This window comes from Benincasa hispida, chromosome 3, assembly GCF_009727055.1.
Source record: "Benincasa hispida cultivar B227 chromosome 3, ASM972705v1, whole genome shotgun sequence".
Taxonomy (NCBI): domain Eukaryota; kingdom Viridiplantae; phylum Streptophyta; class Magnoliopsida; order Cucurbitales; family Cucurbitaceae; genus Benincasa; species Benincasa hispida.
Window position 1 is genome coordinate 2,069,383 of NC_052351.1, and position 72,089 is coordinate 2,141,471.

General features: G+C 31.7%; 3 protein-coding genes across 7 annotated transcripts; 1 reads left to right on the forward strand and 2 right to left on the reverse strand.

Moving 5' to 3' along the window:
• The first annotated feature begins 21,348 nt into the window (after window positions 1-21,348).
• LOC120074635 (katanin p60 ATPase-containing subunit A-like 2) lies at window positions 21,349-28,644 on the forward strand. Of its 4 annotated transcripts, none has more exons than XM_039027815.1 (11): window positions 21,349-21,586; window positions 21,884-22,051; window positions 22,161-22,216; window positions 23,103-23,168; window positions 23,304-23,411; window positions 24,163-24,229; window positions 24,834-24,918; window positions 26,507-26,667; window positions 27,075-27,176; window positions 27,742-27,988; window positions 28,256-28,644. In XM_039027815.1, exons 1-11 carry the CDS (start codon window positions 21,503-21,505, stop codon window positions 28,387-28,389), a joined length of 1,278 nt encoding a protein of 425 aa, XP_038883743.1. In that variant the 5' UTR covers window positions 21,349-21,502; the 3' UTR covers window positions 28,390-28,644. The 4 variants fall into 4 exon arrangements, with proteins under 4 accessions (XP_038883743.1, XP_038883745.1, XP_038883746.1 ...); XM_039027817.1 differs by having other exon boundaries at window positions 21,353-21,586; window positions 22,164-22,216; XM_039027818.1 differs by having other exon boundaries at window positions 21,353-21,547.
• A 4,310-nt stretch (window positions 28,645-32,954) lies between these two features.
• On the reverse strand, window positions 32,955-35,070 carry LOC120074091 (glucan endo-1,3-beta-glucosidase 11-like). 2 transcript variants are annotated; one of them, XM_039027085.1, is made up of 4 exons: window positions 34,934-35,070; window positions 34,386-34,832; window positions 33,799-34,169; window positions 32,955-33,366 (listed from the first exon to the last, which is right to left on the reverse strand). In XM_039027085.1, exons 1-4 carry the CDS (start codon window positions 34,971-34,973, stop codon window positions 33,274-33,276), a joined length of 951 nt encoding a protein of 316 aa, XP_038883013.1. In that variant the 5' UTR covers window positions 34,974-35,070; the 3' UTR covers window positions 32,955-33,273. The 2 variants fall into 2 exon arrangements, with proteins under 2 accessions (XP_038883013.1, XP_038883012.1); XM_039027084.1 differs by having other exon boundaries at window positions 33,799-34,832.
• A 16,337-nt stretch (window positions 35,071-51,407) lies between these two features.
• LOC120073036 (VQ motif-containing protein 10-like) lies at window positions 51,408-51,743 on the reverse strand. Its single transcript, XM_039025609.1, has one exon. The coding sequence runs from the start codon at window positions 51,741-51,743 to the stop codon at window positions 51,408-51,410; it is 336 nt and encodes a 111-aa protein (XP_038881537.1).
• Between the last annotated feature and the right edge of the window lie 20,346 nt (window positions 51,744-72,089).

Sequence of the window (72,089 nt, forward strand, 5' to 3'; positions counted from 1 at the left end):
GATAAGGATTCTAGGAAATCCACATCAGGATCAGTGTTTACTCTTAATGGAGGAGTAGTAGTCTGGAGGAGCACCAAGTAGGGGTGCATTGCTGACTCACCATGGAGGTTGAGTATGTGATGGCTTGTGAATCTGTTAAGGAATCTGTGTGACTCAGGAAATTTCTGACTGATCTAGAAGTGGTTCCAGACATGTCAAAGCCTATCACTCTTTAATAATAGTGGTGTTGTGGCTAATTCTCGAGAGCCTTGGAGTCACCACGCGGGAAACATATAAAGCGAAAGTATCATCTCATTCGAGAGATTGTGCATCGAAGAGACGTGATCATCACATAAATAGCTTCAAAGAACAACGTTGCTGATCTATTTACAAAGGCCCTTACAGCTAAGGTGTTTAATGGTCACCTGCAGAGTATAGGTCTACGAGACAGGCCACATATAGTCTAGTGCAAGTGGGAGATTTTGTACTGGTGCGCTTTACCCTAGTTTATTGATTTGTTTACTTGTATACTATACAACCCACTAGCTTTAGAACAAGCAGGAAATTGTTGGGGTTGGTACCTTAAATATCGTAGGGCCCTGTAGTTTGTAATTGTACTATACAAACATTTTATTTATTTAATAAAATATGAGATGTTTCAATTAGTAGCATTAGACCCACAAACCAATAAACTTAACATCCAAGGTTATCTTATGTAATCTAAACATGTATATAAATACATACAGGTGGATCATGTTTAAGTGGTAACCTAAATGGTCTGTAGTATATGGATAAAGCTGGACACCTTATCCTGGTGACACTACGAGTACGACCCGCTTTGTAGATGTTACAATTGTTGTAAAGTGCTACAAATTATGTGATCCTTGAAGGATCTCTTACCGAAGAGTTTCATGAGCGCGTTCGGATCGCTCTGATCTCACCACGACCGAAATACACATTATACATTCAAAACATATAGTTATGCAAACAAATCTTAATTAACGGCATGCTATAAACAAGATATCAAGGGAATGAGTTGCTATACCATTTGAAGATGATCTTCTAAACTTCAGAACTCACCGCAGCGGAAGCCTCCACCCAATCATCAACGTAGTAGCACGTACAACCGCAAACTCACAACCACAACGTGGACGACACCACCAGAAAAGAGCCTCGAGTATTCTCGGAGTGAGAACCCAAAGTGGTCTTTAGTGAATTTGGTAGAGGAAGGAGGAAAATCAGATCGTGTAAGCGATAAGTAAGTGGGAGGGAAAAAGCGCTATCACATAGTAAAATGCTTATCGTTTAGGAGAAGCTACACAATCGTGTAAGTTTTACTGAACGATCGTTTAGGAAAAAGTATACAATCGTTTAGTAAAATCGGCATACTATACGATCGTTTAGGGAAGCTATGCGATCGTGTAGGAACAAGTATGTGATCGTTTAGGTGTGAGGTGAACGATTGCTTAGGAGAAGAGTTACTATTGTATAGACTCTCGAAACTTAAAGTGATCGTTTACGATTCACCAACGCGCGCCTACGATTTCTTTTGGACGATTGAACAAACAACTCAAAATGAAACAATTTCATTTTTATTTCAATAATTGACGTTGCCCCACTAAGCCACGTCCAAACGTGATTTTTTAGATTAATTATCATATAATTAATCAATTAAAATATTAATAAATATAATCATATTATATTTCTAACCTATAGTTTGATATCACATATCTATTATAGTATTTTCTCCTTTACTTGATATAAATCATATTTATATCTAATTTTCTCCAAAATAATGTATCTCATACATTTAGCCAATTATATATGTACTAGTCCAATTATATCATATATAATCGAACTTCCTCTTGTCAATTTGAACATTTCAAATTAACCCAAACACTGGTTCTCGACTTTATCCAAGCTATCCAGGGGACCTAATGGACCTATGGCTCGAAGCTCCAACGGTCTGTGAATAGCTGACTAAACTCTTTAGCCACGACATACACCATCCATTAACTGTCAGGCATTCTACTAAAGACCAACAACTGAACTCTTCTTACCACAATATATTTCTGTGTCCATCGGATATAACCAATCACGAGTACGATGACCCTTCACAGATGCTCGTACGTACAGCTAGGCTAAATTACCGTTTTGCTTCTGTAGTTACATCTCACTTCTTAAGTACCACTGATTCCTCTAATGAACAATACAACATAGTTCAACTATGTGTGAACACCTCTCGGGTCAAGAAAAGGTGTGTGGCGCCATATCATTCAAGCCCCGAAATTAGTCCTTAAGGGAGCTATCTATCTACTACCCCCGCCTCAGGGAATGAGTGAATTCCATTTTGTGTAGTTGAGTTCCCAACTCCCAAATCAGACGAATCCCCAAAATGGTAGGTTTGAATCGACGACCTGGCCACTTGCACCCATACAAATCAAAGGACCGCCCTCAATGGCAGGAGTTCCCAATTCACTCAGGATTGAGGTCATGTTACCTATGATCATCCTAGTGAAGTGAAGTCTCTGTCATGAACAATGTTATATAACGAGATGCTAATACTTCGTGGTCAAGTTTTATACAAACTCTTTGTATAGGACGCCCTGCTCGCATGTCCCCAACACGAATGATCAGGATCCTGTCTCTTATACACATCTAGATGTGTATAAGAGACAGGCTCGCATGTCCCTAACATGAATGATCAGGATCAGACCATCTATGACAAGTCACAACACTTGTGATCATTCCACAAAGCGGGTCGCATCCGTAGCATTACCAAGATAAGGTTCTCTCCTATATCCATATACTACTGACCATTTTGGTTATCACTCAAGACATGATCTACTTGTATGTCAACACATACATGCTTGAGTCACATACAGATAACCAGTGATTTTGTGTTATTGGTTTGTGGTAAAGCAAATAAAACAAGTAACTGAGTAAAATACAAGATGTGAAGAAAATATCATATATTAACAACACAAGCATTCGTACAAACTGTTTACAAACTACAGGACACGAGACGTTAGGGCATCAACCCCAACAATCCTGATCATTCATGTGGAGACATGTGAACGGGAGTATTCTATACAAAGGAATTTGTATAAGACCAGACAAGAAATGACTAGTCTCGTTATTTAACACCGTTCATAATAGAGACTTACATTTCACCAGGATGACCATAGGTGACATGATCTGAATCTTGAGTGAGTTGTGAATTGCTGCCTATGAAGGCGGTCTTTTGATTTGTATAGGTGAGATAGCCAGATCGTCTACTCAACATACCTACCATTTTGGAGATTCATCTAATTGAAGAGCTGGGAACATAGCTACACAAGACGAAACTCACTACTTCCCCGAGGTTGGGGTAAGTAGATAAATTTCTCTCTTAAAGGCTGATTCTGGGGTTTGAACAATGTAGTTTCACACCCTCTCTTGGCCCGAGAAGAGTTTAGTCATAGTTGAACTATGATTTATTATTCATTAGAGGGATGAGTGGTACTTAAGAAGATAGATGTAACTGTAAGGGAAAAATGATAATTTTGGTTTACTCGTACTAACGAGCAATTTATAGATGAAACCGAAATAAAGTGAGCAATGAGCAAGAACACAATGTAGAACAATTCGACTAGAGTACTGCAAACGTCTTGCTCTCAAAAACACAAATCAACGTAATAAAACTGCTCACTGAAAGTAAACCAAGACACTCATTTTATAGACGAAACCAGAAAAAGAAACATCTCCTAGAAATAAGAAAATAAGTCCCGCTGCAATAAAGGAAAACATCAGACTAAATATCACAACCGAATATTTTCAAAAAAGAAAAATATTTTGCAGGAAAATATTTTGATCTCACAACTAGATGTTAAGGCTTTTTTTGAGACATCTATATAACCACTGCCTTAGAGAAATTATAAAGCCAACAAACCAAATCTCCAACAATCTTCCCCTTTGGCTTATAACAGATTTTTTTAATAAGCGGAACGCAAAACAAACTGCTATTCAACAAGAAGCACATATGTCAATAAAAAAGTCTTGACAAAAGAATAAAATCAAGAATTCAAAACCATAACCAACCAAGAACATAATTCAGACAGAACCTTCCAAACACAACCAACAGAAACTGACCACCAACCACTCACCCTTTCTAGTTGTAAGAAAAGAACTCATAAAAACAACTTTGTGGTTGAATAGAGGAAACTCCTACATCTCTGGACAAAACGGACCGCATGATCAATCAAACCTCTTCCACTTCAGCCTTTCTCTCCTGAAGTTGGCGCACCAAAGACTTAAGGTCATGAGATTCAGCGAAAAGTAGTTGGAGGATACGACCACCAAACGAATAAGTTATTAAAGCTCGACTTGGTGACCTTGCAGAAGCTTAGGGTTAATGGAGAAAAGACTTAGAGATGATCCAACAACTTCAAATTTGTGAGAAGAAGGGCACCAATTATCAATCTGAATCCTATGCAGAAGGGCATATTTAACACTCAAACTAGTTGTAGACAGTTGACCCCTTCCTAGCCAAGTGGAACGAGCTCCTCTAGTCAATTCAAACACCAAGTCTCTTAGAGAAGGATGTTATTCTCTCACATTTTTAGGCACATTGCGACAAAGAAATTGGTTGATTATGACAACAAAGAAAACAAACAGATAATGCTTAATGTGCACCTTATGAAAAACTGGGCTAGCTATATCTGCAAACTCTGTAGGAAGAATCACAATGAATTCACGCACCAGGTGGGGATAGTAGGGCCCTAAGTTCAAAATAGTTTTTTTTTTCAAGACCAACAGTTTGAATCATTTCAATAACCTTAGCACATTCTTGAGTACGATCAGATAACTTTCTCATCCACGATATTTCATTTTACAATGTACTTCCACAGGCTTGCATTCTCTTCAGTGTGAAAAGAGACCCCATCTAAAGGCACATAATGGAACATTAGTCACAAATGGTTATTTTCTCTCGGTCTGAGTCGTGGCCCTAGTGACCCGAACAGAGCCTATGGCTCCATTGTCTGTGTTGCATTTGAAACCCCAATCAGAGAGTTCCTTAGAAGCGGTTTGCTTAGATTCATTATCAGATGACTCAGAGGAGGTATCAACACCAACATTAACAACGCCAAAAACACCAGTATGACTCAGAGGAGGTATCAACACCAACATTAACAACGCCAGAAACACCAGCACCAACAACGGCTTTCTTAAACTGAAGAGCAACAATAATGTTATTGTCTTCATCATCATTATATAACATCATTCATAATAGAGACTTACATTTCACTAGGATGACCATAGGTAACATGACCTGAATCTTGAGTGAGTTGTAAATTCCTACCTATGAGGGCGGTCCTTTGATTTGTATGTGTGAGAGTGGTTAGATCGCCGACTCAACATGCCTACCATTTTGGGGATTCGCCTGATTGGGGAACTGGGAACACAGCTACAGAAGAAGGAATTCACTCTTTCCCCAATGTCGGGACAAGTAGATAAATTGCTCTCTTAAGGGCTGACTTCAGGGATTGAATAATGTGGCGCCACGCCCTCTCTTGGCCCGAGAGAGATTTGGTCATAGTTGGACTATGATTTATTGTTCATTAAAGGGTTCAGTGGTACTTAAGGGTTTAGATGTAACTATAGGGGCAAAACAATAATTTTGGCCTAACTGTACTTATGAGTAATTGGTGAAGGGTCATCGTACTGTTGATTGGTTATATCCAATGGACACAAAATTATATCTGTAGTGTGAAGACTGCAACTATCGGTCTTTAGTGGAGTACCCGACAGTTAACAAATGGTAAATAATTTAATTAAAGAGTTTAATTAATTTTTCATGTACTGCTGAAGCTTCAAGCTATAGGTCCATGAGGTCCCCTCGGTTGCTCAATAGGACTAAATGAGAATCAGTTTTTGGATTAATTTGAATTGTTCAAATTAATAGAGGGAATTAATTATATATGGTATAATTAAGTTAAATTAATTATATATGATATAATTGTTATAATGTATTTTATATATTATTTGAGAGGAAATAAATTTTTTAATATGATTCATATATTAATTATGTGAATTAGATTCATATTATTAAATTTAATATAAATGTGATTTATATTAAATGTCATTAGTGGTTGAAAAGAAACTATAGGTTATAGTATATATGATACAATATTAAAACTATAGGTTATGTTATATTTGATATAACATATAGTTTAATATATATTATATGATAAGGTGGTTATCATATGAATATATATTAAATTATTTATTTAATTAAAAATATTGATTAATATTATTTAATTATTTTTAAATAAATTATTGAGAGGGAGTTACAATACTTTCTCCTATTTTTTCTTTCCACTTTCACGTAAGTGGAATGATTTTTTTCTAATTTGGCTTCTTCTTTATCCTGCAAAATAGAGAAGAGATATTGAAAGGTATAGAAAAGTTTTGTAATTTTTTTTTAAAGAAAATCTCAGATCTCCCTTCCTTTCTAAATCTTTCTCTCCTTCCCTCAAACCTCCGAAATAACTAGAGCACTCACTCCTCCTGGGTTCTCTACCTGAGGATACTGAGGTTTCCATTCGTGGTGGTGTTTGAAGGATTCATTGAAGTTCATCTTCAAAGGTAAGGGTTTATGAAATCCTAAAACTTTTTTTTTTATAGCATGTTGTATATTTGTTGTTTAAATGCATAATTTTTTTGTTCTTCACTGTAAAAATTTTTATTCTGAAAAATTGGGATTTAAGAGATCCGCTTCTACTCAAGGGTCCCTTCAATGTGGATCCTTCAGACCCAATATTCATCTTCTAGAGCTTCTTTTTCATTCTTCGGTTTAACAGGAGAAATGAAACAAATATTGTTGATCATCTCAAGATAGTATACTCTGTCTTTCCTTCTGGTAGTCACCCCTACGTTAAGATCACCAATTATGTTACTAGAAAGATGATTTTTAAGAACCCTGCTAGAAGCTGTTTGTTACTATCCTCTATTTGCTCAAGAACACTCAAGTTATTCTTTATAGGATCATCCAGACCCATGTCAAACGACATGTCAGTCGGGATGTTAGGGACATCAGTATAGATAAGGGGAGTGGAGTTTCTTCCACAGTAGAGGAGGATCGAAAGAGGCAACATCATCATCAATCACAATGTTAATGGGCTCCATTATATTGCGGATTCATTTATTAAAGACACGGTAGGCCTGGAAATTTTAGGAATACCCAAGTAAAACTCCTTCATCTGACTTTGAGTCCCATTTCCTCCTGGCCTCCCTGTCAACCAGAATGTAACATGTATTGCCAAAGATGTGCAAATATTTTATATTTGGTTTCCTTCCTCTCCATAACTCATAAATAGTGCTCGAAGTTCCTGGTAGCAAAATAATCCTACTATGGATGTGACATGTTGTGTTTAGTGCATCTGCCCAAAACTGGTAAAATATATGTTTTGCATGCATCATCGTGCGAGTCATCTTTGGAAGAGTTCAGTTCTTCATTTCCCCAACTCCATTTTACTGGGGAGTAATGGGAGCTATGAATTTATGATGAATTCCAAGGGATTGGCAGAATTAAAAAAATTGAGAGTTCTCAAACTCCCTACCATGATCACTACAAAATAAATCATTTTCGCGATGTACTTGAAAACAAAGAGCTTGAAATACAGAGAATGTATCTTATTTATCACAAAGAAAACGGACCCAAGTGAATCTGGAGTAGTCATCAACAACAATTAAGATAAGATAAATAGCTCTTTTCACCAATCAAATGATGCGAGCTACAACAATTGAAGTACCCAACACCTTTGGTAGGTGATTTGAGGGAGGTCAAGAAAGCATTGCATCTGTTCTGAGTGTTCTTCTCCTGTTTTATCTTGCTCTGTCTTAGTCTGTACTTTTTATGGAAGTAAGGAACTCTTTTGGGAAAAGAGGGTCTGTAAAATTCTTTCAATAACTGATAACAAAAGGGACGTTTATGCCCAACTTTGCCACAATAGTGACACATCCATGTTCGCCTGAAAATACAGTTGCCTTTCTCAATAGGATTGAAGGAGAAAGTTCTAGTAAAACCATAGGACTCTGGTTCTTGAAGTCTAATAAACGCAATCTTTTGCTTTCCTTTAGATTGTTTCTTGTGTTGACTACTACATTCTGAAAAACCAAGCCCAGTGTTATCACCTGTTGCCTTTCCTTTTGTTAGGATTTCTTAAAAGCCTCAGTACCCGTGTTCAACATTCTTACATTCTTGCTTATAGTGTCTTTTTCAGCTTTAACTTGTGAAAGTTCAAGCTTTAACTCTGCAATCATAGACATAAGCTTGTGATTGTCAACAATCAAGGTCGCAATTTTTTCTTTCTGCACATCAAGAGCCTTTTAATCATCTTGCCATTTTATAAACAGAGCTTGATAAAAAGGATCTGTAGACCCATGGTTGGCAGTGTCGTGAACATTTTCTGTATACATATCGTACTCAGAAACCTCACATGACGAGGTGTCAGATGAGATGTTACTAACAAGTAATTTAACATCTTCCCCTGAGTCGTTGTTGTCTCTAGACTCAACATCAGACATAGTTAAAACATAGCTTGTACCTTATTTCTTTAGAAAATTAGGACATTATGCATGAAAGTGTCCATAGTCGTCACACTCTTTATATTTGAAGTACTTTTCTTTTTGGAAAAATAAAGTACCTGACTTGTCAGCTTCCTTCTTACTACTCTAAGTTCTAAATTTTTTGGGGTGAGGAGAACCGCCAAACTGGTTATTGTTGGGTGTGTCAAACCGCTTTTCGAAACGTTTTAGAACACGATTAAACTATTTCAAAAGCTATGAAATTGATTTAGCAAGGAAATCTTCTGACTTTCTATCATGATCAACAAGATCTTCCTTAACAGAGGATTAAAGAGCAATACACTTAATTTTCTTCTCTATCTTCCCATCTAGTGATATCTCAAAGTAAGCAACGAACCAAACAGTTTATCTACTCTCAACCTGGTTAGGTCTTGAGCTTCCTCAATAGTAGTAATTTTCATGTCAAACCTCTTAGGTAGAGACCTAAGTACCTTTCAGACAAGTTTTTCTTATGAGATTTTCTCACCAAGAGCGAAGGACTCATTCGCAATATCTAACAGTCTGACATTAAAGTCAGAAATGAACTCATCATCATGCACTCTAAGATTCTCAAGTTATGATGTCAACAACTGCAGCCTTGACATCTTGACTTTCAAAGTTCCCTCATGCGTTATGGACAAAATGCCCCATCCCTCCTTAGTAGAGACACACGTGTTAATTAGTCTAAATATGTTGTAATGTACACCATTAAATATGGCATTCAAGGCACGAGAATTCCCCACCAAAGCTTTATCTTCTTCTCCAAACCACTGGGACTTTGGCTTCAAGATTTCTTTCCCATCATCAGTTTTGATGGTAGAATGAGTTCACCCAGCAACCACAGCTTTCCATGCTTTTCTATTGATCGACTTCAGGAAGGCAGTCATTCGAGCTTTCCAATACAAATAATTAGTTCCATCTAGAACCGAAGGACAAGTGGTAGAGCCATCTTCTTTGATCCCATCCTTGTTCGAAACACCTGAGATAAAAGTGACCCGCTCTGATACCAATTGAAAAAGTACGAGGGTGACTCGCCACTCGATATAGGGATGCTAAACAAAAAGTATTGACAAACATTGTAACAACATAATACTAACAATAGTAAAACAAGTAAATGAACACAGAAGTTGATAACCTAATTCTGTGATAAACCGCCTACGACTAGGGAGCAGTGTGCCCAAGAAAGACAATCCACTAATGTTAAAGAGTTAAACAGTTTACAACGTAGTACTTATCTAAAATACACCAACTACTACAGTGGCTCACGTAGAGCTTAACTCACATGTCACCTAGGCTCCCCCTAGATGTGAGACTCTCTCTCAACTGAACTTAGGCTCCCTCTAAGTATATTAGTATTAGCTTTTGACACTTCGACACCCGACAGTGTGTGAGACTCCATCAATTTGATTATCTCTCTCTTGGATCAGCGAACTTCTTTCACTGACAAATTTTAGGTCTTCATAAGATAAAGAACTCATTCTCTAAAGTTGAGTCTTAGGTTTTTCCTAAGACTGAGAATCTCTTCTCTGGCAGCAATGGTTTAGGCTCCCCCTAAGACCGTGAAATTTTTCAAAGTGTTGCACTCAATAGATGAAGAACATGCACAGCGGAATAAAGTGAGCAATGAGCAAGAATACAATGTAGAACAATTCGACTGGAGTACTGCAAACATCTTGCTCTCAAAAACACAAATCGACATAATAAAACTGCTCACTGAAAGTAAACAAAGACACTCCTTTTATAGACAAAACCAGAAAAGGAAACATCTCCCAAAAAGGAGAAAATAAGTCGCGCTGCAATAAAAGAAAATATCAGACTAAATATCGCAGCCGGATATTTCCAAATAAGGAAAATATTTTGATGTCACAACTGGATGTTAAGATTTTATTTGAGATATCTACAGAACCACCGTCTTAAAGAAAATTATAAAGCCAACAAACCAAATCTCCAACAAGTAGGATACTGGTTTTAGAGTATACATAAAATTAATGTGTTTTTAAAGTGATTTTAAAAGTTTTAATTTAAATCTATTTTACCAAACATAAAAAAATGATTAAGATTTTTTTCAAATGACTTTTTGACATAGCTAACACAATGCCAAACGTAGACTAATTTATGGTTAAATTTAAATTTAAAAATAATTAGATTGATATGGAAAGTTTTTCATCCCATATCACTGTGTCTAGCTAACAAAGATGTATCATAGTTTGCCCTTGAGTCGTAACAAATTTGTTTTTTCTTTAAAAAAAACATGAATTTGGGATTCAAAAACCTTAAATTTTTTTATAGATAAAATATATTTTATGTCAATTAAGCTATGCTCATTACAACTAGATTGATATGATCTATATTAAAAAATACTAAAGATTATGATGTATTTTAGCTGGTAGATTATTCAATTTATGAATGATTAAAATAATCATTCAGTAATCAGAGTACAGTTCTAACACAAATCATGTTGTAATATTATTTATCTACCGTTTCTATTTTATAAACAAATTTCTGAACTAAATGCTTTATATAAGAAAAATGTAGAACTTTCTTTTTTCTTTTCAGACTCTAGTATTCATACCTATCATGCAATTGCACAATAATTAATTTTGTTAAACGTCTTAACCACGCAAAATTTAATTGTGTTTATTAAACTAATAAAGTAGAGCTGCTAGCCATGATTTATCATTATTCCTAAGTTTAATTTATTTAATATAAGTTTTAAAAGTCAGTAATTGCGTGATATAGTAGCTTGATGCTTACATAAGCAAGGTTCTTTCTCCATTTGAATGATGTATATTTGTATTTATGCAGTGACATTAGTTAAATAATTAATTTGATTTTAATAATATTAAATAAATTATATGATTGTAATTTTAACATGTATTATGAGCCAAGTTTGCATATTTTATTTTAAGTTACACTTTAATTCTCAATTATTTATTAGGAGAAATCTAGTTATAATTTCTATATATGTACATATAAACATAACACACATGTTAGTTAAGTTGGTATAGGATGAATCCGAATACCAATGATCACTTGACACCAATTGATCATTCTCCACCTCTATTTAAAATGGTCAATGCAACTAGTATAATATTTTTCAATACCACATTATTATTGATATTATACATTTTAGAAATAACTTATTAACCAAAATGAATATAACTCAACAATATTTGACATATACTACCTCAAAACTTGCTTATTGTATTGAAGAGTAGAAGAATAATAAATCGGTATACTACAATAATTATAGTGACAACAAAATGACCTAAGAATTTAGGTTTAAATCCTATTTTGATCTTTAAACTTTGACTCTTGTTCTATTTTGGTCTCAAAACTTTCAAAAACGTTTATTTTAGTCCCTGAACTTTTACAAAATATTTATTTTGGTCTCTGCTATTAGGATCCTATTAACTTTTTAACAAAAGGTTGAAGTGACTTACATTTTTTTTATGACATATTTATTTTCCAGCTATAAATTTTTTATTTTAAGAAAAATGTATATTTTTCATATATATATTTTAGGATTGTTTTCAAATATAGGAAAATAAACCAAAATATTTATAAATATAGCAAAATTTCACTATCTATCATTGCAGATAGACGATGATATTTGGTTACTATTTATAAATATGTTCAATAGTTTTATCATTTAAAATATTTTTCTATTTTTTAACTATTAGTTATTTAAGTCCAGTTTCTTATGTCAACAAAAAAACACTATAAGTCCTACTATTTTTTTTTTTTCAATTGGAATCTCCAAAAAAATCATAAGAAAATATAATAGAATAAAAATATAACATGATTGGTATATTAGTGCATAAGATGTTTTATAGAGCTGTCCATTTTTCATGTAAAAATTTTGTTTTTCTCAAACATCAATAATATTTTTATTTTCTATGTACTCTTCTCTATTCTATTATATTATGACAACTTTTAAACACAAGAATAAAACATCCCATGGCAAGGTAAAATAAATTAAAAAATGCAAATAAATGTAATCTATATAGAAAATAAAATTTAAAAAATGGCAAATAAATATTACCTCAGTGAATCACATAACTAAAAAAAAAAAAGAGGAGGAAGAAGGGATTGAGAGGAATAGAGAAAAATATCTCAATGAACGACTAAAATTTAGAATGCAAAGTGAATAACTAAAATCTGAAAGACAAAGTGACTGTTGTGTCTTCATAAAAAAAACCAATTTAGCCTCTAATTTGAATTCAAAACCCTAGATTTTTTAAAGTGATCAATTTATTTGGCATTATAGCCACAAAAAATATAAGTCACCTCAACATTCTGTTAAAAAGTTAACGAAATCCTAATGGCAAAGACTAAAATAAGCATTTTTTAAAAGTTCAAAAACTAAAATAAACGTTTTTTAAAATTTAGGGACTAAAATAGAATAAATTTCAAAGTTTAAAGACATTTAAACAATGAATTTATAATGGAAGTTTGACTTCCAATAATTTTTTAAAGTTTTATAGGCACAACAAGTGGGAACATGAAAATTTAAACCTTTAACTTCGTGAAAAGAAGTATGTGTCAATTATTATTGAATTATGTCTATTTTGACATTTTTTTTATAATTAATGATTATGGGTGGGTTTCAACTACAATTTTTGTGCATTGTAGAAGAATATCATATTATTATATTATAACATTAGGGTGTAATTCTAAAAGTTGGCATCTTAAATTGTTATTTAAAAGAAATTACAATTTTAGTACTTAAATTTGGATGATTTTTTTGTTTGTGTGTGTTTAAATAATAATAACAAAAAAATTATTCTTTTTTTTTTTTGACAAAAAAAGTAATAAATAACAAATCAATACTTACACGTGACCTTTTAAAGCCTAGAGGTTTGGTCCAGCCAGCCCAATTAGGGTTTGGTAATATAGCTACCAATTCGCCCCATCTCTAATTGTCTGTCTAATAGTTAAGAGTAGTTGTGAGAGAACTAAATAATAATAATATTTCTCAAAAATAAAACTAATAACTAAGGAAATTGTAGAATATTGAATTAATGGCCCGTTTTGATTGATTAGATAAAAAATAGGTTAAACATCATTCTTAATCCCTAAATTTTAGTAAAAATAACACTTTAGTTTTTTAAACTTTTGTTTACGATTTAATCCCTAAACTTTCAACTTTGTAACAATTTAGTTCCTGAAATTTATTGTTTAATAATTTAGTCCTTATATTTCTAAATTTGTAACAATTTAGTCCTTATTATAGAAATTATTGTTTAGACTTAATGAGATTTTTTGTATAAATAAATCGATAAACTAATTCGAGAGTCAATATTTTTATAAATTACAAAGTCTACATCATAAATTAATAAAAATTGACATCAAAATTTGATTTTTTTTTACACTATGAACTAAATTGTTACATACTAAAATTCAGGAATTAAATTGTTATAAAACCAAAAGTACAGAGATAAATCATTAGAAACCAAAGTTCATGAACTAAATTATCACTTTCATGAAAGTTTAAGGACCAAAAATGTATTTTAACCTAATATATATATATTAAAAAAATCATTGCTATTTAAATTATTTTTTATAAAATTTTTTATTTTTAGTAGTTGTCAAACACTTTTTTTTTTTTTGTTATAGTGACTTATTTTTAAAATTAAACATTTGAAAAGTTAAATCAAACACGCTCTAAATAAGTATGCAGGTGGTTTCAAATCAACTAAACTAACTTTTGGTTAAATTTAAATTTAAAAATAATTAGATTGATATATTTTTTTCTCTTAAAATAAACATGGACTTGGATGATTTTCTTGTCGGTGAAATACATTCTATGTCAACTAAGTTATGCTCATTATAACTAGATTGATAAGATTTATATTGAAAAATAGTATAGATTATGATGTATCTTAGCTTGTAGTTGATTCAATTTATGGATGCTTTAAATAATCAATCAATCATCATCGTACAATTCTAACACAAATCACATGGTAATATTATGACCTGTTTGGTCCGTAATTTGGATTTTATTTTATGTTATTAGATTTACTGAGTTCGGCGAATAAAATTTGTTTCTGAAAACTATTTTTAGATTTTTTGTGATCCAAACCGTGTAAATTCTGAAAATAATATTTTTATGTTTTCATGGTATCCGAAATTTGAATTTTAAAATTAAAAATGTAGAATTATATTAAATAAAAATAAATAAATATATATATATATATATATATATATATATATAGTATGTCATGTTATAAACTCAATTAAAAAAAATTAAATTAAAATATGTATAATGTAATGTATTATAAATCATGTTAAATTCTAAATTTGGTCCCTATGGTTTAGATTAAGTTAAAAGTGATTCTATATTGTTTTAAATTTTAGAAATTAGTTCCTATGGATATAACTTCATATATAATCTATATGACTTGTTAAATCTTCTTAGATAATCCCTACCATAAGAACCATTTACGAAGCTTTTATCAGACCATAGCAGGTAAATTCTAATTATAAACCAATATAAGACCTAAACTTTAACTTCTACCGAATCATAGGGGCAAAATTTTCAATTTATCCTACATATTATATAATATTACAAAATAATAATTATAAATTTTTTTTAACATAAATCATGTTCATAAATAAATTAATAATTCATAAAATAGTTTATTGTTAATTAATATTTAGTGAGTAACTACGACTAGTTTGTAATTGATTAAATTATAATCCAATTTCTAAATTCTGTTACACATATCTGAAAATATAAAATACAATTTTGTTTTTATTTAGTTTCTTATTTTCAAATTTCTGTTTTCAGATTCTCTACTAAACAAGTGCTTATTTATCTACACTTTCCATTTTATATAAACAAATTTCCGAACTAAATGCCTTATATAAGAAAAATGTAGAACTTTTTTTTTTTTTTCTTTTCAAACTCCAGTATTCATACCTATCATGCAATTGCACAACAATTAATTTTGTTAAACGTCTTAACCACGCAAAACTTAATTGTGTTTATTAAACTAATAACGTAGAGCTGCTAGCCATGATTTATATTCTCAAGTTTAAATTGAGAAAAATTTTGATTGATAGATAAAATGTCAAACTATTTATAGATATAGTAAAAAAAAAATAAAAAATACGGATAGACATTGATAGATTTCTATTAGCGTCTATCATATAGTATAAATGATGGACTTCTATCAGCTTCTATCAATCTTTATCGAATAATACTAAATTTTGCTATTTTGTGTAAATAGTTTTCTTTATTTTTTTTTTAATTTTTGAGAATCTCTTTTAATTTATTTAATGTGTTTTAAAAGTTAGTAATTGCGTGAGATAGTAGCTTGATGCTTTTCAAAGTAAGCCATGTATTTTATCTATTTGAATGATGTATATTTGTATTTATGCTAAGATATTGATTAAGGTGTCGTTTGATAACCATTTTATTTTTTATTTTTTATTTTTAAAACTAAACCTATTTTTTTTTCAATGATTTGTATCTTTCTTAGGTACAATAATTAAATTCTTAGTCAAATTCCAAAAACAGAAACAAGTTCTTAAAAACTACTTTTTTTAGTTTTCAAAATTTGAGTTGATTTTTTAAACTATAGGTAAAAAGCAAATAATAAATGATAAATTTGAAAATAGAAGTAGTATCTATAGACTTAATTTTCAAAAACATAAAACTAAAAATCAAATGATTATCAAACGAGACCTAAATAATTTATTTGATTTAAACAATATCAAATATATTTTCAAAATAATGGTAGGTTTAGCATTACTTGACTTGCACTCTTTCTTGAAAAGTCAAAGGTGCTCATTTTCACACAATTGTTATACTATATATTTTGTTTGCACATTTATTTTAAGTTCACACTTTAAATCTCCATTACTTATCCCAAAAAAAACTAGTTATTATTTCTATATATGTACGTATGGATATAACATACGTGTCAGTTAAGTTGGTATAGGATCAATCCGAATACAAGCGATCACTTCACATCAGTGGTGAATCCAAGATTTTTATATAGGAATACAATTAGTCTATATAAATATAATTTTAGATGTATCGATATAATTTTCAAATCATATATTATTGTCAAAACGAGTATAACTAATTGATATACAGACATTGATCCAAATTTTCATGTTAGAGGCACAATTTCATATAAGGTTAAAATTGTAATTCATCAACGTCTAAATTTGTGTCATTTATAGTTCTTGAACTTTAAAAAATATATATTAGATCATTAACAACATCTCGATTTATGTGTCTAATATGCATTACCAAACATTTTTTTAGAAAAAATACTATAATTGTTGCTTACAAAATTGAAAATTTGAGCTTCAATTAGATTTTTTTTTTTTTGATAAAAAATAATGGCTAATTATTAAGCATTTTCAATATTTTATGATATTTTAGATACTAAACTAAAAGTTTGTATATCTATTACACATTTTTAAGAGACTTATTAGAGTTAAGATTGAAAGTTTAGATATTTATTAGTCAATAATTTTAAAACTAAAAATTAAACTTGTACTAACTTTAATGTAATTTTAAAATAATGGTAAAGTAACAAAGCAAAAAAATTTATATGTGAAAATGGTGTTTATACACCTTAATTTTTAAAAACTATAATTTAATAATCAAATAGTTACTAAACGAGCCTAAATTTTTTAGAATATTTTTATATAAATATGAACACATATGTGAGGAAAAATAAAAATGGAATTAAGTTTTTCTAACCCATTATATATATATATATGTAAAACGACACAATGTGATGAGACACATGCCCCGGACCCCTTCATATAGATTTGTCTCTGCTTGATATCAATTATCATCCTCAAGATTAATGGTTAGATTCTCCATCTCTGTAGTTAAAATGCTTAATGCAACTAGTATAATATTTTTTAATACCACATTATTATTGATATTGTACATTTTAAACATAACTAATTATAGCCAAAATGAATATAACTTAACATTCATTATTTCCAAAATGAATATAACTTAACAGTAATTAATATATACTATCTTCAAACTCGTTAATGAATAAATAATAACTTAGCATACTATAATTGTGACAACAAAATGACCTAAGAATTTATAAAGGAAGTTTGACATCCAATGTTCTTCTCTCTTTCTATTTTTTTCTTCTTCTTTTTTTAAGTTTTATAGGTAGAACAAATGGGATCATGAAAATTTAAACTTTTAAATGTGTCAGTTGTCACTAAATTATGTCTATTTTAGTCGTTTTTTTTTTTAAATTAATGATTATTTGTGGCTTTCAACTACAATTTTTTGCGCATAATAGAGGAATATCATATTATCATATTATGACATTTGGGTGTAATTTTAAAAGTTGGTGTCCTAAATTGTTATTTTAAAGTTTTAAATTATAATCTAGGTACTTAAATTTTGATGAAAATTTATTTGTATTTAATAGATATTTGAACTTAAAAAAATTTAATATTTCATCTTTAAACTTTCAATTAATTTATATTTTATAGGTCTCTTTGATATATTCCATAGTTTTAAAAAGGACCTTGAAAATTTTACAGAGACATTTTCAAAAATAGAAAAGTAAGAGAAATTATTTACACAAAATAATTTTTTAAAATTTTTTTTATAGAGGCTCATAGAAGTCTTATTAGTGTCGATCAAGGACAGAAATTGTTAGAAGTTTATTGCTAATAGACGCTAATAGAAGTCTATCAATATTTACGATGATTTTTTTTTTTTTTTGATATTTTTGTAAATAATTTGACATTTTTTCTATCTATGAAAATTTTCTAATTTTATATTTAATATGATATAAAGTTTACATTTATGTCTAATGGGTATTTTTTTAGTTCAATAATATATGGATTAGAACATCTAACCTTTTGGTAGAGAATATATGCTTTTAATTAGTTGAGTTAGTGCCAATAAAGCAGATAACATTCACCAATAATTAACATTTATTTTCTTTTTTAAGATCGGAGATTTCAATCTCCAAATTTGTACTTTAAAAAATCTTTGAGTTATATTTAAATTTGCAGGTCAATAATAAATTGAACTAAAATTGAAAACTTACGAATCTATTTCATAAAAAAAAAATAATAATAATAATGAAAGTTTACTAATAAAAGAACTTTTCATATAAAATTGACACCTAACTGAAAATGAAAGGATCAAACTGATAATGGAGCACATATTTATTAACAAGAAGTCAACAATATTAATTGTTAAGAAAATGAAACAACGAGAATGCAAAAGAACAATACTTTTTATCTAAGAAACAAAGACACAGTTACATGATATGGGTACGATACAATACGATATGACAATATATTAATTTTTAAAAAATTAAGATATGGATACATTGAAGCTACGTTATATATATATATATATATATATAATGTCTAATTAATTGCTATAATACATATTTTAAATTAGATTAAAATAGATTTAAGAAGAAAGTGAAAACTTATAAAAAAATCTAGTAACGTCGAGTGATTGTTGAACGACTAGAGTAGACGGTAGGAAAGAAATAAAAGACGAAGATTGAAGAATGAAGTTGAGGATGAAGAGGTGTGAATCATGATTTAAATAGTGAGAGATTAGGGAAGAATTAATATTTAATTATGTTTCGTTTTTTTTTTTAATTTTTTATGTTTTATCATTTTTAATTTATTTTGTTTTGGATTGCTCAATTTAAGTGGACTTTTATGTTTGGAAGTAATTTTAAAATGGTTGAAATCACTTTTATCATTTTCAAAATCATCATGAAACATGTTTAATTCTTCAAAACTAATTTTGATGATATAAAAATTATATTTAAAAGTGTAAAATTGAAAACAAAATTAATTTTGAGTAATTAAAAGTGTGTTTCCGAGTAATTTTAAAAATGAAAAAAAAAGTGATTTTTGATGATTTTAAAATCACTCCTAAACATGCACAAAAATAAAATGGGTTGTGGGTTGGATTTTTAAAATGATTGGCCTTAAATCTGAAATAAAAATTTGACTCACGTATCTCATTTACATATCTGGAAGCAGATACGCGTATCTAAAAATTAAAAATAAAAATAAAAATAATCAGATACTTCAAATCACGTATCAAACACGTATTTACCACGTATCTAGATGTATCCGTATCTAATATCGATTATCTACACAATTAGAAGCATATGTCCATCCTAGTTTTTTATAGATGGAAGACTACAATAGATGCCTAATGAATTCACCACTAGTAAATAAAAATGGAAAATAAAATTAAATTCATACCGAAACAAACTTATTAAAATAACCTAATCCAACAAACCATTGGAAATTCTATTCTTACATTTCGAACTATGAAAAAAGTTATTTGGTCAATTTTAATTTGTTATTTTAGAAAACTTTATTTTATTAAAATCGACGAGTTTATAAAATTTTGTTTTTTATTAATAATTTATGGATACATTAGCGAAGATTAGACCGATGAAAAAAATTGTCAATTTTTTTAGTACGACAATGGTAAAGATGAAAAATTGAACCTTCAATCAGGGAAAAAGACTATGCCAATTACGGTTAAACTAAGCTCGCTTTGACAACTCATTTTTATTTAAGTTTAGAATTGAATTGGATGAAATTGAAATAAAGTCATGTTTACCAATCTATAACGAAAATATGTATAGTCGTATAGGATTTCATTTACGGATAAATCATAATGGGTCTCAATTGCAAATATAATTGAATTGCTTTTGATCATGTCTACTTAAGATTATGAAGCAAATGTAAATGTGACAAATTTATAATTCTCATATTGTTACAATAACAGTATCTGTAACGACAACGGTAAAGGTAGTGGGTCTAACATAATTTTCAGATACAATAAAATTGAGCATCATCCGTTCCTCAATCAGATTGCGCGATTTGTTTACAAATTTTGAGGCAAGCCTCATAGTTCATTAGAATTACGGAACACAGATAAACAAAAATAAGACCACGATCAGGGAAGGTGTGTCACAATAAATGAAAGGTAATTTGGAAAGTGGGACTTTTTATTTTTTATTTTATTTTTTAAAAATGGTTGTTAGTGTTTACCGGTGTTCCGCATTCGTACATCACATGGGTCCCAGTTAAAAATCCGTAATCAAGTAATGTAATTTGAATGACGAGCGTGAGGTGATCAATTGAACTGTGTTTGAACATTACGTCGTATCATTACCGTTAACGTAATGATTATGGTTATGGTTATGATTACCATTATTATTGCTATTTTAGAGAAAAAAAACTATGAATTTTGACACATTTACTGCTATCATTACCACTACGGATTGACTCTCAGAGATAGATAAAGATAACTATAACAGTAACAGTAAATTTGACAAAATTCTTAATTTTAGGTAAATGTAATAAAAAACGATCTAATTATATTTGCGATTGAGATTCATTACAATAGATCTGTCAATGTAATTGAATTATGTTTATATCAAATTTTATTATGAATTAGTAAACATGACTAAAATCTAATTAATTAGACTTAAATGGATTAGATTTCACCAGTGAAACGTGAAGTTAAGCTACAAATTGAAATATGGTCGATATATGTATGCCGCCGACCTCCTGAACCATAGGGTGGTGGCGATTGACGCTGAGTTGTTACTAACTACCAAATTATTATTATTTTAAGACAAACTACCACATAATTAATTACTTACAAAAGGAAAGAAAAGAACTCGTACATGATTAAACACACGTTTAAGGCAGAAAGGCGAAAAGTTCTTTCTGTGTTGACTATTGACAGCTGGAAGTCCTTTTTTTTTTTTTTTTCTTTGCTTACTCCAACTCCAATTTACTCTGCAAACTGTGAAAAATCGAGAGGTTGAATTGAGGGGGAGAGACTGTTCTTCCATTGTTGCAGCATTCGAATCTCTCCTCTTTCACCTCCTCCGATTCAATTGCAGCAATGGCCGCCGAGGACGATCCTGCTGCAACTCGTTGGACGTTCCAGGCACTCCTTACTTTCCTCTTCAACTGTTTTTGTTTTCTTGTGAGGATCCAGATGTTGTAGGAGCTGTACTTTACTTAATTTTTTATTCAGGACTGGTCCTGTGTGTTGGTTGACGAAATTGTATTCTCCAAGTTGTTCTACCTTCCTAATTTCCTCATCTATTTTAATTCAACTTCCGATCAGTTTCTAATCGGTTTCTGCTAGGCATGTCGTGTCACGGCTGCATTGTAGTTTACTTCCTTCTTCTTTTTTGATTGGAGTAGATTATGGATTTTCGCCAACGCTTGTATAATTTTGTTAATATTCAACCTTCTTCTGCTTGTTATCTGTTTGTAGGATTTCAAGAGGTTCTATGATTCCACATTTGGGAGAAAGAAGGAGTCGAAGTCCCGGAATGGTGAGGCCTCCGATGCGGCTTTGAAAAACGAGACTGCTTTCGGTATACCGGCAAATGGAACTGCGCATGGGCCTGAATTGGCCATCTACGAGCAGTTTCGATTGCAGGTAATGCATCTGATTTTAAAATTGTGACAATAGTTGACTGATTTCGGACGCATCTCTTTGGTAAACTGCTGATGACTCCATCAAATTGTTCTTGCTAATTGTTTTGTAGCAGAATGGCTCAAGTTCTGCACCTGGTGCTGTGTCCAACCGTAAGACGGTGATTATGTATGTTGTCTCTATCTATTGCTGTTGACAATTATATGCTTCTTTTAACTATGGAAAACGCAGTAGTTTAGTTGGACCTGGCAGTAGACAAAATAGACCTAGACCGACATCTAATGACTCTGACACTTTGATAATGTTGCCTGACATATTCTTAGCAATGGAAACCATAGAGCATGCTTTTTCGTCAAGATGATACAAAAGAAATTTGTAGATGGATTTATGCACATATTTTTAGGTTTCATAACTCTCTTTAGATTTGGTGCTTTTACATGAAATCTGGAAGAAAAGGAAACATCTGCCTGACTGTGTGCCATGCTCTGAAGGAAAGATGCTCATTCTCGAGTGGTATTAAATGTCAGTTATGTGACTTTTTATGGTAGAGTTTCTACTTACCAATGCTTTTGAACTTGATTATCAGCAGCAGCTGCTTGATGCCTCTAGTTAGTACACAAATTATGAAAAAACTATTACTATTTGAAAACAAAATTTCATCATCTGTGCTCTCCTGAATAAAAGCTGTATGCAACTTGCAATTAGGTGCGTATGAGTTATGAGGTTCACAATATCCAGTTGCACTGTAATGTGAAACAATGATAAAAAGTCACGAGGCATATAATATATTGTACTTAGTGGCTCTTCAGGGTTCCTCTGTTCCTTGGGAAATACTTAGAAGCAATCAACTACACAGTAGACAACAGTGCCAACAGAAAGTTAACTGCTCATGGCATCGATCTTCAGTCTTGTTTGAGTGAATGCTCATTCACCAGAATTAAATCAAATTTGCATATTTGAATTCAAATGAGTTTTTGTTTTAAGGATCAGTGATTTCCTGTGATTTAGTAACGTACCTAATCATGCTTATTATTTTTATTTTTCACCTTGTCAGACAGAAGCCTTTGCTTCCTCCATTAGAATCTGCAGAAATGCGCAACTTAGCTGAAAGCATTTCTAGGTAACTGACAAAGTTCTGTACATCAACTGAGGTTATCTTTATTGATTGAAATCATATGGGTCTCTTAGCAAATTCATTATCATTTTATCAACAATTTTTTCAGGCATCCTGACTGTCCTATACTGCCTTATTCAGGGATATAATACGCGGAAATCCGGATATTAAGTGGGAAAGCATCAAAGGGTTAGAACATGCCAAACGCTTACTTAAGGAAGCAGTGGTCATGCCAATAAAATATCCCAAGTGAGTTTTTTCATTAGTTTATTATAGACTATTTGATAGTAGCTCTGCAGTTATGGACATCTATTCCTTTGCATGGGGTTGGAGGTTCATATCCTCAACCTCACTTTTGTTGTACAAGAGAAGAAGCATTTGTTGTACTAAAAAAACTTATATATAATTCAAATACTAGTTGGATTAGTATTGAAGATAAATTTCACACAACTTTTTTTAAGTTTCAATTCGAAAAATATATATACTAAACTAAACTACATTGGATTAAATTCATATAATAAGAAACCATCCAAGAATGTGACTGTTAAGTATACAGTTTCCAAGCATCCTAGGGTGCTGAGCATCTGAATTACATGCCAACAAACAGCTCCTAGAAGAATATTCAAACCTACCACCTCCAAATCAAAATTTCTGAATGCTAATTTTGTCTGCCAACCCGTGTCAATTTCTATTCAAAATTTATCCCATGACCTAACAATGATATAGATTTAACTAACTGTTGTCAGGATAATATGAAATTAGGTTTTTCTATTTACTGCTCGATTGATGGTTGATATAAAGCTCTTGGTTGAGTTGTGACATTCAACCATACAAAGGCCTTCGTATGGAATTTCTGATTGCAAGTTTACAATACAACCTTCCGGAGCGCCCCCCCCCCCCCCCCCCCCCTCTTTTTTTTTTTTAAAAAAAAAATCCTGTATTGCATTTGTACTAGAATCTTCTTGTGAACCATTATTTAACCCTCATATCTCATTTGTAGTTATTTTCGGGGTCTCCTATCTCCATGGAAAGGCATCCTCCTCTTTGGCCCCCCTGGAACGGGAAAGGTATGTAGGTTCGAGCTACAATCTTTTGTTTTAAAAGCTAAGTCTTAACATTTGGCTGTAGTCATAGTCAATACAATTGAGATGATGCTTCAGTCTCTTTGTTGCTTTACGGATTCCCTTAAAACTCAAATAACTGTCCATAAAGTTAAATTATTGCCTAGCAGAAATCCATGTTATTATGTATCATTATTTTACAAGCTTTGCGAACTAGCTTGTAAATTCGTTTTTCAGGAATTCTGCTATAGCATCTAGCACACCCTTCCTCTTTATATCTAGATGATTGAGAAACTTGAGAGTTTGTACAATCTGTCACTTATTAGATTTTTTTGGATAAGAGACACTTATTAGATATTTCTTGTAATAAGTGAAGGCACTAGCACCCGAGTATTGGATATTTCAAGTTAACTTATTGGATATTTCTTGTAAAGGCACTTCCAACCGGATGATTGAGAAAATTGAGAGAGTGTATTCCGGTCTGTCACTTTTCAGATTTTTGTTTTTGGTCACCTGATCATTTTGGAGTTTTCTTATATTGATAATTTAGCTTGAAGGTTTTGTGGTCTACTTTTCCTTATTTAGATAACCTTTCATGTTAATTATTCAGACCATGCTTGCAAAAGCTGTTGCAACAGAGTGCAAGACAACATTTTTCAATATTTCAGCTTCATCTGTAGTGAGCAAGTGGCGAGGTATGATTACATCTACGAAGAGCGTTTGTTTATGTTTTGTTCCTTCTCAATTTGTCCAGTCAAACATATGAAACTGTAACAAAAATTTTGAAACACTTGATCTTTTTCTTTTTGAATGTTTGTTTTTTGGGTTAAGTAAACAAAATGTCCTTTTATGTGTTTAAAATATCAATACTCTACTTGAGTCATGGGAAATAAAGATCAGCCATTGTAGCGGCCAGAAGGAATTTTTTAACACTACAGGGGTAAAATATTGAAACCCTAATGCTATAAAACTAAAGTACTAATTTCCCTTTTTCGATTAATATTGTAGAAGATTTGATTTAGAGTTTCAATACATTGTTAATTTTTGCCCAAATTCGATCTCTTGAAATCAGCATCATTTGTCTGGTTATTTTCCATGTACTCTGCCTATTGTGCATGACCTGTTCAATATTGTGTCAGCGTTAAACTAATGGGGATCTCATGTATTAAATTAAAGTTTCACTTAGTTAATCACCAGTCGACACCATATTTTTCTATACTAGCTCATATTACACAAAATCCACATTAGACATTTGATGCGTAGGTGACTAAATTCACCCGCAATATTTGGACAAATATTAAGTTCAAATGGCAAGAAGTGACATAGGATACGGTTTTCCACTTGTGAGATATTGATCAAGATGGTGAAAGACTTGAGGTTATGAGCCAACGATCTAAAGATGTTATGTCATTTGATGCTTAGGTAATTCAACATTCAAATTTTAGGGAGAAAGCCTTCTTTAAAGTTTATATTATTCAAGAATATAATATTCAACTTTTGAGTTTTACATAAAAGTAAAAGACTGTTGGTCAGGAAAAAAAAAATCCTTTTTTGGGCCACCGGATATCATGTATAAAATCTTACATTTCCTGACTATTAAAGATGGTGGTGTCAGGAAAATAATCTACAGAATTAAATTCCATGAACATGGAAATTCAAGACCAAGTAGATTTACAAGTAAATATCAAAGTTAGATTAATGATATAGTTTGAATGTAAACTCCAAAAAAATACATCATCCTTGCCACCTTTTTCATAGTAAGAATGATTTTCTTTTTCTGGTGTACTTGATTACTTTGGTTTATCTCCAATTTTATGTATGCCTAAATAGAACATCCTTCTGGCTCCAATCAGTCTTGGATGCAAGGGAGTTGTTTTCACCCATGTTGACATCCAATGCAATAACGTTTTAGATTTTTGAAGTTGATAACTGATGTTACAGTTTCCTTTTACGTAGTGATATGAGTTTTTGTTCTCCAGGTTGTAGCTATATTTCATTATTTACGAAAGCATGTTATGTAGCAATTTGCCATCGTCAATTTAAACTATGTTTGTGCCATTTTTTAATATGACGTCACAATGTAAAAATATTGGGGAGTGGAAATTACTAAATAACTTAAATGATGAAACCAAAATCTCACTAATGGTCCAGCATCATTCTCTTTTAGGAGTGGTGTCATCTCACTTCATTACTCTGCTATTGATTTCTAAAATAGATCTGATGATCTTCTTTCGTAACATTTGCTTTGTCTTTTAAAATTTCTCTGCTTCCATTCTTTAATAGGTGACTCGGAGAAATCTATCAAGGTCTTATTTGAGCTTGCTAGGCATCATGCACCATCTACTATATTTCTGGATGAAATTGATGCAATTATTAGTCATCGTGGTGAAGGACGCAGTGAACATGAAGCTAGTAGGCGTCTGAAGACAGAGTTGCTCATTCAGGTTCTATCTTTGTTCAATTGAATATTATAACACCCAGTTCTTCTATATAGTAGCCCCCATCGTTATACTTCATCCAAAGAGAGTTCACTTGCTTCTATCTGAACCCTTCACATGTTTTAGTTCTTGCCCAGGAACTATAATTTAGCTGTTTTGTTATTTATTAAAATAAATATTACTTAAATTATCTCAAGTCAACTCTGTAGCTACCTTTTTTTTTTGACATTGTTAATGAACACTGAACAGTATTGGAATTCTGTGGCATCTCATATAATTGTTTCCCAATGCCTATCAAAATTCCAGCCATCTTATTGAAGAAATCTGTGTGTTTGACCTGTTAAGAAATCACGTTAGAGTCTTTTCTATCTAATTGTGGCCTATCAAATATTGATTGTTGGATTAGATTGCAGATGGATGGGTTGATGCAGACAGATGAACTAGTCTTTGTTTTGGCCGCGACAAATCTTCCCTGGGAACTGGATGCAGCCATGCTTCGTCGTTTAGAAAAGAGAGTATCCTCTTACTATTGTAGTTTTTGTTTTGATAGAATAATTAGAACGGTGGTCAGTAGATTGCGAACTGCTTCTTGAGTCACATCCCCAAAAAAGTCGTTAATTCTGCCTACTGCCAACTATATCAGATTCCTCATAGTTTTATGTCATTTTATGGCTACTCTCCTATCAGAGAACTTGAATAACGAGGATTTTTACCCCTGAAAGAAACAATGAGATAATCTGTGTTCTCTTGAAACTAAAAAATTGCATATATGTTCATAATGAACATAACCATAAATCGTATTTCCTCATTTCATGCGTGTTTCAATATTCTCTAATTTGGTTAAAGGTGTTTGAGTTGAGGGGGAAAAATCAGTAACTTGAATAAAAGGAATTTGATTCAGAAACTGCTACAATATTCAATTTGCAGTAACTTTCAGTTTTTGTTTTTTGGTTTTTTTTGTTTTTTTGTTTTACTTACTTAAAACTTCCATAAGCATGATAGCTTGATGAGTTTCAAGTTTTTAACCACATTTGAACTATAATATCTCCAAGTGATTCTCCTTTGACCATGGTAAAATAGATACTTGTGCCTCTGCCAGAACCAGAAGCTAGAAGAGCTATGTTTGAAGAACTTCTTCCTCCTCAACCCGGAAATGAGGAACTTCCTTACGATATATTGATGGAAAGAACAGAAGGCTATTCAGGTTCTGATATTAGATTAGTGTGCAAAGAGGCTGCTATGCAGCCACTACGGCGCCTAATGGCCCAACTCGAGGAACAGCAAAAAGGGCTACCCGAAGATCAACAGGGAGTAGTGCCTGAAGAAGGTAAGGAACTTTTTAAACGCATCTTTCCCTCCCCCCCCTCCCCCCTCTCAAAGTATCTATTCTCTCAAAAATTGCCTTCTATTATATAGTAACCTTGATATTGTCAGTATCCACAAGGAAGATTAGATCTGTAGACTGTAATCTAGAAATTAAAAATTTAATGAAATACATTTAAGCATCATGGTCTTGAACATATGGATGGTCAGTCTTTCTCTTTTCTGTACCATCCTGCAAACAGATCTAACGTAATAACTCTTATGACCGTAGAGTTGCCTAAAATTGGACCAATCACAGCCTCCGACATAGAGATTGCCTTACGAAACACACGGCCATCAGCTCATTTGGATGCTCCCCGTTATGAAAAATTCAATGCCGACTATGGAAGTCAATTACGGCACTGAAGGTACACAAGTGCCCCCACTTATCCCTCTCAGCAGCCTTCTCGTACGTGTATGCTAGTTTGGGTGTTGTACTGCAAGAAAAAGCATTGAATTGTGTTCGAACATAATAATTTATAACTTACTGGTACCCCAGAAGATTAGTGTGTCATCAACATTTGGCTCTATAAAATTCTGTGCTCATTTCGAGGTCTTGTTATCATTGATTTGTTCATATATTAGAGAAATGAGAACAAATTTACTCAGAACTTAGTATTAGTGGATGTGAGATTTGTTATGAACTTTTTTTTTTAATTGATGAAATTATTCTTGATATCTGATTCTTGAAATCCAAATGCAGAACTGATGTGAAAAGTAACACTATTGTGGATAAATATGAGATTTGATACACACCTATTGGCTATTATTGATTGATAAAAGCTCTGTATGAGGAAGTAGCATTATCATATGAACATGTCTTAGTAATAACAATAAGATAGAAAGATGAGGATTCTGATGACAAATGTAAGTTTCTTAAGTACAAAGAAGTTGTCTATTTCTGTCATCTTCATGATGTTGCTGCCGTGACTATAAGAGAAAATGGGATGTTTCTTCATTTCCAGGTATGAGTGTGTTCTGATTTAAGGCTGCTTTTGGACATCAGCTCTAATTTGGAAATATTTTTGTTTGGAACCAGGTGGAAGGTGATTTGGAAGTTTGACTAAGATTGTGTTGACATGATTTATGATGTTAAAGTGAAATCAATTTGTTAATACTGATTAAAAAGTACTGTAACTATTTAGATATCTTTTAAAAAGATAATTTACAAATTTGCCCCCTATAGTTTAGATAAAATTAGAATTTAGTCTCTATAGTTTATAACTAGAATTTAGTTCTTATGGTTTGATAAAATTCTTATAAATAGTTCGTATAGTAGAGACTAAGGTTTTTAACAAATCATAAGGACTATTTGTGAGATTTTGTCAAACTAAAGGAACTAAATTCTGATTTTTAAAACCGCAGGATTATATTCTAACTTTCTAGATCAAATTTACAATTTAAACTTCTAAAAATTATTACATAATATGAACTCATTTACTTTTAAGTTTAAGTGATAGGTTCTGCAAGTGAAATAAAATGTTAAAACTTCTATTGGAAATATATTTAAAAAGTATATTTTTTAATTTCAAGTAATCAAAGAAATGAAATAGGTGATCAAGAATGGGTTTTCACTTTTTTAGGGAAGAATGAGCAGCGTTAAACACTATACATTAAACTTAGTAAAAAGTATTGTTCTATGAGGATTAGGTTACAAGCTTCATTTTGTGAAAGATAATGTTACTTTATATCCATCTAATTATGCTGATTACAGGCATAATTAAAGAAGAAAGCAAGGTCTAATCATGATTTATGCTGCTGAAAGCATCATCATATTGGAAAAATCCAATATTTAATATTATATATATACATTAAAAAATTAAGGAAAAAAAAAACCTTTTTGATCTCTAGGTCGAGGCCTAGTTACTATTTGGTCATTAAATTTCAAAATGTTATGCATTTAGTCTTTAAATTTTGAATTTGTTTCAATTTAGTCATTAGGTTTCAAAATGTTGTAATTTTACCTTTGACATTTTAGTTTTGTTTGAATTTGGTCCATAGATTTGAAGATTTTACATTTTTAATCTCATTTTCCCATCAAGTACTCACTTTCAAACATTGACCTCAATATCTATTAATTAGTATAAAATAATTATGAAGTAAAATTTTAAATTTAATTTTAAAATTGATGAAAACTAGTGAAATTTAATTAATTATAATTCATTTAATTATTTTGAATTTATTAACATACAATTAACATTGAAGACAAAAAATTAGTATTTAGTGAAAATTGAGGCTAAAAATGTTAATGTTGAAATCTATGGACTAAATTCAAATAAAATTCAATAGTTAAGGATAAAATAAAAATATTTTGAAACTTAGGGACTAAATGGTCTTTTGAAACATAAGGACCAAATAGAAATTAGACCCCAAACCTAGAGACTAATAAGATATTGTTACCAAAGAAGGTTAACTTTTATGTATATATATAATATTGAATATTGGATTTTCCTATATAATATATGTAGTGGATGAATTAGAATGTCAGACCTTGAGATTATATTACAAATTGAGAAAATTTCTAGTATTATTGTAGTATCTACTACTCTCATTCATAATTTGATACGCCATTAAATGATGTATTGATTTATTATTAATTAATTTGTAGATTCTACGTTCTTGATTGATGCTATCATGACAAACAACAAATGTAAGTAGTATTAAAAATTTTCCATATTACCATAATAGGAAAATTTTCCGTATAAATTCATGCTAATTAATTACTATGCTCATGTCGGCCGTTTTGCTAGTTTTAGTTTAGTGACAATATTTTATGTTTCTAAATTATGGAGGCAAATCCCTCCCACCAAAGGAAAAAAAATCTACCAAAAAGATTTGTGGTACATATTCTATGTCACATCTCCTTAAATTGAAACATAGTCCTATATTTTAAAAGCATCACTTTTCTCTCACTAACCCTATTTTCTCTTTTCATTTATTTAAGAATTTTAATTTTGCTACAATTGTTATTTTAATTAGTTTCTCAACAGCATCATCATATATATCCATCTCTAACTTTAACTATTATTAGTGTCACATACATGCATAGTGGTGAATTGAAAACAAAGCAAAAAATATTTTGTTTAGTACAATAATAATTATAAGAATGGGGATGAAATCTCCAAATAGTCCAAGTTAATTATCTCTAGGCTGAGCTCACTCCGACAAAGCAAAATTAATTTGTTACTTTCCCTCTAGCATGATTATGTTGAAGGGAAGAAACTTTTAAGATTTATGTAAAAATGCATAATCTCTCCTTTTCGTTATCTTGTTCAAAATAATGAAATGAGTTAAAAAAAAAAGTAGGGGAGAGAAAGTAGGTAGATTCTACCAATCTTGAATCTAAAGTCTTTTTAATAGGAGAAAAAGTATTTAAAACCTTGTCAAATCATCATTCAACCAAAAAATTTAAAATCATAGCCTCAATACTATATGGTATAGATATAGATATTATTCTAAAATTCATTCCTAACACTCACGCTTACTCGACAACTCGAAAACTAGTCAAAAACTCAAAAAATAGTCTATTATAAAGAACAAAGGAAAGTTTGAAGATATTACAAAAATTTCAACACAATATTTTTTTTTCTTTTTTTTCTTGAAAAGAGGATATTTTTACGCATGTATGTGAGAAACATATACATGAATGCATACCAATTTAAGGTTAAAGAAGTAATAACGAGACTGTTTTCTTCAAGATTTATCCGAGTTCATTCTTCTAATTTTGGAGAAAATTGGATTAATTCTTTGGGCCAAAAATTTAAGTGGATTGTAACATTATAGTCTTATATTATATTAATCAACAGAGTACTAAAATGATGGTCACAATATGACACAGCCTAATATAGAGGACCAAAAGGTCATATTTTGTAATGGCAATGACTGTATTTGGCACTCACTATTTCTTCTCTCTAAAACGTACAGAAGCACATGCTGATTTGTGTTAAAAATGGGACCCCCCAAATCTGACGGAGTAATCCACTAGGATGATTCATCAGAACCCAAAAAAAAAAAAAAAAGTCTCTCATAAGGTTTTTTTTAAAAAATAAAATTATTTTTTTTAAAAATGAAGTAGACAATTGTTTTTTCATGAGCAAAAAGGGGAAAAAAAGGTTCGAATTCTATTATATGAAAACACAACGTTGTGATTCAAGAGAGAAAATGAAAACAATAATATCTTTATTGGGCATCTTTTCGTGGTGGTAAAAAATAAAAAATGGCTTTATTTTTTATTTGAGTTTTTTTTTTTTTTTGGGGTCCAATCAGTAATTAAAGGTGTGTTTTTATTTTTTTAATAAATATATTTGCAAAGAGAAGAAAAAGATGCCCAAAATGTAGCTTTGGTGACGGTTAGGGTTTGCGCAAAGGAATAAAGCGTTGGCCGACCATTTGTCTGCTCAGGATAATAAAAAGTGACCAAATTCAAACAAAGTTTTTAACTTTACACTTTAGGTGTTTTTATTTGTTTATTGATTTAATGCTTATAGTCTATACATTTTTCATCTCGAGAAATTATTTAATGTTAGATATACTAAACATAATCAACAATGACCTTATCGTCATGTTATAATATATGAGAGAATTTTTTCGAGTGACATTTTAAATTTGCATTCATCTATTATTAAAAATATAACGAAGGGTTATTAAACGAAGTTTTGATAATTTATTATTGAATGTATATATATATATANTATATCTTTTTTAATTTAAAGAAAGAGGAAGGAAAAGTAAGTGACTTTTGAATTTGATAGAGGAACCATGTGGATTCCACGTAGTAGAGAAGAAAGAGGACATTTCCTTTCTTATCTTTTTCCATATTTATTTATTATTTCTTTACGACAAAAGATATGAGCAAAACAAGGTTGGAATATTACTAAATTAGTTTTCTGCCAGATAATTAAATATAGAAAAATAGAGAGAATTTGAATATAATATAACATAAAATAAATTGCATGGATCAATTACAAGGCCTTTTTTGGTTTTAAGTACATGAGATAGAGAGTAGAGAGAGCTATACAATGATGGAACAATTTAATTTATGTCTAATGAAGAATCAAATGAAGGCCAAATATTTTTTTTTTTATTTTACATCAAATTATTATCAACACTAATACACTAAAGTTAATCAAATGGTTGATGGGTTTTGATTTGCTTCAATAATCAAAGGGTTTAATTTGATTTTAACGTCCAAATTAATTAAGTCTTTTGAGAAAACCCTTCACCACACCCATTTAATTTAAATCAACTCTTCTAAAATGGACTTCTCGTCAGAATAATCTCCAAGCTGATCAGCAAATACACGAACATCGAATACACTAAGCTTTTATATTCCATTGATATTGTCTGTTAAAAAGAAAAAAAAACAATAAAGTTAGAAATTTTTTTATGACCATATTACAAAAGAAAAAGTTGTTTACTTTTTTTTTCCCCTTTTTTTTTCAATCTATCGTAAAAAATGCGAACCATGTTCATAATCATAACTCGAAAATGCATGCTTCCTTGAAAAATTTTTAGTACAATGAAATGTTATTGTTTGACATGAGAGATGAGATTAATTTATTAATGAATCATTTATGATGCATGTCAAATGTTGAATGGAAAGAACATCAAAGAAACTTAGTATATTTTTTAGAGTGATTCTGAAATGGTCAAAATCACTTGGAAAGAGCTTTTATTCCTTCGAAATCAATTTTAGTACTAAAAAAATGCATATAAACATGTAAAATTACGTTTTGACATGATTTAAAACGTGACAAAAGTGATTTTAATAATTACCTTGGTGGCGGAAGAAGATAGGGAGATAGAAGCAGAAGAGGTTGAAGAAGAACTCAACAAGGCAGCAAGGCCCACATTATAAGCCATAGTTCCATCAGGTTGATAAAGACCATAGTTTCTTTCAGAGGTTGGTCCAGGCTTCATATCTTCATTAAAAAGGGCAAAAAGGTAAACTTCAAGTCTCATATTTGGCCTTAAAGGAGTTCCTTCATTAGCCAATTGTCTTCTCAACAAATTCCTATTATAAATGGCTGCATTTTCAGCTGTTGCTCCAATTTCATCAAAATCTCCTTTTGATGGCCATCCTGTCTCTGAAACCCTAACTTCAATCCCATCAAACCCTAATCTTGCCATAGCAAAAATCACTGCATCTACTTGAGCATATAACATATTGTCATATTTTAGCTTAGTGGAAGGATCAACCATGTAAGACATTGGATTTAATAGAGCATAATCCAAAGATATTTTATTAGGGTTATCTTTGTATGCAAAATATGGGTATGCATTGATCCAAAAAGGTGCTTTTGTGCTTGATAAGAATTGTAAAAATTGTGTAATGTAAGTTGAGAATTGGGATTTGAAGCTACCAGCTGAAGGAGGGAAAGAATTCTCAAGAACAGCCAATGATGTTGGAGTTGAGACATGAATGTATGAGCCCAACCCTAACTGAGCCAAAGCACTATGAATGTTGATCATTGCCGGGACGAGGTTCGACATTAGGACCGTGTCGTTTCCGGTGAATATCTCGTTCCCGACGGCAATTCCGGTGATGCGAGCGGCAGGAAAGTAGGGTTTGATGTGGGTTGCTACCCATTGGAGTGCTTGTTGAGGATCCATGAGTTGGCTTAACATCTCATTTTCTATGGTTACAATTAGCTCTGTCTTGGAGTTGGCAAATGTGGCTAATATTTGAGGATTTGTGTCGTAAATTCTTACTTTTGAGATCTTAAGAGATGTTAATAACTCAAGAACTTTATCAGGTGGTGGCAAATTATCACCAACTTGCCCATAATTAATACCTAAAGATTCAATTCCTGTAAAAATAAAAAAAATAAAAAAAAAAAAAATTATTACACAAATGAAAAGAAAGACTTGAAGATTATATATATATTGATCTCCATATGTGTATATATACCTGAGAATGTGAGGGAAAATAGAAGAAAAAATTGGATCATGGCAATGAGAGAAAGAGAGAGTTAAGAAAATGTTGGTATGTTTTGAAAAGCTTTTGTGGGAATGTTTTTGTGTACAAGATTTGCATTGGGAATGTGGGTTGGGATTTGGGTGTAATAATGGGTACTATATATAAATGGGAAATTTGAAGATTTTCTTTTTAATAATTTTAAAAACTTTCTTTTGAGAATGTGTTTTGGTTGGAGTGAGGATTGTCTCTTTCCAACTCTCCCATCATCAATGGGCCAATAAAAGCCTCCCTTTCTTCATCTACAAGCAATTGAACAAATGCCCTACCCTATGCCTACCAAATCTCTCATTCTTTATTTTAATTGATGTAAATAAACCCAATACAAAATTTTCACTATTATTAAAAAAAAAAAAAAAACTTTATCAATTTTAGTAAAAGATAAGTCTTCATCAATTACATCATATAATTTCACCTTCTTTGTCTTGATTGGATTTCATTTTCCCTCCTAATATTTTTATTATTTTTACAAATTGGACATAATGTAGTATTATGTAATGACACTTCTTGGTTGTCTAGCTATTTCTTCTTTTCTTTTTTTTTTTTTTAAAAAAAGAAAGCTTTGATCAGAGGAGGAAAAAAGAGAACAAAAATCTTGTTTTGGAAGATACAAAGAGAGACAGTATCTTAAAAACTAAACAAAAGCATATATATTTATTTACATAAATTTGTGGAAATGATTCAATCTCCATAAAGAAGAGAGATTGTGTAATATTTGATTATTAAAATCATAGTGCACCTCATGACTATAGTTGACTTCCTTTAATGTTTGATTACATTTTAAATTTATTGAGTTGTTGTCATGATGTGCATGGCCATCACATGGAAAAGGAATAGTGGAGAGAGGGACTTGAGATCCTTTGATATTTATGAAAGTGATACATATATCTTAATTGTGACATCAAAATAACTATTTCTATATTACACATGAAATTTGGTATATGTACATTATAATTATTTATGTATATATACATATATATAGTTCGAGTGTTCATACAATAATATTAAATTTATCACGTTCATAAACTTAATTTTTTTGAATAAATCGATGATTTATCATTTCAAAAGACACCAACTAAGTTAACGGTTTGGTTAATCTCCCAAGTTTGAATCCAAAATACCAATTTGGTCCAAGGTAAAGCAAAATTAAAATAGTAATTGAGGGATAATGCATATAAAATTATGGACAAAGGAGAGGCCACTATTGGAACAAAAGAAGCCATCTTTTTGTACACGTAAATTAAGGACAAAAGAAGGATTTAATTAATTAAGATCATACGATACGCTACACTCATTAATTAAGTTATTTAGTAGGACTAATAGGGATTAAAAACAAATTAAGATGATGCAGTCATTGAACTAAGAAGAGCATAATTAATGATTTGATGAGCAAAGAATTAAAATTTAATTAAATTAACCAAAAGGTAGAATAAGGCAAAGAAAGTGGGATTCATGCAAATGGGTCAAATTTTAATTTTAATAGATAAAAAGATGGTTGGAAATGGATGCTTTTTACAATTACAATACAAAAACAAACGTTTTTATTATTTATTTATTTTTCATTTCATTAAATAATTAATTAGTTGGTGGCCATATATTTGAAGGATGAGTGTTTTTAGAAAGTAATAAGCTTTTAATTAGCTTTGGATATTTGGATAAGGATGTGGAAATTACAACAGAAAACGGATGTGTAAAGTCCTCCAATTCTTTTTTTTCTTATGACTTTGTTTGGTATATATCTTGATTCCATTGGAATAATACATAAATTAAACCTTTCAATTTCATAGGGTCAAATAAAGTAGGCTCGTTTTATTTGTCATGTGTAGAATTAGATTTTCTCCGTATTAAATACCACCTTTATGTAAGAAATTTTGTTATGGTAATGTATAAGAACCCTAATCCAGTTGTTAAATTTTATTTAAGATATTCAATTTGAAGTTATATTAACCTTAACGAAGGAAACTCTTATATTTTATGATCTTAGTAAAAAAGAGTAGTTTTGAAACTATTTAGGAAAAAGAACATGCTTTTCCTAGAGAGTTTTGAATGGTATGTATTTTAATTTTTTTTTTTTTTAAGAACAATATTTTTATAATAAGTCTTTTTTCTTTTTCTGCCAAGATTATTATTTTTTTCTTTTGTGTAAAGGTTTTGTACAAATCTATGAGTTATTATTTTAAATATTTTTGACAGAATTGTGTTGAAGGTGTTAAGATTAAGAAAATGTAGGGTGAAAAATGAGGTCCCCAGGAACAGTACTGTCCTTGGCGAAGCACTTTTACTTGCAATTTGGCCTGCAAAGAAAAGATACACAAAAAGTGATTTTTCTTGTTGATATAATTGGGGTAAAGTTACATATATGGTGCAAATTTAAATTGACCCATTCCCATCCAACTGATCTAGTTGCTTCAACTAGATAGAGAAAGATAAAGTGCCACTCTCAATTCTTTTTATTCTTTATTATATAATATAAGGACCAAAGTTTTTAAACAATTAACATAATTAAAAGGAGATTTAATCTTATGTAGTCAATTTGAGTATAATCAACTTAATGAAGAAGATATCAATTAAAATTATATCTGATCAATCTCTCCTGTTTCATAATTGCTGTCTAAAAACAACTCTTATGTTATAAATATACAAACAAATAAGTAACAATGCACCATATTTAAGACCATCTAATATTTTTACTAAAAATGTTAAATGGTAAGTTTAGTGTATGAACTTCTAGGTTTTGTGTGTTTATTTGAATTTGATCGGTAAACTTTAAAAAATGTGAGTGGACCTAATTTTTGTTTGTCTAATTTTTTCTAGGCTTTAACAAGTGTCGTGTCTAATAGATCAATTTTTGAAATTTTTGAATAAGTCAGTGACCCATTTGACACAAAATTGAAACTCTAGTCATACCTAGTTATTCGACATTTTAAAAAATTTATAGATCAAAATAGATGTAAACTTAAAAGTTCATAAATTAAAATTGTAATTTAAAAGGAAAAAAGAAGCCAATACTTAGTATAATTTATGATGTGGAGAAGGGTATTAAAATAGACAAAATAAATATATAGAAAGTAATAAAATATATAAAATTACCATGCACAATAGGTTGAATAAAAGTATAGGTATTTCTTAAATTACGTTTAAAAAAGTTGTTATTTGAGATAATTTCTCTTAAAAAGAATGAGAGGCTTAGTTGGAAATGATAAGTTTTAGGGAAGAAATCTAGTTGGATGTGGTAAAGAGTAAACAATGATAGAGAAAGAAGAAGTAACTAAATTGGTAATTAAGTTACACATCACAAACAAGAGGCTTTATTTAGCCCTTTTTTTTCTCCCTCTCTAAAACAACACATTCAAGAAACAAAGGTTTTCCCAAACTAGGGTCTAACAAAAGCACTTAATTCACTTCATAAATTAATCACCCTTATCTAATTAACCACTTAAAGTTTCAAGTCTTATTAATGCAAGCTAAGTAGTGAATATTTTCTCTCCCCTTTTTATGTTAATAATAATAAGAAATAAGCTAAAATCAAGATTAGACATGCACTCTTAAATTCTTTGGAGATTAGAGTTCTTCTTCATACCTTACATTTGTTATATTAAGATAATATATAAATAAATAACACCTACGTATAATTAAGTTCATACATAAAAAAGGATGAGTAAAGAATTAATCAAAATGTATCGAATCCATCATAATTCTATAATTAAGTTTTAAATTTAAATTTTTGATTTCAGCAATAAGTAGCTGGTATATTTTTGCCTCTGATTATTTATGACATATCAACAAGCGAATGGACCCATAGTTTAACTTTGTGAAAAGTAATCAATTGTATAAACTCTCCCTTCTTATCTATGATTCAAAAGAGGAGAGAAAGAGAGAGAGAGAGATTTAAATGTTGATAAAGGAGATTTTATTTTATTTTTACAAGGAGCATTCTCTTTATTAGCCAAAAAGCAATTTTTTGTGTGAAAAAGATGAAGTTAACATTTGAAAATCTAAAGCTTGACATTTAGAAAGTTAACAACATGCATGCATGCAAATGAAGAATAGACATTTCACATGTCTTTGTAGCAGCCCCCCAATGACAATGTGAATGCTAATTTTCCTTTTTTTTTAACAAACTAAATAAATTTATATACAATACTATTGCCTCTACTAATTAAACCTTTATTGTTGTCTCTTTATTATTATTATTATTATTATTATTTATTTCCACAATTAAAGCCTACATTTATTTCAAAGGGAAAAAAATAAAAAATAAAAGCCCACAAAGTTTTATCCAAAGTTTCCATATTTGGGTTTAGAAAGTAGTGAAAGTGTGGGAAGAGAAAATTTGTCTAATTATTTTAGGGGTTTAGGTATATGATGATAAGATAAGCTAATGTTAAAGGAGGATATGAAAAGCAAGATTGGTTATTTTAGCCAATAAAGTTTTTTTTTTCTTTCTTTCTTTTTTTTTTTTTTTAATTAAATTTATATTGTGGGTTTTTGTTGATAAGAATACAACCTCCCAACTTCCGTTACTATTTTCTAAAGTTGCCACGTGGGCTCCATGTCATTGGGCCTGATTTTTGGGGCCCAATTAAATTCTAATTAAGAAAAGGTTCGAGGAATAGGATGTAGGATTTATGATTTAATAATATACAAAAGGAGGTTGATTTTGTCACAAAAGAAAAAAGTAAGATTTAATTTGTTAGAATTGAAAATCAAAGGTCAATTTTGACGGTAGCTAAAGAAGGCCACTTTTCTTTTTTACACGTGGGAGTCGAACTTTTGACCTCATACTTAATATTATATTATATCAATTATTGTTTGATCTACGTATAAACTCACACATCAATTTTATTTATATGTAAAAAAGTGTACTTAGTTCAACGGTAATTGACATGGTCTTCCACTTTATAAACTGAAAGTTCGATCCCACATTTCCATAGTTTGTACTAAATGAAACTTTATTTATATAAATAATTTAGAAATGAATCTCATACATCAATTAATTGTCAATTTCAACTTTTTGTTAAGAAAATGATAACGTAATTAAGTCCATAGTTGTATCTTTCATATAATTTTCTAGATGTTTGGTAATGGCTTTAAAAATAATGAACTATTAATTTTTCACTTTTGAAAAATGAAAAATGTAGATTTCATTTGGTAACCATTAGGTTTTTAGTTTTTAAAAAATAAGTCTATTTTCTCTAGATTTTCTTACAATGATTTTCATCTTTCTTGGGTAAAAGAGTTGAATTCTTCGTTAAATTAAAAAAAATTAAAAATTATTATAATTATTTTTTCAATTTATGTCTGATTTTTGAAAACATGGGCGAAAATCAAATTTAATGATTACCAAACACATGGTCATAGCTATTTGATAACTTTTTGAATCATTTTTTTTTTTTTTTAAATCTTCAAAGCTACATAAATCTTTTTCTAAGATAGTTGTTGGAATAATATGATGTATAAAATGTTGGGAATGACCTAAACTCGCAGTTCGTAAGCGTTGTTAATATATTCTATTTATCAACAAAAATGTTGTTGAGTTTTTATTCAATAAATTACTATTGATATTGCATCATTCTCTGAAAATCCAATAAATGAATCTATAACATGAATACTTTAACTTTATGTGGTGACATAAAAATGGATCAAGTTTTAGTATGTAAATGGTTTATAAGTATACGGATGAGATTGGGTACCTCATCCTAGTGACACTATTGGATGCGGCCCATTCTGCATATTGATACAAATGAAGTGATCCAAAACTCATTCATGTAGAGACACCTGAGTAGGGGCATCCTATGTAATGAGCTTGCATAAGACCGGACCTCTAAATAGTCATTTTTCTTTATAACAATCGTTTACTGTTAAAACTGACTATCTCAAACTGAATGACCTAGGGTAACTCAATCTTAATCCGGAGCTAAATATGAACTTCTGTTTATTCGGGATTATCCTTTGATCTGCATAGGTGAGAGTAGTCCAATAACACTGCTCAATAAGTCTCCCATTTTGGAGATAAGATCAGATAAATAGCTGGAGACACAACCTTACAATATGGAATTCACTCCTACCCGATTTAGGATTAGCAGATGGGTTGTTCTCTTAAGTGTTGATGTCTTATCTTGAACAATGGGGCCCCACCCTTTCTTGAAAGAGAGGGTTATGATTTATAAATTGGACTATAAATCAAATATTCCATGGGGGATCAGTGGGAGCTTAGGAGTAATATGTATTTACAGGGGTAAAACAGTAATCGTTGACCCAGCTGTAAATACGAACAACCTATGAAGGATTGACTTACCGATTATAGTTAAAATTGATAGAAATATATCTACATTGAGGAGAGTGCAGCTATCGAGTTATAATGTAATGTCTTGGTAGTTAACAAATAGTGACTAATTTGGTTTAAAGAGTTTAACCAATTAATTACAAGTCATTGGAGCTCATGATCTGTAGGTCCATAAGGTCCCTCTACTAGCTCGTAATTTGGATTAGTAAATTGAGTAATCTTGATAAGATTTGAGATTAGGGTTTTAGAATTCGAAATGTTCAAACTCTATTAGGGTTTCTATTTATTATATTCGATACAATTAAAAGTTTAATTTTATCGAAATTAAACGAAATTGGAGAAATAATAAATGTTTAAATATGATTTAAATATTAATTAAATTAATTTCATTTTGATGAAATTGGTTTTTATTAATTTAATATTAGATATTAAATTATTTTTAATTAAAAGGTTTAATTAATTAATTAATTAGTTTTATTTAAAGATTAATTAATTGAATTAATTCTATAAAATTAATAAATAAAATTAAATAAGTTTAATTTACGAAATTTGTTTTTTGAAAAATATTTTATGAAAATCAATTTGAAAATGGTTTTCAAAGTGGAGTTTTCCAAAATGTTGGAAATCTCAATTATGCAATTAACTACCTTATTCATTTCTCCATTTTCTCAATCAAGTAGGAGTTGTCCTTTATGCAAACTATGTATTTGCATGGTCTAAGCTCTATAAATTGAAATGATGAGATGAATTATGATCCATGCTCATTAAGAACTTCAATTGAAACTCTACAGAAATCACCAATCCCTCTTCATATCTTATATACTTCCAGCTCAATTTAGTGTTTCCACCACATTATCCTTGCAAGAGAATAGTAGAGAAGATCTTGGTGGTTATCTACTTGAAGATTGAAGCTCTTTCACGTGGATTTCAACTGGATTTGAAGAGGATACTTCAAAAGTATTGTGTTCAGTAAACACTCTTCTGTAAAGATGACTTTGAAGCATGTTTAAACTCAAATTAAATATGATTAGGGTGCTTATTGATTCTGCTTTTCCTTCGCTGCAGGTTAATATACTCTAACAATTAGTATTAGAGTTGCAATTAGGATGTAATTGAAGAAAGAAGTGAAGAAGGTCAAAGCAGCAGGAACTAGAAATTCAAGTTTCTTCCAGATACTTGATGCTCGATAGGATACTCGATGGCATTCTCAATGAAATTTCATGAAATACTTTATGCACAATGCTATACTCGATGGTACTAGATGCATTTACTCGATGATATTTCATGAAATACTCAATGCTCGATACCATACTCGATGGATTTACTCGATGATATTTCATGAAATACTCGATACTCGATGTTAGTGTTGGGTTTTATGTTCTAAAACTCGTAGTTTGTAAAAAATAGAACTTATTCTAAAAATTCAATAATGTGTTATTGAATAGATGTTTTTCTTATTAGAAATCCAATAAATCTGAAAGTCCTTTGACTATTACATGAGTACTTGAACTTTATGTGGAGATATAAAGGTGGATCAGGTTCGAGTAAATAGTCAAAATGATCTATAGTATATGAATAAGGTTGGGTACCTTATTCTGATAACACTATTGGATACAGTCTGCTCTGTAGTTGTTACAAAGAGTTGTAAAGTGCTACAAGTAAAGTGATCCTAATTCGTTCATGTTGGGACATGAGGAGTGGGGGTGTCCTTGTGCAAAAGAGTTTATACAAGATCAGACAACGAAATTAGTCACTATTAATATATAACGCTGTTTATTGTTTAGACTGACTATTTCAAAGTGATGACCTAGGTAACTTGACCTTAATCCTGAGCTAACTATGAACTTCTGTTTATTTGAAATTATCCTTAGATTTGCATAGGTGAGGGTTGGCTCAATAGCGCCAGCTCAATAATCTCCCATTTCAGGGATAAGAATGGATAGATAGCTGGGGACATAGGGTGCAAGACGGAATTCACTTCTACCCGCTTTTATGGATAGTAGAGAGGTTGTTCTCTTAAGTGTTGATTCTGGATCTTGAACAAGGGGTCCCGCTCTCTCATTGGCCTAAGAGGGATTCATTTTTGTTGATTGGATACAACAATTGTTCATTAGGGGATCGGTGGGGACTTAAGGAACAAAAGGTAATTTTTGGGATAAAATATGTTTTTTTGACCCAACCGTTATTACGAACAACCTGTGATGGGTTGACTTACTAATCATGGTTATATCAAATGGACATAATATATCTACCGTGAGGGGAGTTCAACTATGAGCTTTAGTGGAGTGACCCATTAGTTAATAAATGGGGGTTAGATCGGTCTAATGAGTTTAGCCGATTAATCTCGGATTGTTGGAGCCATGATCTGTAGGTCCACGAGGTCCCCCTACTAGCTCGAAATTGGATTAGCTCTAGAGTAGAGTGATAAGTTAATTTGAAACATTCAAATTAAAATCAAACGGGATTGGAGAATATATATTTAAATATGATTTAAATATATGAAGATGGAGTTATGTAAAATTAATTTAATATTGGATATTAAATTAATTAGAATTATTTAAATTATTTAAATAATTATTTATTAAAAAATTGATTTGTAAAATTAATAAATTTTGATTTTAGAAATCAAATGTGATTTTAAAATCAATTTTGGATTATGAAAATAGAAAATACACAAAAGAAAAAAATAGGATTTCTCAAACTTCATCTTCAAGTAGCTTACAAACAACCCACCATCTTCAAGCTTCATTTACTCCAAGCATGAGCTGCATCTCATCCAGCAAATCCCTTTGCATAATGGTCTGCAATATATTTAAGAGATTGAAGTGATTTTGGAGCGATGCAACCAATAGAATTTTAACTGAAGATTCATGTGAAGAAGGTGTTCTTCCTTTGGGTTGCTGCTGTGAGCATTCTCCAAGTCCCCTTTGATTTCAGCTTATTTTGAGTCCCACAACTCAATCTAGAGTACCAAGAGAATAGTAAAGAAGATCTTGTGGTGGTCTGCATAAATATTTGGAGGAATTAGCAGCTGAAAATCAAGATTTCAAAACTTTTTCAAAGGTATATCTTGAAACCCATTAAATTCTGCTTGAGCATGCTTTCATTTGTACCAAAATTAATCAATTAGAGTGCTTATCGATCCTCGTCACTTCCGCTGTATGCTGCTACCATCCAGCAATTAGATGCCTTACTTGATTGTCGATGTCGTCTACTCGATGGTATTTTTGTGAAATATTTGATGTGCGATGATGCTCAATGTCATACCCGATGCATACTAGCATACTTGATGCTGATTGCTTGCTGATACTCGATGAGTTTTGTATGGTTTAAGGCGGTTCGAGCGGTCCAGAAGTTTTGAAGCTGGTTTTGCTGTTTTATGTAATAGTTAGGCTTTTATTTGCTTTAGAATGCCAAAACTAAAAACCATATCAGTTTTATGTTTAATTAGTTATGCATTTGATATATGTTATAATTAGATATTTTTGTATATGCATAAAGTATGCCATGTAGAATTAAAAATTCTACCACAGGAAGCATGTTACATGCATTGAAGTATGTTATAAAATTATTATAGTATATAGTATGCATGTATAGGGTTTTAATAGTTTTAATGTAAAGGTTATATTAAAAGTTGAATGCCTTTGATGTATGTTGTGGATGTTTATCATGTCTATTTTTGTAATTTATTATAAAAATGATTTAGACATTAAAATCCATAACAAAGATAAAAAGGCATGCTCACTTAGGTTAACAACTTATTTTAATAGTTAAAATATGTCGTTATCTTATAAAATTTGGTAACAAACTTAATCAGTTCACAATCCTGTCTAAGGCTAGGGGTACTTAAGTTAACGATTTACATAACACCTCCTACCTCGGGATTATGACTGAAATAACGAGAATTGATAACCAGTTTTATGAGCATCGTGAGCGGTGTGAGGTATAAAGCTAGTTTTAACCTAGACATCGTAGGTTAAATCCAAATATAAACGTTATACTTGGATGATAAACACATAAACTTAGGTTGTTAAAATTTAGTCGTAACAAACCCAAGTTAAAGAATACCCAAACTTTTTAGAACACTTTAGTAGGAGATTAACAATATATATGATATATCGTTTTTAGCTCTCACGTCCTCAAGAGTTCACACTGTGAGATAAATGCTCGGCTTCATGTCGATTTTACCTCGACTGCTCCATTCGTAAAGTGTTTGCATGGGTCAATACAAGTTGAATGAGGGAAGTAATTCATAGTAAGTGGGTGAAGGAAATGTGTCAATATATCCTACGGTCTCCTCCATTAGTTTGAATCGTGAGATTCCTATGTTGCGCTTGCTTTCGTTTTTAGGTGGCACTAACTAGTCGTTAACAGCAACGATCCCTTCGGAAGGTTGTAATATAGGATTCAGAACAACCCAAGCATCAGAAATGAATAGGATCTTATAGTTCCGTCTTGCACATTGTCTTCCAATTCGAGGGCATGTTCATACCATTCTATAGGATCTGAAAATTATGGGTCACACTTACAGAATTACTAAGTGTTAGAAAGTTCCTGACCGAAAAATGGTAGTTAAATAACTATCGGAATATGAGTTATTCTGGAGACAGTATTAGTAAAAAATGTCTTGCTTTAGTGAAGGAATCTTTAACTGCCTCAGGTAGCACTTATTCTAAATCACTTTAGTATCGTTGCAAATAAATAAAGATTTATGGGTACTTTATTAAGTTTTTGCTAAAAAATTGGATTTAGATTCATTTTAATAATAGAATTTGTTTATTTTTCAGCATGTCAAACTCAATCATATAACTTCTAGCTTCTGACAAGTTTAACGGAGAGGGTTATTCCAACTGGAAATCAAATTTAAATACGATGTTAGTAGTTGATGATTTGAAGTTTGTATTAACGAAGGAATGTTTTCCTACTCCCAGTTCAACGGCAAATCGAAGTGTCCGGGATGTGTATGATAGGTGTGTGGGCGAAGGAAAAGGCTAGGGCCTATATCTTAGCGAGCATATCTGATGTGCTCAACAAGAAACATGATCCTATGCCCATAGCCCGTGAAATTATGGCGTCATTACAGGATATGTTCAGGTAACCTTCATCTTCTATTCGTCATGAGGCTATAAAATATGTTTATAACTCGAGAATGAAAGATGGAACCAATGTCTGGGAACATATCCTAGACATGATGGTTCATTTTAATGTCGCTGAAGCTCACGGGGCTATTATAGATGAAACTAGTATGATATTAGAGTCTCTTCTGAAGAGCTACCTAACTTTTCGTATGAATGCCGTTATGAATAAGATAACTTACAACTTGACTACTTTACTGAACAAACTACAGATTTATTAGTCTATGATGAAATTAAAAGAGAGTGAAGCAAATGTTGTTTCACATCAAAAGAAATTTCTAAAAGGTTCTTCGTCAGGAACGAAACCCACTGACAAAAAGAAGTCTGTTTCGTCTTCATCTAAAGATAAAAGTGTGCAGATGAAGAAAATGGGTAAAGAGAATAAACAACCCACTGTAAAGAAAAACAAGGCTCACAAAAGAAAATGTTTCCATTGTGGAGAAGACGAGTACTGGAAATGGAACTGCCCAAAGTATTTAGTTGAGAAGAAAGCGGATAAGGCAAACCAAGGTAAATTAGATTTACTTGTTTTTTAAACATGTTTAGTGGAAAATTCTCACTTAAACTGGATATTAGATTTAGAAGCCGCTAACCATGTATTCTTGGAAACAACTCTCAGAGTATGAAAGACTTTCGGGGGGGGGGGGGGGGGGGGGGGGGGGAGAGAAGAGAAGTCATTTTAGCAAAGTAATGAGAGATGTCAAGTTTTTTTTAGAGATTCTTTTATCTTGTTAAGAAATGTGTATTATGTACCAAAGATGAAAAAAACTTAATCTCCATTTCTTGTTTACTTGAAAATATGTATAAAGTGTCTTTTGAAAATATGTATAATGTGTATTATGTACCTAAGTCTTAGATACTTGTTGTCCATCTCTATTCAACTCAAGATTAAAATAAAGAAAGGGAGGAAATGAAAACCCTTCAAATTAGAATGTGTGATGCTCCAAATGAAAATGAAATATTAAATAACTAATTGTGTGGTTAATTTTTTGACAAATTCAAACAGGACTCATCAAATCGAAAGAGAAGCTCTAAATTTAATATTTTTGACGACTCGACAAATCGAAACTATAAGTTTTAACATTTTTGAAATGGGCCGTAGTTGGGCCTTACGATGGAATGGATCCACAATCCACTGTAGTCCGTAGGCGTCGGCAGGTAAATAAGCAGTGATGACGTGTAAAATTATTGTCCTTTTATTTTATTATTTGGATTTCCATTTCCATTTATTTTCAAATAATAAGGAAAAAGAAACGTGGCATTGACACTGACGACACGTTATATCGTTTCGCTTGCATTTATAACTTCGAATATTTTATGACCACGCGCCACTAATATTGGTTTTTATTTAATTTTTGATATGACAGATCTCCCTCTAAAATTTCGTCCTTCAACTTTCATTAAAAAAAACAATTTAATGCTTGACTCCAACAATTTAGTCTTTTATATTTTAAATTTTGTATTGAATTAGTTCTTAAATTTTAATATATAAGAATTTAATCTTTATCTTTAAATTTTATAACAATTTAGTCTGTAAAAACTAATGTTAAAATCTAATGAGATTTTTACATAAATAAACCAATAAACTATTTAGAGACTTAATATTTTTATAAAATACTAAGTTTACATTACAAAATTAAAAATAATAACCTTCAATTTCTATATTATTGACTAAATTGTTACATATTAAAGTTTTAGAGATTAAGTTATTGCAAAATTAAAATATAAAAACTAAATTGGTATAAACTAAAGTTCAAAGACTAATTACTTTTATGAAAGTTTAGGTACCAAAAATATTTTTTTAACCAAGTCTATATCTTTTATATTATGCATTAACCAGTTAAAATATACTGGGCTCAAAAACCGGTTAAAGCATACTGACCTCCCCTTGCAAAAGAAATAATAATAATAATAATAATAATAATAATAATAATAAATACGATATCATTTGTTAACCATTAATTTTTTTTCTTGTTTTTGAAAATTAAACCTATTTCATCTACATTTCTTACACTGATTTATATATTTTTTAAATATAATTGTTGAATTCTTAGTCAAATTCCAAAAAACAAAGATAACTTTTTGAAAGCTATTTTTATTAGTTCTCAAAATTTGGCTTTATTTTTTAGACCTTTGATGAAAAGTAAATAACAAAGGAAGAAATTTGAAGACAAAAGTAGTATTCATAGACTTAATTTTAAAAAATAAAAATAAAAAACAAAATGATTACCAAATGAAATCTAAGTAAATAAATAAATGACATATATCAATCTCTTCGGTCAATGGCCCCCAATATTAATCAAAAATCATATTCACAACATAACAAATGTGAAACTAGTTGACATTCGATAAAATAAGTTTAGTTCAACTATGAATATATTAAAATCCATGAAAAACTAAGGCTTCTTTTGATAACCATTTTGTTTTTTATTTTTCTTTTTGAAAATTAAGACTATGGAGACTACTTCCTGGTTTAAAAAACCAAGTCAAAGTTTGAGAACTGAAAAATAGTTTTCAAAAAGTTGTCTTTGTTTTTTGAAATTTGGCTAAGAATTCAACCATTGTACCTAAGAAATAAGCAAATCATACTAAGAAATGTGGATGATATAGACTTAATTTTTAAAAGTAAAAACAAAAAACAAAATGATTATCAAACAAAGCCTAAATATTTATATTTTACATTGTGCGAATGTCCCAAAACATTAATAATGTTACATTTAATCATAACATAGATAATAAGTTTTTGTTTTTGAATTTTATTATCATTTTTTTCTTTTTAGAATTAATTATTTTCATTTAACTATTAAGCACAGTCACAATTAAGCAAAAATTGTCATAAATTTTCAAAATACACTTTTTTATATAAAAGAAATGTATCTTTTCTACTTTTACAACACATTTTTTTCTCTCTTTAATTTAATTTGTCTCTCTGTGTCATGAAAATTCATTTTTCATGTGATGAGATTTTGTTTTCGGGCCAAGTTAATTTAGTTAAAGTAGACAGCGAGAATGTCAATAAATTATAAGGTGAACTATTTATTATTGTTATTTTTAACTAAACTATGTTTCCTTTGATTCAATTAGTGTGGAGATTACATTTGATGATTTGTTTAGATTGACTTAGAAAAAATAATAATAAACGTTTATTATTAAGGACATATTTGGATTGTTAATATTGTTTCATATACATAAATATTAAATATTTGGGATTTGAATGTCTGAATTTTAAATATTTAGAATAATTAACATATGTTTAGATATGCATGATGATTAATGTTTAAAAGTTAAATTTATGTATTCAATTTACCAATTTTATATATAAAAATCAAAATGAAATAATTACTTAATTAAATACAAGATCAATTATTGTAGTCGTCAAATAAATTTGCATTATTTAATCAATAAAAATAAAAATAAAAATAAATGAATACTTTTATATTAAACCCTTATTAAACCTAATTAATTAATTAAAATTAATTATTAAAAACAATTAAATTATTATAAATTAATTAGAATATTGATAACAACCATAATAATAATAATTTATATTAAATAGTTAAGATTGCATAAAATATTAATGGTAAAAATATTAATTGAAATTCATTCAGTCTAATTAATATATCTATATTTAATAATTAATTAAAATTGATAATAACAAATAATTGATATTAATTTATTAATTAATTAACCTAAATTTTTATTGATCATCTCCCGACAAAAAAATCATTCATTTTCTTCAAGGTATTAAAAATTGTATCTGAAGTTTTCTGAATGATAATATTCTGAATTTTAAAAACTGAAATTTTATGAAATATATAACAATATCTCTCTGAAGTCACATGAAAAAATCTCTAAACAAACGGGCCAGAATTCCTTGTGTAATATCTTTTTCCCTGACATTATTGTTATACTGAAATTGGGACAAGTACTTCAAAAACAAAAGGAATAGTTCAAAAATTAAATTGAATGATATATAAATAACATTATTTTCGAGAAAGGTTGAAAACTGTATGCTTATTATTATTATTATTATTATTATTATTATTTTGGGTTCACTATTTGTTTGTTTCCTTCTTTTTTTAATTTCTTCACGTACTGACGTTTGAAAGTGAAATACATTAATGACATCTCGGTTTTGTATTTCAAAATTAAATTTGGTTATCAACCAAATTAATCAATTTCTGTCCTTGCATTCTCAATCACAAATTTCTACAAATTTCATTTTATCATAGTTGTATACAGTAAATATTTTTTGGTAGATACGAAATTTTTAGCTGAAGAAGTAAAAAAACCCAAAAGAACTTTAATTTTGACTTAATTATACAATAACTCATTTGAACATGCTCAAATGAAAAATGACATACAAAACTTAAGTTTTATAATCTTTTGTCCAAGTAAAATTACGGAATTACGCTATTCTACTATATGCATATTATTATTCAACTCTCACTCTTGTTAGTCATTAATTTTTTTTGTTTTGTTTTTTTGTTTTTGTTTTTGTTTTTGTTTTTTTTTTAATATTTTGTGAGTAGTGAGAGCAAGTATTGAGTAACAAGTTATGAGTAATGAGAATTCAGGAAGAAAAAAAAAAGAAGAAAGAAGAAGGAAAATTACATCAACGATTTAAAAAAAGAGAAAGAAAATTAAAGAAAATTCAAGGGAATAACGATAATTGAATATTCCATAATTTCACTCATGACAGGCACAAATAAAAGGTTATAAGAAAGTAAGCAACATAGCATTTGAGCAGTGTGAAAATGGTCATCCATATCCAAAAAAGAAAAAAAAAACAACAATAACAATAATATATGCCAAAAGAAAAATACTTCTAATTAAAATTCCCAATAAAAAAATGAAGAATATTACATGGATATTGGGAAAAGAAAAATGATGTATAATTAAGTAGATATAAGAAAGAAAAATGTAAATGGTAAGATGAGAGTATTAAATTAAAGAAAAAAGAAAAAAAGAAAAAAAGGAAAAGGCTTTAGTCAGTCCAAATCCAGTTGAGATCCTCCATGGAAGGGAGGTGGAGACTAAGCAACCGATCCAAGTCCTTAAACGACGTCGTGGGAATCATCTTACGACTTTCTTCATATCGGCGTCCGTCATTAAAATCAATATTAATAATACTCTCATTATTCTCGGCCACTACTCGCTGCCTCTTCTTGCAGCTCTCTCCACCGCCCTCCACTGCCGAGGAATGCTTTCCGGTGAGACTCTGAACGACGGACTTGAAGTTGGAAACGTCGGTCTGAATATGGTGGTACTCAATTACCACAACCCTCACTTCCGCCGTCGCCGTCTTCTTCGAGTTTCCCATTTTCTTTCTTCTAAGTCTTTTTCTGCTTCTGCTTTTGCTTATATGTTTGTATGTGTGTGTATATATATATATATCTAAAGGTAAAATGAGTTGACCGTTTTGAAAAAGTGGAGGGCGTTGACTGAGTCAAAGGAAGCATGCCAAGAATAATATTTGATTTTGAAATAATCAACTTGGAGTCTCTTTATCAGTACTAGTCGTTTCGTACCCATGCAATGCAAATGCATGACTATGATTCACTGTCGTCTCCTACGAAGCTACGACAACGATTTAACGATAATTTAATACTCTATCTTTTATTGTTTTTATTCTAAATATTATATAAACAAAGTAAAAATATTTAAGAAAAAAATGAAGAATTTGCTACATGGTAAACTTTAGTAGGTGGGAATTCGCGGTAAAAGGATGAGTGTAGTCCTAATAAGGCTTAAAATGAGAATGTTGATAGATATATTGAGATCTTAATTTTATAAATACATTGAGAAAAATATCAATGAAATGTTATTGGGATGGATATATTTAAATTAGAAAATATTTTTTTTACACTTTTTACACAAGTTAACATGTTTGTTATCTAAATTATATTCACGTTATTGACAATTTGTTGCTTATTATTATTATATGTTCGAAGCATTATTTTAGAATATAATAAAAATGTTAGTTCACTCTTTATGTCGATGTCTAACTCATGAAAATGTAAAAATATTGATAGAAATATTGACATATTAATGGAAGACTAATACTTGAATGTATCGCAAGATGTACAAATCTTTATGTATTTTACTCTTATCACACACAATATATATATCGAAAAAGAAGAAAGAAGAATTTATCACTTGCAAATTATAATCGAACAATTTGATGATTTGTATAAAGATACGTACAACACGATATATAAGTAGTTAAATATTTTGATGGATGAAAATACCATTGATTCCAAGATGCATCCCAAATTCTTTTCTCATAACAAAATCCAACAACTTCCGACTCAATTTCATAGCCTAATAAATGCAATGGACCCAGATTTTCCACGGCTCTTTAACTTTGAATTCTTTCTTTCTTTTTTAACTTATTTGCTAATTTTATAATTATTGTTCTAGATAAATGTTTTCGTCACGCAAAAACAGAAGTTTCCTTTTTCCCTGTTGCTGAAATAAGCTTTTGGTTGTTCTTTCTTTTTGTAAAGAACAGAATATATAATAATAATGATATGAGTGCTTCAAAATAGACGAAAGAAAAAGAAGAAGAAAGAAAGAAAAGTTGCAATAATATTATATGAAATCTTTGATTGGCTGGCTTAAAGAGTCAAAACGTTTGATAGATTGATTAATGGTTGGAGTTGGTATAGAATGATTCAATAATTCATTAGAAGAACAGGCTCTTAAGATGATAACACAAAGTATTAAAATTTTCTATTGAATGGACTGAGATTTGAGACCTAAAAATGGATCAAAATTCAGAAGCTACTCCAAACTCATTTTCTGGAGAAGTTACAAATATAGTTATCAGATCAAAAGTAATATCAAATATAATATAATATAAAAGAATTTACATCCAACTCAAAAAATGTCCAAAATGTTCAATTGAAGTCTGTTAGTGATAAACAAAGATAAAAGTCTATCAGTTAATATCAGTAATAGACTTCTATCACTATAACAAAATTTATCAATGGTAGAAGTTTATCATTGGTAGATAAGTATAAAGCATTACTTTCTTTCCCTGGTATAGTAGTGAAAATCTGAAGAGAAAAAAGATAAAGAAATTGTTACGAAGAGAAAATGATCAATTATAAAGGACAAAAAAAGTGCATGATAAAGAGGTTTTTGAATAATTTATTAGTGTTATTATGTAATAATAGGAATCTATTAGTGATAATCACTAATAAACTTCTATTTTTATATAGAATTCTATATGTGGCTATCTCTAACACGCCTTTATTATTACATAATAAATCTATTAACTATAGAAGCATATCACTAAAAACATATAAGTGATATGCTTCTATTATCACTAATAAACTTTTATCAATAATTATAAGTTAGAATGATCGACAATTAAGAACAAAATCACATTAAACGAGAACAATGGTCTAGAACCCAAATCAAAATGCCAAGAAGTTTTGATAAAAAAAATGAGAAGAATGATTCAATCATTGTGACAAATTTCAAGGGAAAAAAAATCAAAATTAAAATTAAGAATTTCAACCAGAGAGACAAGCATAATAGGTTATCATTGATAAATACAAAACCAATTCTAAAATAGACAATCTTGTGAAAACATGAAAATATAACAAGAATTTGTTAGGTTATCATTCATTTGAATATGATATGAACAAACATAATAAAAATGATAACAAATAATTTAGAACACAATAATCGGTAGGAACCAAATAATGAGGTAACCAAAATTTCAAAATATAAAAAATTTAGTAGCGAACACATACAAATAAAATAAAGACTTGGAATTAAAAATCACGTGAAATAATATATATATATAAGTGGATATTGATTTGTAGTTGTGATTTGCACATAAGGATATAATAGAAATAAAGATAAACATAAATTAGGAGATGAGAGAAAACTACTACATTTTGTATTTTTTTAAAAATATTGCTCTATACTTAATTATAAGTACCTTATTCTGGTAACACTATTAGGTGCAAGATGAACAATTGGTTTCAGATCCAATCATCAAATCGAGTTCCTCTCAGGCCACTGAAAGGATGAGGTTTTTTTGTTCAAAACCCAGAGTCAGCACTTAAGGGAACAACCTCTCTACTAACCTTAAAAGTGAGTAGAAGTGAATTCCATCTTGTATCCTATGTCCTTAGCTATCTACTTGGTCTTACCCCTATAATGGGAGGCTTATTGACTCGGTGCTGTTGAACCAACCGTCACCTATGCAAATCTAAGAAAAATCCAGAATAAACAGGAGTTCATAGTTAGCTCAAAATTAAGGTTAAGTTGCCTCATCGCTTTGAAATAGTCAATCTTTAAACAGTAAACAACGTTATAAAGTAAGAGTGACTTATTTCTTGGCCTGATCTTATTCAAACTCTTTAAATAGGACGACCACACTCCTCATATCACCACATGAACGAATCAGGATCACTTCGTTTGTAGCACTTTACAACGATTGTAACTGTAACATCCCACACCTTTTTATTTATTTATTAATAATGTAAAACTTTTGCCTTTTCAGTAATTGTCCTTAGTTGAAGGGCATGTTTGGAATTCTGAATTTAAAGTATAAATGCGAGGATTTAAGTGTTGTAGTGGAATTTATTAAAAAATTATTCAATTTGAAAAGTTATGGCAGAAATTAATTATTTTTGGAAAAAAAGTAAAGAATTAAATTAGTATAAAGTGGGTTAAGGAAAGGATCTAATTAGAATTATACTATTTTCATTTTATTATTATTATTATTATTAGTTTTCTTATTATTAGTTTTTTTTTTTTTAATAAAAAGCCCTCCCCCCTCCCCCCAATCTTCCTTCACGCGTCTCTCTCCTCACTCCCCGACTTCCATTGCTCCGTCGCCGCCTCAGCCACCAACTTCGTCAGCCCCACAGACGCGCTGTGTGAATCCCCCATACCCTCCTCTGTCCGTCCATTCAGAGTCACATCGATCTCGCCAGCCGAAGAACGTTCGGAGTCGCACCAATCTCACCCAGCCGGAGGATCCGTTCATCCGAGTCGCCGTCGCTGCTTCGAGCCCAAATCGGAGGAGCCGCTGTTCGCAGCCGCGTGCCACTCCTCCGTCCAGCCCTACAAACCCCTGCGCTGCTGGTCTGCCACCATAGATCTGTCCAACGGGCTACTCGAGTTTCTATAACGGGGCCGCCATTCAACTCCAGTTTCCGCCCCAACTCTTGGTTTTGAACAGATCTTGGATTTAGTAAGGTCAATGTTATGAGATGGATTTATTGAACGATTTTTTTGACACCCATTGATTATTGGATTAAATAATCATTTAATTCATGTTTTGAAGGTTTTAAGTTTTCGTTCGTTGGAATTAGACTTTGTTAGAAGGAGATTTTGGAGTGGTTGTTGATCAAATTTCGTTGGGTAAGTTCATTGGTGATCCCAAAATTTAATTTGTATGTATGGATCTTGGTTCCAAGAATTTAAAATTTGTGTTATGTTCTGTATTAGGGGACTTAGTTCAGGGGTTTTTGGTTGGAGATCATTAGCTTGGATTAAAAATCCGAATTTGATTTCGAGGTAAGTAATCTTACTACTGAAACTGCCCACGGGCCAGGCTTTAGTTGTATGCTAGCATGATAAGCGTATGTTATGGTAAATGTTAGCATATTGATTGACAGTATGACTTGAATCAAAGTATGTTCTGGCATGAATTCTTATTTGTTTACATACACACCTAAGTACTTGATCGTTAGTATGTGATAGTATGGGTTTTCATATGTCGATGTCTGATCTGCTGGTGTTGAGGAATACTTGCATGTTGTGGATTTATGATGTAAGTTAGGCATGGATGATGTATAATATGTTGTTAATAAATATGTGTATGTGATGAAGCCATGATATCAAGGATTTTTATGTATGTTTTAGAACTGTACAATGTTGAATCTTAGCACGTTAAGACTGTGTGAATATCCTCATTGATTAGTTAGATGCTCATCAGTTTGTGTTTCCTTTAGAATTCACCAGTTTTGTGTTTCCTTTAGGATTCACTAGTTTTGTGTTTCCTTCAGGATTCACCAGTTTTGTGTTTCCTTTGGGTTCCACCAGTTTGTGTTTCCTTCGGGATTCACAAGTTTTGTGTTTCCTTCGGAATTCACCAGTTTTTGGGCATACTTAATTACGATAGGATAGGACTCAGTCTCTTATTTGTTACATGTATTTATATGCCATAGGCGGGTATCTAGAGGACATAGATGCCTAGCCTGACCCCAGTGGTGGGGTTACTTACTGAGTATTTCATACTCATTCTTTCCTATGTTGATGTTTCAGGTAAGGGTAGAGATGCACCGGCGATGGCTCAGCGGAATTCGTGATCGTGCCACTGGGACTAGTTTTTACGCTTCCGCATCATGACATTTAGAGTCATTATTTTTCCCTTGATGTTTAGTTTTATTGTTTTAAACTTATTATTAAGGATTATTTCTTGTATATACTTTTAATAGTCTTTACGAATTATAGGTACCCTATTATTGTTTTAAGAATTGCATTTAATAAATGTCTTTTGAACTTCTCTTGTTTAATTAGCATTTATTTCAACATAAATGGGCGTCGTTTTAAATTCTATGCATGCATTTATTTTAGTAACGACCTAACCTAAGTCCTAGGGGGTCGGGTCGTTACAGTAACAATTACAGAGTGGTCCGCATCGGATAATGTTACTAGAATAAGGTACCCAATCTCATTTGTATACTATAGATCATTTTGGCTATTTACTTGAACCATATCCACTCTTATGTCTCCACATAAAGTTCTAGTACTCATGTAATAGCATGGATCTTAAGTTTATTGGATTTATTTCTAAAATATAATAAGCAATTCATATATTCAATAACTAATTTATTGAATCAAACCTTAATAACATCTTTATTGATTAATAGAATAATTTTATTGTTTACAAACCACAAATTTTAGGACATAAAACCCAACAAACTCCCATTTGGACTAAAACTCTAGTGGATTTACATATATACAAATATATATAAACACAATGTTGAGTTTTTGAGTTTTTAGAGAGAAATACAATAATCCAGGGCATCACATATCCATGGTTTGCCTTCATTAGGTATCATATACCCATGGATTTTTCTCCCACTTAGCCTATATTATATAACCTGCAGTCCTAGACTCGCTAGGTAACCCTCGAACACTTTAGCTGAAAGGATTGCTGTAAACATACTAGTATACAGTAGGCTTCTCAACTGTCAATAAATGGAGAAGGCATCTTATACCCATAACCTTTTGCTTCTTGATACTAATATCAAATATTAGTGGCTTGAGTTTCGACTAAACTCATGTTATGGGTAGACTATCACACAACACTCCCACTGCATCAAGGCACTCTTAGCTCTTTGAATAAGATGCCACTGACCTGTCTTAACAACTTTTGTTTCAGGGTCAACATAATCAATAACTCTTATTGATATTTTTTGCTATTATAGAAACTTGATATAATATTTGATGATCTCTCATGTGTACTGCTTTACATAAACCAACATTTGTCAATTACAAATACTTAATTTTCTTCTGGGTTAATGAAGTATATTGCTTTTGGGTAATCTACAGATAGGCATACTGTTTGAACAATGTTCTAATTCCTTAGGGTTCAACACTAACATATGTGTCGGTCCTTCCCAAATTCTAAAATATGTAAACATCCTTTACTGGTCATAAATAGATGTTATGACCTCTCCACATCTCATATGGAGTTTCAGAATCTCCTTTTATGGAATGTTGTCCAAAAGAGTATATAACAATCATAACTGCATATTCCCAAAACAATTTAAGTAACTAAGCAAAAAGTTTATCTAACAATTGAACCATGTTTAACAAGGTTCTATTTTTCTTCCTGATGCACCATTCTACCGAGGCATTAGGTGTAGAGAGTTGTTACTGGATTCTAAGTTCTATCAAATAGTCATGAAAATGTCAAATTTTTTGTACTCTCCACCTTGTTCTGATTGAAATGTCTAATAAGTTTTACCTAATAAGGTTCATACTCGAACTTTTAAAGTGTTCTGAACTTATGATTTTAGGTATATATTACTGTACTTTGAATAATTATTGCTAAAGTTGATAAAATATTCATACCCTCCTTGTGCCTTGACATTCGTTGGACCATATAGGTTTGAATGTTCAAGTTTTAAGGGTTCTTTTGTCAGCTATTTAAATATCTAAATATTTAAAACGACCTTTACTTTGGTTGGTTTTAACATAGAAATTGTTTTATAGTAGAATAATTAAAATACTTCTTTTGTTAATGAACACTTCATTTATGACAAAAGGATATTTCTATATAACTTGCTCTTCACAAAAGATAGATACAAAACCTTTCATTACATTAACAAAAGTACATAGGTCTATCTTCTAATAACAACTTCAAGATCTCCCACTTGGAGAATTATCTCTTTTTCTGCAAGCAATCTTCAAGAACTAATTTCCTTGTTTTTCTTTCTCCACTATCTTTTCCGCAAGGTACTTTGGGTTGTTTCTCTTCCGGTGCCCATCTTCATTGTAGTAGAAACATTTTCCTTTATCTACAGCTTTGGCCAGTAAAAACCTTCTTTTTCTTTTTACTCTGTTTCACCGGAATACTTTTATTCTTGGATGAAGAAGCAGAGTCAGACTTTATCTTAGAGGACGATCCTCTTTTATCTACAGTGGTAAAATTTACCTTTGCTTCCTGTCCCTTAGTTTTCAAGAGGGACTGAAAAGTCTGTAGCTCATTGAGAAGAGTTTCAAGGACTGAAAATTCTATAGCTCATTTAGAAGAGTTTCAAGTTGTATTCTATTTTGTTCATCATCGCTTTGGTGCAGAATTGTAAGAGCTCTTCGGAAGAGACTTTAGAATAAAACTGACCTGAACTTTCTTGTCTATGACAACTTCGTTTACCTCTGCCACATTGAAATGGACCATCATGTCCAGGACATGTTCTCTAACAGAGGCCCCATCTTTCATACGAAAATTGTAAACGTATTTGATGGCACCATGTCTAAAGAAGAAGGATGGTTGTCCAAACATCCCCCGCAGATATTTCATAATCTCTTTAGCGGTATGCACGTGATTGTATTTCTTAGCCAAGACATTAGATATGCTGGCAAGAATATAGGCTCATGTTTTTTCATTTTCTTTTAGCCAATTGTCATATGTTTTTCGAACAATTCGGTTTGCATTTGAGCCGGGGTTTGAAGGACATTCCTCAGTTAAAACGAACCTTAAATCATCTATTACCAGTATCGTATTTAGATTCAATTTCCATGTAGCATAATTATCCCTAGTAAGTTTATCAGAAGCCAACAACTGAATTAATGAGCTAGTCATTCTGAAAAATAAACAAATTTTATTAGTGAATTGGTTTTAAATCCAATCATATTTTAGAATAGTAATAATGTATCTAAATTTCATTATTTTATTTGCAACGATATTATAATGAGTCATAATAAGTGCTATTGAGGGGTAGTCAAATACTCCTTCACTAAAGAAAGACATTCTTAACTAAATACTATCTCCAAAATAACTCATCTTTCGATAGTCAGTTAGTTACCATTTTTGGTCAAGAACTTACTAACACTTAGTAATTCTGTAAGTGTAACCCTCAATTTTTAAATCTCAGAGGTTAGCAGCCCCAATGATGCTACCGAATTGGAGAGTCAAGGTTGGGAATCGACCTAAGAAATCTTATCCATTTCCTGGAGTTTAAGTTATTCCGAATCTTATGTTACAACACCCCGAGGGGATAGTCACCGCAAATGACTAGCGTAGATTGCATAAAGTTGACATGTAGGCGCAAAATAGGAATCTCAATGTCCAAAATAATGGAAGAGACTGCAGGACATGTTGAGACACATCCTTCACCTACTTACTATGAACTACTTCCCCTATCCATCTTGCTATTGACCCATGCAAACACTTTCCAAGTGGAGGTCACTCTCAGGGTGACACGAAGCGTTGTATAGATCTCACTATTGAGGTTGATGCCCTAAAGTCTCGTGTTCTGTAGTTTGTAAACAGTTTATACCAACGCTTGTGTTGTGTAATATATGATATTTACTTCACATCTTGTATTTTACTCAATTGCTTGTTTTATTTGCTTTACCACAAACCAATAAACATAAAATTCCTGGTTATCTGTATGTGACTCAAACATGTATGTGGTGACATATAAGTGGATCATGTCTTGAGTGATAACTAAAATGGTCTGTAGTATATGAATATATGAGGGAAACCTTATCCTGGTAACGCTACAGACGTAACCTGCTTTGTGGAATGGTCACAAGTGTTATGACCTATCACAGATGGTTTGATCCTGATCATTCGTGTTGGGGACATGCAAGTGGGGGTGTCTTATGCAATGAGTTTGTATAAGACTTGACCACGAAGTGTTAACGTCTCGTTATATAACACCGTTCATGGCAGAGACTTCACTTCACTAGGATGACCATAGGTAACATGACCTTAATCCTGAGTGAGTTGGGAACTCCTGCCTTTGAGGGCGTCCTTTGATTTGTATAGGTTGCGAGTGGCCAGGTCGCCGATTCAAACCTACAATTTTGGGGATTCATCTAATTTGGGAGCTGGGACTCAGCTACATAAGATGGAATTCACTCTTTTTCTGAGGCATGGTAAGTAGATAGATAGCTCCCTTAAGGGCTGATTCCAGGGCCTTGAACGATGTGCGCAACACACTTCTCTTGGCCCGAGATGTGTTCACACATAGTTGGACTATGTTGTATTGTTCATTAGAGGAATCAGTGGTACTTAAGGAGTGAGATATAACTATAAGGGAAAACGGTAATTTGACCCAACTGTACTTATGAGCATCTGTGAAGGATCATCGTAATCATGATTGGTTATATTCGATGGATATAGAAATATATCTATGGTAAGAAGAGTTCAGCTGTTGGTCTTTAGTGGATGCCTGACAATTAACGGATGGTGGATCTCGTGGCTAAAGAGTTTAGTCAACTATTCACGGACCGTTGGAGCTTTGAGCACAGGTCCATTAGGTCCCCTGGGTAGCTTGATAAAGTCGAGAATCAGTGTTTTGGTTAATTTGAAATGTTCAAATTGATAAAAGGAAGTTCGAATTATATATACGATATAATTGAACTGGTTAATTATATATGATATAATTGGCTAAATGTATGAGATACATTATTTTGGAGGAAATTAGATATAAATATGATTTATATCAAGTAGAGGAGAAAATACTATAATAGATATGTGATATCAAACTATATGATAAACATATAATATGATTATATTTATTATTAATTAATTGGTTAATTTTATGATAATTAAGCCAATTTTTCACGTTCGGATGTGGGATAGTGGGCAGCATCGATTATTGTAACCAATGAATTAAAATGAAAATAATTTCATTTTGAATCATCATCCGGAAAAGATAGAGGAGCGCGCGTTGGTGAAATCGTAAACAATCGCTTAAGTATTTGAGAGCCTAAATGATAGTCACTCTCCGCCTAAACGATCGTCCACCTCGCACCTAAACGATCACACACTAAGTCCTAAATGATCGGATAGCTTCCCTAAACGATCGTATAGTGTGTCGTGTTAGCTAACCGATCGTATACCTTTTTCTAAACAATCGTTCAGTAAAATCTACACGATCGTGTAGCTTCTCCTAAACGATAAGCATTTTTCTATACGATAGCGTCTTTTTCCCTCCCACTTGCTTATCGCCTACATGATCTGGTCTTCCTCCTTCCTCTACCAAATTCACCAAAGACCATGCTTTGGGTTCTCACTCTGAGAATACCCGGGGCTCTTTTCTGTTGGTGTCATCCCGTTGCGTTCGTGATCTTGTGGTTGGGCGTGCTACTGCAGTCGACGCTTCTATTGGGTGTTGGTAAATCACGTGGAGGTTTCCACTGCATTGAGTTCCGAAGTTTGAAGAATGTCTTCAACTGATATGGCAACTCATATTTTGTTGTTCATAGCATGCCCATAATTACTTTTTGTTTGTATAACTGTACGTTTGAATGTATATTGCTGTATTTCAGTCACTGTGAAATTGGAGCGATCCGAACGCGCTCATGAAACTCTTTGGTAAGAGATCCTTCACTCACGGTGTGAACTCTTGGCATGTGAGAGTTAAGAACAACATATCCTATATGTTATTAATCTCCCACTAAAGTGTTCTATTTGTTTTTGGGTAAATCTTTACTTAGGTATGTTCTGGCTAATTAAAAAACCTAAGTCTAGGTGATTTTCCAAGTATAACGATTATATTTGGAATTAACCTACGATGTCTAGGTGATAAACTAGTTTTAAAACCTCATACCACTCACATATGCTCATAAAACCAGGTTAAGAATGCTCAATTATTCGGCCATAATCCTCGATAGGAGGTGTTTTATAGACCGTCAACTTACCTCAAGCCTTAGACAGGATTATATATCGGTTGAGTTTGTAACCACAGTTTTACAAGATAACAACCTATTTTAACTATTAAGATAAGTTGTTAACCTACATGAGCATGCATCTTATCTTTGTTATGGATTTAAAATGTCTAATCCAATTTTATAACAACTTATAAAATTTTAGACATACTTTGCATTGATGTGTAGAAATTGTGATGTGATTTTGCGGTGACGTGTGTTATGCGGTGATCATGCAAGTTTTCCTAACAAGACCCAAGTATAAGCCTTATTAGGTTTCCTGGTAAGTCCAGGGTCGAACACAGGGACTACTAAGTAAATATGCGACAGTCACTTTGATTCTCTTGCGGTAGTAAAAAAAAATGAAGTGGATGGTGTTTTGATTATAGTTTTTCCTATGTGACGGAGTTTGAATGCAGAATTGATGAATGCATAGAGTTACAATGAGTATGTGATGAAGGGGTTGAGAAGGGGTTTAGCTAACATTTCCTAAGACTATGCACAAGTTATGCGATCATGCTACACACAAATAATATCATGTCATCTCTCAATGCAAAATGCCATAATTCCTACTTCTAGGACGCATGCGATGTGTATACGATAAAGTCTATAGGAGTTATGTCTAAGCCTCTATTCTTGTCTATGCGATGATGAATAATGTACACATAAAACAAGGTGACCGCATACAATCATTCCTATTTCTAGGGTGCATGCGATGTGTTAATAGCAATAGAACTTATGTCTAAGTTTCTATTTCTTGTTTATGCAGTTCTAATCTGACTCTCTCAAGCCTAGATTCTAATCTGACTCTTTCAAGTCTAGATTCTATCTTTAAACTTCACTCTCAAGTATCTTTAAAGGGTGAACGACGCATACATAAGACAAGATGATCGCATAAAATGTAAATCTTAAGTCATGCTAGCTAAGCACTTCTCAACCCATTTAGAAATTTAGCTACTCATGCGAAGTATGAAGAGATTGAACATAGATTGAAATGAGATTTCCATTTGCTGTAAATAAAGTACTTAATACAAAATATCAAATGGATTTGAGAGATAAGAAGCCCGGTAAGCAATACCTTACTTCTCGTGGCCTTTTACACTGTTCTTTTTCACTCCAACTCTGTTCCAAATGTATATTCTTGCTCTCGTAAGTGTTGGCCCTCTCTCCTTTGTAACGTTTTCCGGCAGTTTCTTAATTTGTCCAGGAATGATCTCTTGGCTTCCTCGTCTCTTTGCTTTTCTCTATCCTCTAAGTGTACGAGTATGTGCGTGAACGGACTACTAACTCTCTAACTTCTTAACTTGTTAACCCCTTTTACACTGGTGGCGTTCGGTATTTATAAAGCTCAAGGTGAAGCAGCCTTTCTTGTTAATGATTGCAATGATGGGCGTCATTAATTCCCCTGCTCTGATGTGCCGATTAGTGGTCACTGAAAGTTGAGTGTACTTGCTACAGTGTGGCTTTAATGGCTTGTCAACTAAATTTGGATTTGATCGTTATCAGCTTTCTGTCCCATCATGATTTATTATGTTGTCACCTTGATGCTAGTCTTTATGCGGCCACCTTTTTAAGAAGCTTCTCACGATCGCATACGATCGCATGACTTGCGATCACAATCTTCAAGCGCGCTGACACCTTGTTCCTTTGGAACGCAATTTCCCTTGCGCCATCGCATTTTCTACACAACATAAGTAAATTAACCACTTTTATGTGATGAGCACTTGTGATCGCAATTCCTATCAATTTAGCGCTTTCGGACATGATATTGCTTATTTTCCTATCGCATTCTCTCATTGTTTTACTTATTTGAGCTATAATAACGTGTATTTCTATCAGTTATCATGAATCCACAACAATGATCAAGTATTTTGTGATTTAATATAATACCTTATATTAAACACTTGAAACCCTAAACATGCATACTATATATTATAACTCCTTATAACATACTTTCAATGCATGCAACCTGCTTTCTATGGTGGGATTTTAAATCTACATTGCATACTATATGCACATATAAGATTTATTTAATTATAATATACATCATATGTATAAATAATTAAACACATACTGATATGGATTAGTTTTGGTATTTAAAGTAAGCAAACGACCTAAGTTATTACAATAATCAGCAAAACCAGCTCCAAAACATTTATGGACCGCACAAATCAACCCAAATCGAACCCGAATCACCCAAACCGAACCTCCAAAGCAACAAAATGGGTTGAACTGGTTTGGAAAAGGTTGAAGCAGGCCTCCTTGACCTGAACCGGCTAAATCGGTTGACTTGAATTGTCGGTTTGGGCTCACATGCACTTTCTAAGCTGGGATGAACAATGTCGCGATGTTGCATCCCAGGTTGTAATGTCACGGGTTGTTCTTCAAATATGGGCTAAAAACAAAGAGCAGCGTTGCAATGCTAATTACAACTTAAATTCAACTCTATTAACTCTAATAAAATTACGGACACTTAAGCACACATTAAGATCCATCAAACAAGAGCCAATTACAAGAATTACAATATAAGTGAAGAGAATTTAATGCCAAATTTGAGAAAAACCATGTCAGTCCACCATTTTCATATTTTATGAAAAACACCCACCAAGCTAAATTTAACACGATTTGAGTACTTAAATCATGTTATGATACCGATTGTTGGATTTAGTAAACATGCAGCGAAAGAAAACAAGATCATTAAGCACTTTAATTCATTGATTTTAGCTTCAAATTAAGCATGCTCATAAAATATAATGAGGGTTTCAGCAACATACCTTGAAGACTCTCTTCAATACACGAAATCATCTTCAATTACTTCTCCAAAAGCTTGTGGTCTACCAAAGGATCTTCCTTACTATTCTCTAGGACCTTAGATTGAGTCGTAGGACTCAAAATAAACTGAGATTAGAGGAAATTTTGGAGAAGACACACTGTTTTTATAGAAGTTGAAGAATTCCTTCTTCAACTAAGAAATCCAGTAAAATGCAATTTTTGCATGACCCATTCAGCTCAAATTTTTGTGTATTTTAAGTAGGAAATCCATGCAATCAGATTGCATAACCACACAATAGCTTATACTTCAAAAATTTCAGTGGATTTAAATGGATTAGTGAGTAAGGTGTTTAAAGTGGAAAAATCCCACTTTTAGTGTTTTTTTTTCTTCCAATTTTCAATTAAATTCTATTTTTAATCAAATTAAAAATAAATTCAATAAATAAATTCTTTAAAATTTTTCTATAAAAATCAATTTTAAATAAGGGAACAACCTCTATACTAACCCTAAAAGTGGGTAAGAGTGAGTTTCATCTTGCATCCTATGTCCCCAGCTATCTACCCCGTTTTACCCTTGAAATGGGAGGCTTATTGAGCCAGTACTATTGAGGCAACCCTTACCCATGCAAATTTAAGGATAATCCTAAATAAAAAGGTGTTCAGAGTTAGCTCAGGATTAAGGTTAAGTTACCTAGGTCATCGCTTTGAAATTGTCAATCTTAAACAATAAATAGCGTTATAAAGTAAAAGTGACTTATTCTTGGTCCGATCTTGTGGAAACTTTTTATATAGGACACCCCCACTCCTCATGTCACCACATGAACGAATCAAGATCACTTCGTCTGTAGCACTTTACAATGATTGTAATAACTACAGAGTGGGCGCATCCGATAATGTTACCAAAATAAGGTACCGAATCTTATTCGTATACTATTAATCATTTTGGTTATTTACTCAAACCTGATCTACTCTTATGTCTTCAAATAAAGTTTTAGTACTCATGTAATAGCCATGGATCTTAAGTTTATTGGATTTATTTCTAAAACGTAATGAGCAATTCATATATTCAATAACTAATTTATTGAATTAAACTTCAATAACATCTTTATTGATTAACAAAATAAGTTTATTTTTTTCAAATCATGAGTTTTAGGAGATAAAACCCAATACATTGAGGTTCGACGGATCCTCTTTTCCCTTCTTCAAGTATTATCTTATGCATGCAATAAGATGGAGTAATACCTTTGATATCGACAAGAGTCCATCCTATTGCCTTGATATACTTTTTTAAGACTTTTAACAAGGCTGCTTCTTTCTCTTTTGGGAGTGAGGCTGAGATAATAACTGGTAGGGCCTCATCTTGTTCAAGGAATGCATATTTAAAGTAGGTAGGCAAAGCCTATAAATCCAACACAGGTTCCCTTTTTTTCACACTTAATGGTTCAATTTTTTTTTTTGTATTTCTCTCACCGCATAGCATGATTCAAGTGATGCAGTGGTTTTGTCTTCCAATTCCATATCTTCATCAAATTCAAACTTAAACTTGCAGGGCCATTCATCTTCCAACGCAACTGCCTCGTACACATCAATCTCATCGGGGTAGTTCATTGCCTTCAAGATATTAAATTTCAATTGTTGGCCTTTGATGTGCATCATAATTTTTTCCTTATGTACATCAATATGAATTCTTCCCATAGATAGGAATGGTCGTCCCAAAATGATGGGGATATCTTTATCTGCTTCATAATCTAATATAATGAAATCTGCAGAAAGAATGAACTTATCCACCTTGACAAGCACATCTTCGAGCTTTCTTTCCGGATGCACCAGAGATCAATTTGCTAATTGAAGGGTAAATGTAGTGGGCGTAAGTTCTCTAATTTCCAGCTGTTTGGAATTTGAAAGTTGCATGAGATTTATGCTTGTTCCTTGATTGCATAAGGCATGTCCAATGTAAATTCCACCAATAGAGCAAGGAATTGTGAAACTCCCTGGGTCCCGTATCTTTGGAGGAATAATAGTGTTGCAATATTGTGTCAAAGCTACTGTCTCATAATTACCTAATTTCCTCTTTTTGGATATAATGTCCTTCAAGAACTTGGCATATGCTGGCTTTTGTTTTATCGCCTCGATGAAAGGAACATTGATGTGCAGTAATTTTAGTATTCCAAGAAAGCATTGAAACTGACATTCATCATTCTTTTTTCTCAGTCTCTGTGGGAATGGAGGTAATTGTACCTCATTTGATGCTTTTGACGCAGAGGCTGCGACTCTTGGTTCTTCTTAAGCTTCACTTGTTTGCTCCATATAAACGCTTTCATCAGACACATGTTTTTGCACTTCTTCTTGATTTTCCTTCCACAGTCTCTGTTGCAACATGTCCACTCCTTAATGTCACCACTTGACATTGTCCTTTAACTGAATTCCCCACATTGTAAGGAATTTCGGTGGAACTTGGGAGTGAACCTTGGGGCCTATTTTTCAATTCTCCTACGATTTGACCCATTTGAATTTCAAGATCATGAATTGGCATTGCTTGATTTTGGAGAGCTATTTCATTCTTTTGTATGTATTCTTTAAATAAGTATTCTAAAGAATATGAGGTTGATGCTTGAGATGAGCTAGCTGTTTGTTGGTGCCCACTTTGTCTTTGAGGTGGTCCATCTCTTTAGGCATTGTGTGAATTGGCTTGTAGTTATTGATTACCACCCCATGATAAGTTGGGATGATTTTACCAACAAGGATTGTAGGTGTTGGAGTAAGGGTTATTTTTTATGAAGTAGACAGATTGTGGGTTGCATGGACATACCTCAAAAGAATGAGGTTCTTCACAAAGAATGTAACTTTCATTAGTCATTTGAGCAATTGCATTCACTTGCCCGCTTCTCGAACTAGTGTTAGTCATGGTCATCGCCTGTAATAAATTAGTCATTGTGCTCACCTGCGTTTGCAATGAAGTGATAGCATCATTATTCTGACTTCCGTTATTCAACCTTGACCCATATTTACTTTCTTGCTAGTCTTCATGATGCTTCAAAATTCTATAAAGAATGTTCTCATCCTCAATGTATGTTTTGTTCAGTAGTTCATTTGCTACAACAACATTTACTACTATTTGTGATGCTGAGTTTAAACCATAATAAAAAAATTCCATCTGTAAGCAGTCGGGGAGTCCGTTATGTGGGCAATCTCTCACTAGCCTCTTGAATCTCGCCCACGCATCACTGGGCGTTTTGTTTTCTTCTTGCTGAAAGTCAGTAACTAACCTTCTTCTCTTTGCATTCTCTGTCAGTGGGAAGTGCTTCTTGATAAAATTCTCTCCTACTTACTCCCAGGATGTTATTTCACCTAGTTCAAGCGAGTATGCCCATTTTCTGGCATCATCGCATAACGAAAATGGGAATAATGTGAGTATTACTTCCTCTGGGGTGATGTTAAGGAATACAAATATGCTGCATATTTTAATAAAACTCCTCAGATGGGCTTGAGGATCCTCGCCACGGCATCCCCCAAACTAGCTAGTCGTTTGAATCATTTGAAGCATTACAGGCTTCATTTCGAATCTAGTCTTGTCCAAGGTTGGTCGCAGGATTCCTTGTGAGAAATCATATAAGTTTGGTGATGCATAATCCCTAATGGGTCTGTTGCAATCGTTTGCCAGTAGAATGGGGCTGGCAAGTACATCATCATCATTATTGATCACTGCTCGTGGCACTTCTAGATGATCTTGTTGTTTTGTCGTCCTTTGAGTTCTATTATGTCATCTTCTTCTATTTGCTCTCTGTCTTTTACGAAAACTTCTCTCGATTTTTGGGTCGTATAAAAACTTAGAAGTCAACCCTTCACTCATAGAACGTTTGTACCTTTCTCGTAGTCAAGGTGCAATACTCCAACAATTGAAATCTACGAAAATAAAAAACAATAGTTTTGGCACACTTGGTTACCACAATCCCTAACAAAGGTACCAAAAACTTGATGCGATCCTACTATGCAATGAAATGAATATTAATTGTGAGGTTATAACACACTATTTTATCTAGTCGAACCCAAGTGCAAGCTCAATTAGAGCCCTGGTGAGTCTAGGGTCGAACTCAGGGATTGCTTACAAGTATGCCATGAAGTCTAATGCTTTAATCTTGATGCAATTGAATACTAATCAAATTGATTTTGGTACTACTCTAACACTAAGTTATGTGTGATAGGGTTTATACTTTGAGTAAACCAGTATACACGATGGTTGTGAAATGTAGATATGCGATGATAGGGTTGGGAAGAATATTCGCTAACAATTCCTAAGTAAATATATAAATCATGTGTTCAAGCAATGCATTCGAGATTAGAACTTACACTTCTCAGTGTACATAGCCACACTATCTTATCTCTAGGATGTATGTGATGAGTTGACGGTATGCACAAGCGTACGCAATCGAAGTAATAAATCCCAAATAGGGTATCGTCCTCAGAGACTGACATGAGCAAAATTTTCCTAACTTAGCCATCACAATTCTGATTTTTATCTGCAACTACAGTAACAAAAAAAATTCAGTCACACACAAGAACAATTCATTTAGACATGAGTAAAATGATTCCAGGGTGTTGTTTCATTTAGGAAATATAATGAATATGACATGCAATTGGTTGAGATTGATAGATTGAGGCTAGAAGTTCTAAAATCAGGAAATTCTCTCTCGAGCTCAAACCATTCTAATAACTACCCATCGACCCGAATCTCTTCTATCGCTTGAATGGTTACAACATTAAGACCCTTCAATCGCACCCCTTATTATTCTAAACTCACTCTCATGAAATTTCAAATAACAATCTAGGGTTCAGTGAAATAAATTATCTCTCGAGACATCTATTAACTTAAGTTCATCCAATTAGTGGCCATTTAATCAAAAGCAAAGCATAAATAATTTAGAAATCTATGCAGAATCAATCAATTATAAATTCAATATTCAAAGTAACATCCCAAAAATTCACAAACACCCTAGAATAAGAGTTTAGCCATGCATGATTCCAATAATAATATTCAATAAACAAACAATCATTATGGCAAAAAATAAAATAACAAAGAAGAACGATATCCTCTCAATAGGCTCGAATCCCAATCACGAACTTCTTGACCCTCGCCATGAATACCGGGTTGTTCTTCAACAGCACTTGTACAATCACGATCTTCTTCCTGTCACAATCAATCCAGAAATTCTCAGAGCAACTCTCAATCAAAATCTCGAGTCTTCAACCAAAAACGATTAGAATTGCTCTGTTTCTGCTCTTGTACAGACTAGAATCTATCAAGTAGGCTCTCTATTTTTTTTCTCCTTTCAGACTTGGTGGTGCACACTGATATTTATAAGTTGCTTGCAGCGTTGCAACGCTAGTGTCATGCGAGCCGTGCTTTAAAGTCGTAGCATTGCAACACTGCCCTATTCCAACTTGCTCTCGGGTCTATAGTGTTAGGGAGCAGCGTTGCAACGTTCTTCCAATGCTGGCTCCCATGAATTGCCTTTCAAATTTGCCTCTTTTCTTGATCTTGGGTCCTTGGCTTCTTTCTAATTCTATAGCCAACCTGTAATTGCACAAAATTAGAGTTTTGCCCCTGGTTTTTTATCATTTTCGCACAAATTGCTCTTAATGCTTAGATTCTTGAAATTATTCAATAAACCATGTCAAACTTATCAAAACTAGCAATATTAGTTCTAAATTTGACTTTTTAGATGCTTTTCACCACCCCAAACTTAAATCTTTACTAGTATCGAGTAAAGAAAAGAAAGAAACACAAAGTAGGAGAAGTAATGAATACTAAAATGAAAAGGTTCAAAGCATGCAATCTCTTATTCCGGTTTCATTAGCTTCTCAACATATACAACACTTATCCACAGAAAAATTCATACACATCCTAATCGTTGAGAGTCTCTAAAGCCAAAACTTTGTATCCTCTATGTGTATGTGTGTGACTCCTCTTTTTATTCAAAACTCAAAAACTAACTTAAGATTTAATTAAGCTTCATCAGTTTTCCCTCTAATCTAGCTCAAGCACCAATCATCAAGCATCACCACACTCAAGGAAGTAATATGTCCATTAAGGTGCCTTATTTTCGTTTCTCTCTCTATCTCTCTTTTTCTAGCAAAAGGGCCCTAAACCTACATCATTTTACCTAGGAGCACTAGCTTTTACACATCCACTGCAGGGAACCATACCTAGTCAATTCCTAGGTGTCCTAACTGATCACAGCAAAGGCGACTCTTTTTACCCCCATCCATGCATACACATTACAAGTTTACAATAAGAAAAAGGTATTTCTTTTAAGCACATGAGTATACTCTTCTTTTTATTTATTTATCTTTTTTCAATAGCAATAACATCATTATTTTCTTTCCTTTTAGTCTAACATTACAAACCATCATGCAAAACACTCTCTCAGTGGGGCCTTTCGAGGTGACAACCAAATTGACCTAAATCAATGCTTTG

Excerpts from the sequence above, each read along its gene's own strand:
- LOC120074091 (XM_039027084.1), bottom strand. The coding sequence starts at position 34,973 with ATGATCCAATTTTTTCTTCTATTTTCCCTCACATTCTCAG. Across the intron at positions 34,833-34,933 it reads ATTTTCCCTCACATTCTCAG|GAATTGAATCTTTAGGTATT; the intron begins GTATATATACAC and ends TTATTTTTACAG. Across the intron at positions 33,367-33,798 it reads TATCTTCTTCCGCCACCAAG|ACAATATCAATGGAATATAA; the intron begins GTAATTATTAAA and ends TCTTTTTAACAG.
- LOC120073036 (XM_039025609.1), bottom strand. The coding sequence starts at position 51,743 with ATGGGAAACTCGAAGAAGACGGCGACGGCGGAAGTGAGGGTTGTGGTA.
- LOC120074635 (XM_039027815.1), top strand. The coding sequence starts at position 21,503 with ATGGCCGCCGAGGACGATCCTGCTGCAACTCGTTGGACGTTCCAGGCA. Across the intron at positions 21,587-21,883 it reads TCAACTGTTTTTGTTTTCTT|GATTTCAAGAGGTTCTATGA; the intron begins GTGAGGATCCAG and ends ATCTGTTTGTAG. Across the intron at positions 22,052-22,160 it reads ACGAGCAGTTTCGATTGCAG|CAGAATGGCTCAAGTTCTGC; the intron begins GTAATGCATCTG and ends ATTGTTTTGTAG.